The following is a 60,948-nucleotide window of genomic DNA, read 5'->3' as shown; positions in this document are numbered from 1 at the left end:
GAGAAAATATAATGATGCTAGCTTCACAATCTGTGAGGGCCACCATATTTAAATAAATTGATGATAATAATTATTTTTTTTCTTCGAGTTAAGGGTGACTATATTCTGTATTTTAGAACGGAGAGATTAGAATTAATTCAGCCATATAGTCTATGAGTCTGCCTCTTTAAATTTGGTATTTGTTTGATTGGTTGAAATAATGAATTCGTCGTCATATGTATACGTACCTCTGTCTGGGATCTTCTTGTAACATCTTGCAGATTCAAGAAGTGCATGGGTAGCCATCCTGATCCCGTCCCGCTCCGGCGGCGCCTAAGTGTTAGAGCAAACAGCACCTTCTGTGGGTTAATTGATCAAAGCACCGATGTTGTGCTGGCTCGTTAATTAGCGGTATGAGAATGAATGTAGTGGTTGTTTTGGAGTTGATTATTTACTAGGTACGGATATTAAGGATCTATTTGGAGATCAGTTTCTGACAACTTTAACTTTTTCTAGAATCTTCAGTGCCAAAAACTTTTCCAAACAGCTTATATTTTCAGCTAGATTCTCATAATTTGTAGTTATAGAATCTAGAGAATAAATTTGAAGCTAGAAGCGGATATTTTTAGCTTTTTTTAGATTTATAGAAGCTAGTTACCAACCGACCGCTGCTTAAAATTTTAAGCTCTTTTAACAAGACCTAAGTATGCAGAAGAAGATTTAAGAAATTGGATAATTAACCTTAAGGCAAGAGACAGCTTGTTCACCGTATGCCGACGCTGCTTTCGTCCCTGCGGCGGAGTGGTGTGTTAGAAAACCGTAAGGCCGAAGTAGCAGCTTAAATGATACTTCCTCTTTAATGTATGATGTTATTTTTTTATTAATGTTTGACTATTTGTCTTGTTCAAAATATTTATGTAACTATTATTTATTTTATTGTAACTTAATTTATCATCAAATATACTCTAAACATGATATAAATATTTTTATATTTGCAAAAAAATTGAATATGACGAATGACCAAATATTTATTCGAAAAGCCAACAGCGTCATACATTAAAATACGGAGGGAGTAAATTAATCAAGCAAAGAATATTAAGTCATCATCATGACGGCACTCACGGTCACGGACATTTTTTAGCGAGGACGTAGGAGAGCGCCGCTTCCCTGAAATCGTCGGCGACGTACAGGTTCTTGTCGCAGTCGATGGAGAGCGCGGACCTTCTCCGGCGCTGGCCACGAGCCGATCGCCGCGCGCCTCCAGCGCCTCCGGCCCCATGTCTTCCTCCTCGAACATCGCCGCCTCGTACTCATCGTCCTTGTCCTCCTCGATCCGCTCGTAGCCTCCTCCTCGTCGGCAGCGGAACATCCCGATGCTCCTACATAGCGATAGTGGGCTCATTCTCGATCGATCACGCCGTTCGTCCTCGAGGATCGAACAATGGACCAAACAAATCTGTCAGAGAGGGTGAAAGATATGAATGATCAAAAATCCAAAAAAGTTCAGTAAAAATAAAAATTACCCTTAAATCGATGGAGATCTCAACATAGTCGGTCCGACCGTCAGATTAACACCGGTCTAGCCATCGGTCTGATAGTTGCCTTGTCGCCGATTGGACCACCTCCTTGCCGCCGGTGTGACCGGCCGTCGGTTAGACCGCCGACTCACCTTTGGTCAAACCGTCGGGATAAAAAATAACACGTATCAACGAAACTCTTATACTTTGTTGCATCAATATGTGTTTACGAAGTGCATCTAAACACCACTCTCTCAACTCACGAACTAGTATTGAAATCTCGAAGTAAACCCTAACTTTTCTCTCCTAGAGTGTCGATATCTTTCAGCCTTAACCATTATCTATTTATACTAAAAATCCTCTTCTCAAAATAGATGTAGGACTCAATCCCTCAATTTCCAAATCAAATACAATTTACCAAAACTGTATTCTCCTCTCAAAATACCGCAGCCACATCCAGCCACAATGAATCCGAACCGGACTCCTCGCCAATCCCGTGGCGACACGTCGTCCTTGTACGGTTCCCGTGCGCTGCCTTCCTTCCTGCCGCATGGGCCAGCTGGGCTGCTGCTCCTGTTGATCCAGCCACCAACACGAGCCCAACCATCCAGGCCGACGTCCACAGCACACACGACACATGCACATATCAGCCAGCTACAGTATTCCGATTACTGTAGCAGCAACACAGTACCACTTCATTGATCCCCTTCTTTTCTTCCAATATCCTTGTCGAACACCAAAGCTTGCACGTGTACCTCATGAAGCCCGTTGCAAATATCTCTCCTATACGATATCCATCCACCGTGTGCCATCTCGTATCCAACTTCGTCACCTGGGATCCTTGACCGTCCGGACCTCAACTCCTCCCTGAGTCTAGTCCCGATCCCCACCGTTGACCGAAGTTGACATTCAAGAATCCCGACTCTAGTCACCTTCTCACATGGTATCCCAACCGCACTAGACATCTGCTCCTCCCTGAGTATAGTCTCGGTTCTCACCATTGACCAAGGCTGACCTCAAGTAATATGTACACAATCAGATAACACAACCATTTCTTAGCACAGATATCAGACACACATTAGTCATACGCACTCACACCAACATCCACACATACTCTCAAACCAAATCATTGATTAAATCATTTGTATAGCCAATTGTTCATCACAAATATTAATCATGACAATTATTTCACACGTCCCCTTCCCTGCCTTATGCGATCGATCGATCGAGTGCGTCTTGTGTTGGGCTTGGCTTTACAACTTTTTCGTAGTCCGGCTCCGGCACGACCGAGATCGATTTCTAGTATAATAATGCGTACGTAACGGCATGCTCAAACGGTGTACAATACGAGTACGAGTACGACTATAGTAGTCGGACTCGGACGGACCCGAAGCAGAGCAACCAGACTCTCCGAGTGCGAGCGGATCCCCTGACGTCTATCCGCCGTCCAATCTCATCGATCCATCCAATGGTGTCCGTTGGTTCGTCGCTCCATCCCAATATAAATACAACCTAATACGGATGGGAATGGCTAATTGACGCGCACTAGCTCACACTCCCTCCCCCGTGCCAGCTCTTCTTTTCGCAATTTTTTTCGCTTTTCTATATTTTTTAAATCTTCAGACACGTGTTTTCATATCTTTGAATTGAAAGTTTTTAAATGTTGACTTGAAAGTTTTCAATCTCAAGTTAAAAGTTTTCAAATCTCGAGTTGAAAGTTTGCAAATCTGAGTTGAAAGTTTTCAAAATTTGTCTTATAAATTTAAATTTTGAGTTGAAAATTTTCAATGTTTGAGTTGAAAGTTTTCAAAATTTAACTTCAAAGTTTAAATCTTAGGGGAATTTAACTATTTGCCACTTTTACGTTTGGCAATTAGCCAAATATCCTTTTTAGGTTTGCACTTACTATTTTGCCACCGGAAAGAGAAGATTTTGTAACTATTTGCCACTTTTGATACTGTAGACCGCGTGTTGGTGCAAACACACACACTGGCCTGAGAGATTTGCTTTACTCTATTGCAGGTCCAAAGAATTGCTTTCGGTTTCTAAGCGTACCAGTTGGTTTGATCCTGCAACCAACAAGAACCAAAGAAAAGCAAAGTTAAATCCATAAACGAAAGTCGATCGGCTGGATTGCCGATGACGTATCGTCCAATATTAAGCCGATGTAACATGCATTAGATCAACAATGAAATATAAATCATAGAAATAGTTAGATCTACCTGATCGGCTGTAGATATCAATAATATACAATCTATTCATCGAAATATGTTTAAACCAAGTGATTGGGATAGATCGGACAGCATGCCGAGATAGTATAAATCACTTATGTCTAAAAGTACTTCGAAGCAAAGATTATATATATTCATAGCGTAGCCGATAAGACAGATCTAACATGTATCGGCTAGTACTCAGATACTACTTTATACTAAGATATCAATATAGATGAAATATACTAAACATGAATCAATCTAATATCAGGATAACCTAACAGACTGACAGTAGACTTAATATATTTTATCTAAGTGAGATCTTAATATAAGAGCAGATTTAGTATATCAAGTAAACATATAAAGAACAAGATAACTAAACCAGGTAAGATTGGCGGAAACTCCGATGCTATCTCTATTAGCAATCATAAGACAAGCTAGATATTATAGTTCAGAGCATTACTTAACAGATCAAACTTAAATGATGCAGCATTAAGCATGAAGAGAAACATAAGATCTAAACAAGTTAATGATACCTTTTTCAAGATAGTAAATATACTATATAATCTATTTCGACGTCAATATCTATACCGACTGTTTTCGATGATAGAGGCTATCCGATGAGGTTAGATAGTGATATCGATCTAGATTATATAGCATATATGATAATTCGACGATTTACATAAACAAGATTAGAGTGTCATAGAGATGTAAGCACTAATCCCGAGAACGTAAGCCGCCATAACAAGCTTTACCTTTTTCGTCGGAGATCGAAACCGATGCACCCCAACTCGAAAGCAAGAACTCGTCGAAACAATGAAAATATAAAAGGGTGGCGATGCGCCGAAAGTATTATTGAACTGATGTTATTTGCTTCTGAGGTATTGGATCATATTTATACCTAAAGTACATAATATGTCCTTGTCAGACACGACTCTATCTCTATTACAACTCAAAATACGAACAAGTCCCTCAGGCGGACTCTTACCGGAATATCTCTAAGAAAACTACCAGAATATCCTAATTAATAGATACAATTGCCTTTTTTGGACTCAATTCATGCGTGGCAATACTTGTGCAGCACCCCAACAATGATTCTAGAACCATCTTGCTAAAATTGGCTACATCGGCTTCTCCTTGTCTGACTCAATATCAGACGATGCAAATGGTAGCCAACGTTGTCTGTAGCTGATGCGCACTCTGTTTCCGAGAAATGAACTTCTTCCAAATCCGCTTCGACTTTAACCTCAAATCCGATCTATGATCTACCAAATTTGGTCGTTAACACCACCACATATGCATGCCAACATGGACTGGGCGCACGAAATGACCAATATACCCTTGCCTTCACAAATCTGTTCATATTAAAGAGTGAGGAGAAAATATTGAAGTTGCATTTATCCCCCTAGTGGGTTTTGGTGATTAATGATGAATACGGTTAAGGGACTAATGAGTTTATTGAGTTACTCAGGTGATTAGTCCCAACTCCCAAGGTGAACTTAGGTGCGAGAGATGCTTGGAGACCCCCTACAACATACATTCAAGCAAATTTGAAGCTTGAAAGACAATATGATAGTTTAATATTTGAAATCGAGTTTTAGGAAAAAACCGTACTATTAAGAGGGGTTCCAAGTGTGGTTCTGGGATATAAAAAGTGCTCTTAGTGAGATCCATGTGGTAGAATATTTTTAGGAGCTATTTTTGGAAATGGCTCCATCCCGGACAGAGAAGGCTGGCCGGAAGTTCTGGCCCCTGGACCCGGAACTTCCGAACCTTACGAGTTGAAAATTTTCCTAAGTGTTGTCCGGAAGTTCCGGGCCCCTTCCAGTTCAAAAATATGAGTAACGGCTAGATGACGTCACCTAGCCGTTGTATATATTCAGATCGCACCCAGCTCACCTTTTGGCCATTTTCACTTCAGTTCTTTCATGACCTAGGTTCTTCTAGCCTCTCCCAAGATCCCTTTGCTTCCTCCACTCAAATCTAGAGCCATTCTTGGGAGATTGAGAGAATAGATCAGAGTGTAGGAGTGATTTGGAGAATGTTTGAACATTAGGTTTGTTTGAGCACTTTGGATATCTTGTGGGCTGTCACTTGGGCTTATTACTCTTGGAGATCTTCTCCTAGATGGTTAGGTGTCGCCCGCGAGCTTCCAAAGATCTTGTGGATGTCCTGGGTAAGTTTGTGAAGGTTTTCCTTACCTCCGCAAGGAAACGAGGTAAGTGAGTAAAGATTCTTGTGCTGAGTTTTCAGAGGTTCTCCTAGGTAGAGCAACTTGCACTTGTGGTTTTTTCTAGAAGGATTTGAGAGTTGGATCTTGGTGATTGCTCAAATTCTAGAAAATGACCTAGGAGTGTTGAGTTGAAGGCCTTGGACTTCTTCTGGAATCTTTGCACAAGTGAGGCAAGGGGTTAATCGAGACCTGGCTCTTTGGAGCACCTCAACGGAGAGTAGGATTGCAAGATCCGAACTTCGGGGAAAAAATCGCCTTTGTCCTCTCTGTGATGATTATGTGCATGTTGCTGTGATTGTGTATCTGCTCTGTCATCCAGTAGTTTACTTCGTGCAATTTAGTTCAAGTCACTGTTAAGATCTTCAGGTTTTTCTGTTGCCCGAAAGTTCTAGTATTAAGATCACCGAAAGTTCCGGACAGTCTGAGCAGATCGGAATTTCCAATGTTCTACATCCGGAGGTTCCGAACCTGCTGAATTTTACCGCTACGAATTTGTTTGTAATTTTCAGGAAAGTCTATTCACCCCCTCCCCCTCTAGGCTATATCTCAGCGCGTTCTAACTTACATGATATGAGAAAAAAATGACATCTTTGAGCACCTTTCAACTTAAAATAAAATGTTATAGTAGCAATTATGATTTTTGACACCTTACAGTGATATGAAGGACAAATGCTCACACTGACCAATAAGCAAATGCACATTTTAAATTTAGAATATTCAGTGGGCTAATACAATAGAACTTTTTGTTTTAATTATTTCTAGTTTTGAATTAAAAGATGGAGAGAACCGGATATGCTTGCTTGGCTTTATTCTAGACTTAATTTATAAACTCTGAACTGCAATTTTTTTCTGAGTCCTGGAAGATGTTAAATATTACACATAAGTCCTGCCACATAGTGTATTTTTTTATAGTCTATTAAAGAAAACATAGTGCATAAAGGTCCAAGATGGCCTATATAAGTACTATAAAGGCTAACATTTACAATCAGAATGATGAGATCGTTTTAGGGTTATGAAGGTAGGGTAGATTGGTCATTTAACGCACCTAATTCATGTTAGCATGCTCATGTGGCGGTCTACAGTGTTAAAAGTGGCAAATAGTTAGAAAAACTTCTCTCTCCGGTGGCAAAATAGTAAGTGCAAACCTAAGAAGGGTATTTGACTAATTGCCAAATGTAAAAGTGGCAAATAGTTAAATTCCCCTAAATCTTAAGCCGGGTTTGAAAAATCTAACTCGAAAGTTTTCAATCTGTTAGAAAAAAAATCTTCAAAAAAAGAAAAATCTTACCTTAATTACTACTCCCTCATTCCCTAAATATTTGACACCGTTGACCTTTTTTAAACATATTTGACCGTTCGTCTTATTCAAAAACTTTTGTGAAATGTGTAAAACTATATGTATACATAAAAGTATATTTAACAATGAATCAAATGATAGGAAAAGAATTAATAATTACTTAAATTTTTTGAATAAGACGAATGGTCAAACATTTTTTAAAAAGTCAACGGCGTCAAACATTTTGGGATGGAGGGAGTATTATTATCTAAAACTAATTTAGTTAGTTGAACTAAACTGCTCCCAAAAACACGTGCCGCCAGCGCATGTGAGGTAGTTTTTCCGTAATACATATATGACATATCATAAGATTATATTTATCCTAGGATATACTATCACATTTGTATTAGGTTATACTCCCTCCATTTCGATATGTTTGACGCCGTTGACTTTTTATCACATGTTTGACCGTTCGTCTTATTCAAAAAATTTAAGTAATTATTAATTCTTTTCCTATCATTTGATTCATTGTTAAATATATTTTTATGTAGGCATATAATTTTACATATCTCACAAAAGTTTTTGAATAAGACGAACGATCAAACATGTGCTAAAAAGTCAACGGTGTCAAACATTTCGAAACGGAGGGAGTATTTATTTATATTGGGATGGAGAGAGTACCTACATAGGCACATAGCCAACCTCACGGTCAGGCACGAGGCAGTTAATTAACGTGCTTAGTACAAGTTTCCAAATCTCCACGACGACATGTTCAAGATTCAGCAAGATCTGCTGTTCTTGCTATTCTGGGGAAAAAAAAAAACTTGTTTGGACGAAATTTGAAATGTACTCCAAGTTTGACCTTTACATTCCATTCTATCTCATTATGCTTTTAGGTTGTTAGGAGCAAACAGGTTCAGAGAGGCTACAGGCGTTCCAGTTCTGTTCTAATCTCAGAATAAGCGTATAAGCAGTTTCGTGTTTATTTTTCAGCATTCTGCTACAGCATACAACATTCTTGCGACAAAAAGCACAAGCAAGAGCCTTATATACAAGGTTTACAGGGTGGAAAGTATACCACCAGGTTTTCAGTTGACATTGCAGGCATTACATTCTACTCATCCTTTCTTCTCTTCATGTTGACTAAGGCTTTGTAGTTCTGGAGCTCCCATGCGCAGGCCCTTCTCAAAGCTGCACATAATTAGAAGGCAAATTTATAGTAATGACATTTTTTTAAAATGGACAAAATTATAATGACATGGATCCACAATTTTACAGGTCAACTTGTTAGCAGTTATACCCAAAATAGAGATAAAAAAACAGAACATGAAGCCAGTAGATGCAAGAGAAACGGAAAATGACAGAAAAGCAACGTGTCAATGAAAAAGAGAAACATCCACGTCAGAAAACTACAAAAATTATTACTATGTACTCTCCGGTAGTTCTGTTATGGAGAGGTACCATTGTACATACTAGCAGAAAGAAGATCGGAAGACATTTTCTGCTATCATACCCGATCCATGTGCCTTTATGCATAATGAATGAATACATAATATTCAGAACCTCTTTTCAAAAAAAAAAAACCATAATATTCAGAACTAAGTGCAAAGGCAACGCCACTGTATGCATAATGAATGAATACATAATGTTTCAGAACTAATAGTGCAAAGGCAGTGCTACTGTATAAAAGAAACTAGGTGCTGATGAGTTTGTAAAAGAAAAAAACGCGCATGATTTGCATATGCGACTAGCCTATTTGTGGATAGATGTTTGATTGAAAATTATACTTTTTCCACGAGATATTTAACTACCTTACAAGTTTATATATTCTAGAATATACTACCTCCGTTTTTTAATAGATGATGCCGTTGACTTTTTTCTCACATATTTATTCAAAAATTTTATGCAAATGTATAAGATATAGATCATACTTAAAGTACTATGAGTGATTATAATTACGTAAATTTTTGTAAATATTGGTTTAGAAATTCAACAACTGGAAGTAAGATTTCATTAACTCAAGCTTTCATTAGTTCTGAAACTTCAATGCAAAATGAGTATGCTTTGAAAACTGCAAAGGAATCATAATATGTTAAAAAGGTAGTCAAACTTACTTTCAGGAATGTGCTCAAATGAGCTTGACATTGGATTCCACACAGATCATGACTTGTGTCACTGAAAGAACGATGAAAATGGTCACATGGAAGATTATGTGGAGCAAAGTAAACACTCAGTATCGCTAGTTGAATTGAACTTACACAATTTATCCATCAGCTGGGTCAAGCTCTGCAAATCCTCCCATAAAGTACAGAAATAAGGAACTCACGAGATCAGCAACAAAAGAGACTGCGTGGGCACATATCGTAATATATTGTGATGTCGCTGGGAAATCCTTAATTCCAAAGAATGAAATCTTTGATATTGAATTCGTTATCAAATTGACGAATCCATTTCTGCTGAAGACCGAGGCTTCCTGTCTGTCCTCAGGATCGATAACACAGAACCGAATGATGCACATAGCCACACAAAATCACCGGAGCAATTATTTTAATGACAAGCCACCTTTTGAACTCTCTGTTTTTCTTCTCTCTAGTTATGTGACAGCAATCTTTTGATTCCTTTCCCTCTTCACCTCCAAACAAGTATCTGGATAGCAGTAGCATTGACAGGTGGCTAGCAAATGATGAGAGCAGAGCCCATATCAAGCTCTTAAGCATCCTCCTCTTGGGCCTTCCAGAATTGCCCCTTTTGTCTGATGCTGCATTGACCTTTTCGTCTGATGCTGGCTTGGCAATTCCAAGAGCACCTGGACCAGTATCCACAGCCTTGGTGTCCATTCTTTGCCCATTCACACTTTCAATAGCCTGGCGAAAAGATAACTCACGTATTATATGAAAGGCAATCTTGCTTGCTGGATCTTCTGACATAGTCCCTGGCAACTGAACCATCTCTGGAGGCAGAGATGCCACCAACCTCTTCATAGCCTCCATGACCACTTCCCACTCCTCTTTCTCCACACTTGTTGAATTTTCCTCAACTATCTCCTCCTCTTTCTCCACAATTGTTGAATTTTCCTCAACTATCTCTCCACAGTAGGTGCAGCTGATGTCAATCTGAGCACTTGGTTCCTCTGGCGAAACAAAGGAGCATGAGATTACTAAATGTCATAATTTCTGTGATACAAGATACTGTCAAGCTCGTGTTTTTTGGCTTTCAGAATTATATAAATCAATGACATATAAAGCCAAATGGTACCTGATTAGAGAAACTCACCTGATATTGTGCATGTTCCCGTTTGTTCTATAATAGAGGCTTGATGATCTGAAACAAAGCACCGTGCTTTCTCGACCTTGGTCCTAGAACTGTTGCCTTCATCAACAAAATTTCTGCAACACAAGGAGATAATTAACAGCACAACAGAATAAGGAGCTGAATCATAAGGGAATAGTTCAAATATGCAGGGTAAAGATGACATGAGATGCTATTTAAAAGGACCAAACCAATCTATGGATAGAACTAAACACGATCATAGATTTTTCACAAAAAGTTAGTTAAGGCATTAGCTTTGTGACAGAAAAGTCTAGGGTAGATGAAGGAACTGGGTTTGATCGAATGACAACAGCAGGGTAGTCAAGATATCTTAGCAAACAAATGGAGGATGCTTTATACGAAAATTCTACAGATACTCCAGTGCCCTTTCTATTTTACTTACGAAGAAACTTCTGAAGATTTTGGTGGTACCAAGCAGTTACATCTTGAAGGCGCTAGAGATTTTGTATAACAGATCAGTAAGAAAGGAATAGCAGAGATGTTGGGTATATCACATGGATATGAAAATAGGTCAGGTTGAGGTCACCTACAAGCCACCTTTTGCACAAATTTCATACATGTATTACTTGAACTGCTTTATATAAGAGCATTTAGAATAAAAGGGGTGCCTGCTATATCTTGTATATCAATACACATAAAAAACATGAATGTGGTTCCACAAGAAAAGGACACAGAGTTGCTAAATATAACAATCATGTCACCACAGTTAGGAGAAAAATCCTACTACATGTAAGTATGGAAAGGGAGCAACTTAAGAGAAAATCAAGCATGCTTACTGATTTCTCCCAGCTTGCTGGTCCATCTGAAATTGATTGACAGAGTCCAAATTCTGCAAAGGAATTTATGTTGTTATGATCATCATAATACATGGAATAATACTATAATAGAACTGGAACATTTAGTCCATGTAGAATCAAGATTTAACTGGCATCACCTTGTTATATTCTGCATATCTATCATCTTGATCAAAGACACCACAAGAGGAAGCCTTTTTCAACTTATCCTGCCAAAAAGTGATGAGAAATCAGGAGATGAAAACAATCAATGTGACTTCAAGCAAAATTAGAAATGTAACACCAACCCGTATGTAGGCCTTCAAAATAGGCATGATGGCAGGACGGTAATCAAATGCACAGACTTCTGACAACATTTTCTTCATGTACTCAATTTCAGAATCAATCCTCAATATCTTAGCATCAATATAGTCAGTCTGCAAATTCAATGGCAAAAGATTAAAAATTAATTGCAATCCAAGAATTCGAGGAAAAGAAAGGGTCAAGTAAGAAACTAAGAATGAGACCTCAGTAAGGAAACAGTTAGGAGGTTCCTGTTCTGAAATCTTTCCATCATCAAGCTTACTCTTGTATGCATCTATTAGTGTGTCCCTGAAAGTCTTAATCTGCAATATGATCTGAACTCCACGTTGAAGACGTTTTTGTTTCATGCTCAACCATGATAACAGCATCCCTTCTTGCAGGGGTGTATAGAATAGCCATTTGAAGACATCATCTTCCATAATAGAACCATCAGTACTAGAAATGATTTTTCTTACATCCAGACAGAGGGTGTTAGTATCTTGAACGAGAGTAACAGCATCAAAAGAATCACTCCCATCTTCATCAAACTCAGGACTCTGCTCAAGTTCCCATGTATTGGCTAACGACAACTGATGCAGCAATTTATAGATCATTTCAAGATCTTCTGCACCTAGAAATGCAATGCTCAACATACCGGGCAACAGATAGGCTCTTCTTCCCACCCGAAGTCTTGAAAACGTGGTCAATTTGTTTGTAAGATCAGCAGAAAGGATCCTTAGATCTATGAGCTTGAAAACCACTTCCTGAATCTTCTGCATGATTGTTTTCCTTATCTCGGTATCTTCAAAATTAGTGTCATCCACTCCTCCTCTCATATACATGTTGCCTGGAAGCCAACTAAAGGTTTTTAATCCCCTTACATCATTGTCAGATATTCTCCTAGGTATAATTGGCTCAGATCTAGGCAGTTGTGGTAGATGTTCATTCTCGAGATGCAACAAGAAGCCTTCAGAATCTAGAAACATCCTCTCACAATTGGGACAAACCCAATATACCCAGGATTTTGTGTCTTGTATGAAGCTGATGGCATCAGATAATAAAGGAACTTGATGCAGCTCAAAAGGGGGTATACAGCCCCTATAATAAGTCATCTCCAATTCCTCAATCTCAACCGATAGAATTGCTGATTGCTCCAATTCACTCTTGTTATACCAAAAGGCCTTAGCGAGCTCAATGTTATTGGCTTCATCACAAAAATCTGATTCTAATTGTTCAAGCTCATTGCCTGAGGAAGGATTACAACCTTCCTCCTCTTGGTTATTGGTATTGACAGGAACCGCCATTATTGTCAACACTTGAAATACCCAGCAAGAAGTCACTGCTGATAAAACATCTCAAGATACTGTAGGTTGTAAGTATTTCATGCAAAAGGGAACACAGAGAAAACAACAAATCATTTTAAGGAATCATCTTGTTGATAAGTTAGAATTTGAGGTTCTGTGTTTGTGGAATACTGTACAACAAGAACGAGATTGTTCCTGACACTTGAAAGATCCGAGCAAGAAGTCACTGCTAATAAAATATCTCAAGACATTGTAGGTTCTAAATATGTCATGGAAAAGGGAACATAGAGGAAACAACAAATCATTTTGAGGAATCATCTTGTGATAAGTTAGGATTTGAGGTTTTGTGTTTGTGGGATATTGTATGTCAATAGCGAGATCAAGGTAGCATAAATGCCACAAGATAAATTTGTCCGCAGGAAGGGAAGAGATAATGATAACAATGAATAAGGATTTAAGCCTCCTTGGGAAATGCTGCAACAACAACAAGATCAAGGTGTCATGCAATAATGCCACAGCGAAGTCTAAGTTGTTCACATTACAGGAACAAAAAGTTTGAAGCAGAAATACCACTACAAGCATAAGACTAAGATGTTCGAAATGCCGTAGAAAGACAAAGCCACCAACCTGGAAGGCGCCAGAGGTGCGCGCAAGGTGTTCGCTGAAATGTCGCACTGCAGAATCCTTGTGCCCTGCCAAGAAAAAGACAACGAACATAGGAGATAAAGAAACTGGATCCCAGAGGTGAACGCGAGGGTTCTTGATGAAATTCCGAAGCAAGAGATAAGCGATCGATAACCTTTAGCAGCGCCACGAACAGGCGACGAGGCGCGAGCGAGACGTTCGTCGAAATGCCCCAAAGAATCCTAACCTGCCAAGAAAAAAGCGAGAACGAACAAAGGAGTTCAAGAAACTGGATGGGAGAGGCGAACGCGAGGATTTTCCATGAAATTCCGCAGCAAGAGATAAGCGATCAATAACCTTTAGCAGCGCCACAAACCGGGCGACGAGGCGCGCTCGAGACGTTCGTCGTAATGCCGCAGTGCCGCACCAATGAATCCTCCTAACCTGCCAACGAAAGGCGAGAACGAACTCCGACGAGTTCAAGAAACTGGATGGGAGAGGCGAACTCAAGGCATTCGATGAAATCCCGAAGCAAGAGATAAAGAGCGATCGATTACCTCTAACAGCGCCACGAACGGGGGGCGACGAGGCGCGCCGCGCCCGCGCTCCGGTCGCCGCGCGCAGCCGCGAAGGTTGAAGGGGAAAGCACCGCCACCGCCGCAGCCGAGAAGCCGCCACGAGGAGACGGCCGACGAAGCGCGCCGCGCCCGTGCTCCGGTCGCCGCGCGCAGCCGCGGAGGTTGGAGGGGAAAGCACCGCCACCGCCGCAGCCGAGAAGCCGCCCCGATCCCCCCAGCAAGGCGAACAGCGCGCCGCCCCCGCGCCTCGACGAAATGTGGCTTCTCGAGGCGGTTGGTTGTTCACGGGCTGATAGGGTTCGCGTCGCCGGGATTCTGCGAGGCGGCGAAGTAGTTGAAGTTGAAGAGCAAAGCCAGCGGGAGAGCGGCGACGAGAAGAACGAGGAGACTTGCCTGGCGTTTCGTACTATAGCACGAACATTAAAGCAATCGAAAGGCATCTTAATCCAGCCCATCTACATGTGTAAATTATGTATTTATATTATTCTTATAGAATTAAATGTTACTATCAAATATGTCTGTGCGTTGTAACGGGTTGAGCTAATTTAATTTGCACATATGTGTCGGTAGATAAATAATTAATTCCCATTGTTTTGTTTATTCATATGCTTATCCAAATCACTTATTACCAAATAAAAATTATTTATATGCAAATCTTTTTATATACGTGTTCTTAACGACTCAAAAATGGATACGATGGACACTCTAGCGTAAGAAAAAAAGGAAAGGAAGCTTAAGAAAATTCACATTTACCATTTATTTATTATAATCAATAATTTTGGATTAGGTAAATGCCAAAAAAAAATTGTGTGTGAAACACAATACATACGTAAACAATCATGTAAACGCACGTACACTTTACCCCTATGAACACCTATTATAACTAGACACACAAGGATACCAATGTCGATGGGTATGTCATGTATCACTGAAAGAATAATTAGTTGCAAATACGAATACCTAAGTCAAGTCTTGAGTGAACAAATTTCACCACCAAAACCTAATCAGTTAAGCTACGCTCACTTTTATGCCAAAACAAAGTTACCTAATAGCTTTCAATTAATAAAATTATAGATTATCTAGGTTTAAATTATTGATATCACAATTTTGACTATTCCCCCTGTTTTCTATTTAAACGAATTCCTTTTTTAATCAAAGTTTGAGCAATAAATTGTTCTATCATAGACATAATTCAGATTTACATTGATAAGATCTTTTTAAAAATAATAAATAAATAAAACATATATCAAACTTCAACAAAAAAAAAAGGAAAGTAAAACCATGTGAATTAAGCAAATGCAGCAGTAAAATAAAAAATTACACTTTGCATAGTAATCCACTTTTAATTTTAGTAATGTGTTAAAATGGCTGATTTTTTTTTAAAAAAAAAAACCTCAGACGACTGAAATTTAGCATTCTCTATAATGAGAATTGCAATAGAACGTTCCTCGGAAACCAAACATCGAAGGTTTCGTTCACTGGATGATGGAAACAATTCAAGTCAGCGACAGCAAGGGAAATGCTGCATAAATGTGCCATCATTAGCAAAGGATATAATCAGCAGACAAGAACTTTCATCTTTAGTTTGGTCAATATAACACAGGGAAGCGTGATAACAATAACATTTGACTCATGACATAAGCAGTTCCATGTTTACTTTCACAGAAAGAAAGTATTCTGCTACAACATACAACTTCATTGCCGACAAACAGCACAAACAAGAGCTATGCATGGAGGATTACAGAGTGGTAGGTCCAAACCTAACATAATCTATATCACCCGGTTTTCGGTAACATTTTACGCCCATTACTTTCTACCCATTCTTTTCTTCGTGTTTCCATCTAGCAGTTGGTGTCATATACAGCCAGGCCTTGTAGTTCTGGACCTTCCAAGCGTGGGTTCTTCTCAAAGCTGCACGTAATCAGAATGTGCATAATGGGCATAGGTCAACTTGTTGATACTTATAACCAAAACAGGAATCATCGACACTGAACATTAATTAAGCCACCGAGGGCAATAACTAGATATAAGAGAAACAGGAAATGGAATGCAAGCAAGATGCATCACTGCAAAAGGAGAAAACATCCACGCAGGACAGAAGTCTACAGAAACTAAGACTATATATACTTGCTCATAAAGATCAGAAGACAGACTTGTAAACATCCTACCTATGTGTCTTTATCAATAGAGAAATACAGAATACTCAGAAGGTTGCCTAGAAACATGCAAGCACAAGGGGAGGCAAAGCAAGCGCATTGGATGGATCAACTATTAAACCGCTCTCGAATTTAACGCAGAGCCACTAGGTGAGCTGCTTCATACTGTGATATACCTCTCTCTACTATATTGTGTTGGTGATGGTGAGTCTGCCAATGCGTGTGTTCAAGATGTTTTTCGACAATGGAATTCAATCCAGCCTCCAAAATGTGTAAGATGGTATATTCTCTAGATAAACAGATTGCTTGGGTATGTGGCTAGGCTATTTCTGGATTGATGTTTGATTGAAAATATTTTTTTCCAAGCAATGGATAAATCTTTTTGACTTTATATTTTGTAATGTTATTTCAAGTCCCTTGCAACACAAGGGCATTTGGCTAAAAGTTATTCCTAGAAAGACCCAATAAACAATGATAGATCTCACGTGTGCCCTTTCAAATTACAGGCCATATCCTAAAAAAATCTAGAAGATAGGGATGATACACTATATTACTACAAAGTAGTCAACCAGAATAATGGAACAATAATAAAGTATTTGCCACAGTGGGAAGGGCCTCCCCAAAACACTAATGAGTAATGAGTGAAAAATAATTCCTCACGAGTATTTTGTTTGTTAACTTGTTATCAAGGAAACATTGAATATACGTACAAATGAATATGAAATACAGAAGGAAATACGATGTAATGATGATGAAATGGCAGGGATCAGAAAGAAACCTTACTTATGGGGCTATGGGCATGAAATGTTTAGTATAGGATCCTCATATTGGCCACCAACATTAAATTCCTAGTTTAATTTACCTTATGGAAGTATTGATTACGACACTAACAAACTTGTGTCAGAATTTGTTTTGGGCTACCATTAGTTTTGAAATTTAATATAAAATGATAATGACTTTAATACTGCTGAAGAAATCATAATAGTATCACAAAGGCAGTCAAACTTACTTGCTTAGGGGAATGTGCTCAAATGGTCCTGATGTAGGAATTGTTCCACACAGATCATTGCTTGAAACATCACTGAAAGAACAAGGGGGTAAAATTTATCACATTCAAGATTGTTTGCAGCCAAGCACTCAGCACCAGGAATTGTACTTACACAACTTTAAGACTAGATATTCCGGCCAGTTCCCTTGGGATTGGCCCAGTCAAGCGATTGCCATTGAGCCGCCTTCAAAGCATAATAATGTGTTAGAAAGATAGAATGCATAAGTCAACAAACCACCAGAAAATTCAAACAAGCTGAAGGTAAAGTTTTAAAGACATCAATATGCATTCCCGCTTATTTCTTATAAAGCATGAACAGGGACTAACGAAGTTAAATCAGAAAATAGCCATGATAGAAATAGTTTGTGTAGGTGTTTGCTCGCAAATGATGAAGAGGCAGCAAAGATAAAAGAGAGTATGGATCAATAAACCTATATGATATACACGTATTTATTTTGAAGTAAGAATGTAAAACCACAGGCATTGTAGTTTGAAATGGAGGAAGTATGCAGAATGTGCATATACAGCATGAAATCAATAGCTAACATGTGAGAACTTAGAACTATTTTACAATGAGATCATTTGAATAACACAAACTTACAAGAATACAAGGGACGTTAATTTCCCAAGTGTTGGAGGTATAGTCCCAGAAATGTTGTTCTTGTACAGGTCCAAGCTTATAAGATTCTTCAAATTACCAAGTTCCGATGGGATCGTTCCTTGAATATTATTCTTGTATAGCTCCCTGTTCCAATGCTGACGGTTAATACTACCAAAGTGCATCAATATAAATTATGCGAATAACTAACAATCATACATTAAACTAAACAAAACTTCAATACATCATTCTCAGACATCACAAACTGTATGAGAATAGAACTTGACAGATATCTTGGAGATAAAAGAAAACGGATCTTACATAAATGTTCAACCATAGAATATGCATAAAAGTATAAAACCATGTCACAATATCATGTTTTAGGAGTGCGGTGGGAAGGACATGAGATGGTATCTTATCTACCTCAATCACTAAACTATGTCATATTAGAAGTAAAACAAAATAATTGAGAAGAACTAGCAAAGAATCAAACCACATGGGCAAGAAAAGCTTACAGATATTGCAGATGATCCAACTTTCCAAGCTCAGGCACCAGATGACCAGATAAGTTCAAATTCCCAAGATCCCTGTTAGAAGAGGGATGTATTCCAAGAAAACAATTAGAAGAAGATGTTCTTGAGAAATAATTCAACTTCATATACAATACAAGGAACTGGCCATAGATTTTGACCACACTGAAAAAGATTAATAGTAAAGTGGATTGTTTTTTTACTTCATGAACTGACGCACAGTAAGTGTTTTGGAGGTTTGGACTTTGGAACACAAATGACAGACAGAAGAAATGAAAGCTGTGAAAGTTCAAATGGGTAAGCAATTGAAGCTAAAATTTTCTCTAGCCTTTGGTCCTTATCATTCCTCTCACATCTAAATTCTTCAACCATAACACCCCAACCGCCCAACCAACCAAGAAACCTAATAACACTCTCATTAAAAGAGATACATCTATCTGATTCTTGTCATGTTTCAATTTGCTCAGGACCATTCCAATTTTTCCTCGGTCCAATAATAAAAAAAGCGCACTTGCCTTTTGAGTAAAACTGTAAAGCCATATCACGGCATAGTCACACAATCTCAACAAGTTCCATGGCAAAATTCTTACAAAATCTAGTACATCCTAGTAAAACTCTAAAAAGGCTGCCTCGTGGATCGGTTTCTCCTCTCATCAACGAACTACAGCTCTACTAGTCTTCTAGATCAACGCGGCCGCAACGGAATCGACTGCTCATCCAAACACGGCTTGCCTCGCGATCCAGTTCCCCCAAACACCCAAAAGTACCCAACTCGAGCCTACGCGTACAGTACAGCGCAGCGCGAGGAGAGGGAGGGAGGGAGAGGGTCGCTCACAGGCGCGTGACGCGGTTGTCGCGGTCGCAGGTGACGTGGAACCAGGTGCAGGGGTTGACGAGCGTGGGGTCCCAGCTCTGCAGCACCCCGCCGGGGTCCCTGAGGCTCCGCCGCAGCGCCGACAGCGCGTCGCCCTCGGAGTTCGCCCCCGCCATCGCCACCACCACCGCCGCCGCCACCATCGCCACCACCCCCAGCGCCCCCGCCCCCATCCCTCCCGGATCTGGACGCGCACGAGGCAGGGCAGAGAGACGAGGCGAAGAGGAGGAACACGAGGAAGGGGGAAGAGGAGTAGTAGCAGCAGCAACAACACCACCACCACCACCACCTGCCGCTGCTCGGCTGGCGCTGGTGGTGTAGGGCGACTTTTTGTATTGCTCCGCGTGTACTCGTGTCGCGTGCGCGTTCGCGAAGAGAGAATGGCCGTAGTGGAGGGGATGGCTCGCTCGGTGGGTTGGGTTGGGTTTGGTTTGGGTGCTTTGCCTGCTTGGGCCACACCGATCCGCCCCCTCGCCGTGTGCAGCGGGGGGAGGCAGCGTGCGCTGGAAAGCGCGGTGGCGGGCGGGCGATCGGTCGGTTGACTTTGCCGAGTCCGCTCCTCGGTCGTTTTCGCTTCTTCGATTGACGCCGTCACGCCGGGGGCTTTGAGCAGCTAGCTTCTCCCTCACAAAAAAGGCCTTTGTGTTGTGTCGCGTGGACCAGTGCCACCAACACGTTGCCATCGGCGGCTACAGCCTAGGCAAAAAAAACTCGGCATCTTGGGCCTACGAAGAATGGACGTGCGTGTGCTACCAGTGGATTGGAGGGAATGTGGCGCGTCGTAATTAGTATGGCTGCTAAAGTGCAGAGTTGAAATCGCTTGCGAATTTTGGAGTGAGATCGAGGGTCACCTCTTTTGCTCTACAACTACAACGTATATGTTCTTGCCGAAATTTAAATCTTAAAAGTTATTTTTTAAATTGATTTTGAGGTTTTTTCCACTGTAATTTCTTTTTGACATTGGTGTTTAAATCATTAGAGGCCTGTTCATTTTGATGCTATTTTCAACTATACCATTTTTTAGCAACTTGCAAAAAGATAATCTATGTTTAGTTTGTTGTCAAATTTAGTAAATATATAACAAATCCTGTCAAAATTTTAGCAATATTATTATCTTGCCAAAATTTGTTATTTTGGCTATAATCTAAACATGACTTAGGAACATATATTTAGTATGGTTGTTAAAGTGAAAAGTTAAAATTGCATGCGGATTTTGGAGTGCGATCCAGACTATATATATATATGGCTAAAAGAAGCATAGTTGTGCACTTTTTTTTGTCTCTCTCTAGGTGTACAAAGAGATGTATTTCATGTGAAAGATACTCTTGGATATATTTTGCATTATCATCTTCTACTTTTTGGTGAGTTGGAGCATTTCCACCACTACCTCGAACGGCTGGGTAAATGATAAATCTACTTACTCCCTCTATTTAAAAAAAACTCAACCTAGTATTGAGTGTGATATTTTCTAAACGAATCAAGACATACTCCTGTCCAGATTCGTTATACCAGAAAACGTTCCATCCAATACTAGGGTAGTGTTTAGCTCCCTTCAAACTTCCAAAAAAAAATCCGTCACATCAAATGTTTGGACAAATGTATGAAGCATAAAATGTGGATGAAAAAACCCAATTGCACAGTTTGCATGTAAATTGCGAGATGAATCTTTTGAGCCTAATTACGTCATGATTTGACAATGTGATGCTGCAGTAAACATTTGCTAATGACGGATTAATTAGCCTTAATAAATTCGCCTCGCAGTTTACAGGCGGAATCTGTAATTTGTTTTGTTATTAGTCTACGTTTAATACTTCAACTATGTGTCCGTATACTTAAAAAAGATTAGCACACGAACTAAATATGGTCTAGGTTGGATTTTTTTTGGACGGAAGGACTACGTTATACATAGTGAGGATGACAAGAGAGACAAGAAGGAAAGGAGATTCGACGGCAACTAGGCGTACTGGCACTGAGACGTCGATGTCAGGCACCATCTTTGCTGGTTTTATGGGGTTTGTTTCCTCGCTTTTGAACCCCACTTTGCATTGCACGCACCGGAGAAAACACTACAATTTCCTTGTCTGGCTTACATAGGCTCGTCGCTCGGCTGAAATGTCAAAAGGGAACCCCCGGGAATCTCCTTTCCATTTTACAATAGTAGTACAATCGATGTCCATGTTTTTCACGTATACCTTTCGCAACACAGCTCTTAGATTCGGAGCAGCACTCGCAGTTCGCGCACTCCCTCATTATTATTCGACCTAACTTAGGAACCTTGAATTTTAGTAGAGTAGGATGTAGCAAACGAACGCCGCACCGAATCGCCGATGCGAAGACAGCGCAGCGCCATGAACCTTTCCCCGTCTCCACCCATCGATCGATCTGTTAGAGTATATGATAGTTAGAGTCATATTAGGATAACATTGATTTGTGTAGACTCCTTTCATATCTGTAATCCTTTCTTATCTCCTCCGCGTGTACTCCTATATATACCGGCCCCCTGAGGCTATGTTAGAGTATATTTGCGCGGCCCGCTGCGCTTGGTGGCCCAAACGACTGAACGCCCAACGGAATCCAAGCCCCTCGCTGTCGCCGCACGCGGGGAGGGAGGGTGCGTGCCGCATGTGGCGGATGATCGGATGGATGGCGTGCAAACGGCCAACGCCGCTAAGACCGGGGATGGTGTGTATGGGGTGTTACGGCAACGTGAGCTAGGCGTGCAAGGGTGGGCGACCGCGCGCGGCAGATGGTGTGTGATACGTACGTGCGCGCACGCGCACGGTATGTGTAAAGTCCAGGCCCGGCTCGGCCTCCCAATCCCCAGAACACGGAGGGGAGAGAATTCCGTGTGGATTTCGGTTCGCATTGCGCTCGGTGCTGTGAGGAGCACCTTTTGCTCTGGTTGAGATTCGAGATGAGGACAAGAGGTGGGATGGACGTACAGGTAGCTAGCGCGGTAGCGCCTTTTGGACGCAGGATGTGTTATGATGGTTAGGCTGGGCCAGCCTGCTTAGAACATATGCCATCGATCTGATTCATGCGCGACTGAGGGACCAAGGAATAAGTTCACCGGAGGTCCCTTGACTTAACATCGAGATTTTGTGAGGTCCCTTAACCACAAACCAGAAATGTGTATTCCAAAACTCACACAAACCGTGCACTCAAGGTTCTATCGCAGTATATATAGGTGGTTTCGCTGACGTGGCATCCTAGTCAGCAAAAGAAATAAAAAAAGTATGTGGGGCCCACATGTAAGTGAGAGAATGATGTGGGCCCCACATCTCTCTTTGTTTTCTTTCTTCTTTCTCTTCTTGTCTCCTTGCTTCTCTTCTCGCTGACAGCAGCGGCGGCGACGCTCTTTCCTACCGCGTGCAGCGGCGGCGACCTCCCCTACCGCGAGCAGCGGCGGCGATGCTCTTCCCCACCGCATGCGTCAGCGGTGCCCTCGCCTTCCACGAGCTACACCGGCGGTCGCTCCCTTCCCCACCGCGTACGGCGGCGGCGGCGGCAACTTCCCGTGGAAGAGGGGGAAGGGGAGGCCGGCGATCCGGAGGGGGAAGAGGAGGTCACCGTGGGAGTGGGGGAAGGGGAGGCCGGCGAGCTAGAGGGGGAAGAGGAACGACGTGCCACTCGATTCTGCACATTCCAAGCGAGACATACGATAGACGAAGGAAGCGCCCACCCAGCAGGAGGGCTCCGTCCAGTGGCGACTTCCATCTAGCTTTGGCTCTTTTCCAGCTTTTCTTGAAAGCAGCTCGCACTCACCGGTCCAGGGGGCCGAGTCATACTATCCCCAAAAACCCACCACCTGCTGTCAAGTACTCCTCTTAGGAGGGTATACCAAAGTGGGGGTGCATAGTGCCGCTTGACCAGTCCGACGTCCTAGAGAAGAAGGGCTGGGAGGTATATTTTAAAGCCATCATTGCTGTGGGAACCTTAACTTGTCTTACTATAGCCGCAATAGCATTCTGAAGCTCTATCATCTTACTCGAGCATCCAACTGAATTTATTATTGTTATGATGATAAAAAAAAACTATATCTAGTCTGTGATGCGGATTTGGGCACGAGTGGTTGATCTTCGCGGGCCGTGAATGGCCATGGAAAGGAGTATTGATGTCAATATGTTCGATCGAGAAGATTGGACGATGAAACACGGATTGTAGCCTACATAACCTACCTACCTAGACCAAGGGAAGAAGGTATCAGATCACTGTAGTTCTAGTGAATGATCCATCAATAAGATCAAGCTGGAAGGTCTATCTTGAGTTCAGTTTCTGTCAACGATGAAAGAAAGTAAATGAAGTATATTCTCAAATCAAGTCAACAAGTCAATATGTATGTGTCTCTATTCTAAGAAAAAGAAGAAGGCACCACCACCGAGAACTGACTACACAACCGAGAAGCATGTCAGCCTTCGTTATTCAATCAACTCTAATTTAGTACTAGTACGATCAAGAAAAGTGATGTCTCGGGAAGTGCTTCGACAACAATTCGTTGGCCTAAAACAAGGGAGTGGTACTGTTCAGGACTACAATATGAAATGCGTCCCTGTAGCTCCAAGGGCTCCATCGGAGCTTTTCTCTTGCCTTTAGTAAGCTCCCAGTCTACCTTCAGTGGCCCCAGGCGGATAAGCGTAGATTTGGCGGCTATAGACTCAAAAGGCACAGACAGGCTGCTGGTACTATTTTTTTAGCTAACTAAAGTCCAACTTCCTTTGCCGAAAGAGGATGAAACGGACCACGGGAATGTGCTTCTCTCGTACGCTAGTACGCTAGGGAATGTGCTTCGGCTTCAGCCTGCTACTTTTTTGATTGGTGACTAAACTACTAAATGCTGCCAATATCTACATGCTCCCACTTCATTGCACTGGACAGCCGTTAAGCGCATATTGAGATGCAGCCTGATTGAACCTTACAATGAATCAACTATTCCCATAATAAGCAAGTTGGCCTAAACCTTTGGGTGGGCTCCGCAGAATGAACAACCAGTAAGTTCAGTCTCTTATTTCGAAGTTCGCTGTGCTCCCCAGTGAAATTGAATTCTCCGTGAAGATGCGAGAACCACTTAAATGGAGGAATCTATTGTATTTCTGCCTTTGTTCCCCATAGCAACTGGGTCTAAGCTGCTTGTGGTCAAATCTGCCGCCACTGGGTGGCCGCTGGGGAAACACAGCCCGGCCGCCTCAAAGTCCAGAGGAAAGGAAGATTGTTTCACGCCTGCATAGACAAGTAAGTCTACCACGAACCCCTGTCCCTACCAAGTAGAAAGCTACAAACTCTATAGGTTGCGTTAGCTATACGAGCAAATTGGTTGTTTCGAGCACTGGAATTGGCACAATATCACGAAGTGGCCGCATTCGCTCAATTTGGGTCAGAAATTCTAGAGAATAGCTCCGATCAACCCATTTTAGTTTGGTTTTGAGTTAGCGTAAGGCCGAGGTACCAGAGGATAGCCTTTAGGATATCCGTCGGTAGAAGAGTAGTTCATTTCCTATAAAGTGTAGCGAGTTTTCTCCCTTTTCACATAATCGAGAAAAAAAGGAAAAGTTACCCTATGCCTGTTCCTGGATAAGTAGATTTTCTACCAACCAAGTAGAATCAGCCTGAGAATCAGCAGCTGAGAATGCTGGCAAATCATAACATTAACTACGCCATTCTTGAGCGCCAATCAGTATCCTCCTAGATTCTCAGTCAAATCGAGATTGTGTGGGTGTTCAGTATCACAATCCCTGTATTCTAGGTTCTGGCTGCCTACACACATCATAACTCACAGCCGATATTTACAAGCTTTTTTGGCTAGAACTTTTTCACAGCCTAAATGTAAAGCGGAACATGAAGCTTACCACCCACAAACAGATGTTCCACGGGTTCAGAAACCTCTGGCAAGGCGATTCATGATGGATTCCTCTCCTCTAGTTGGTCTATTTCTCGAGGATGTAGGCCAGATACCGAACCTCGTTAACAAAACAAATATCGTCTATCCGGTCTTGCCTGCTGCTTGACGGTCCCCCATAATACGCTAAGTTGGGGACTTTTTAGTCCATTTTTTCCAAGAGTCTCCGCTAGTTGAACCGCGTCCAGTAGACTCCACGATCTACGATTATCAAAATCTTCTTATAGAAGTCTAGTTATTTCTTCTTTTAGAAAAGGAAGTCTTTTTTTTGACCAGGGAACGGGAGCATAGCAAGTAGCTATATACAAGAAATAGGGAATGAGGGGGCAAGGATAGCGGTAGCTGGGGCAAAGCCCGCTTTCTTCGCGGAGCGAATGAGAGGCTGATTCCTACCACTCCTATCTACATAACTGCTCCAGAGAAGGGAAGGCAAAAGGAAGTCGATCTTGTCTTACGGCCCTGGATCGGTTGGTTCCGAATGCGCTAACACGCAACGGCTTTCGCGCTAGTTGCTCAAAAAATCGTATAAAAATAAAGCAATGCTGAGGCTTGGCAGGATGGGAGTTAATTAGGGTCGATGGAGCAGGAAAGAGTTTGTTATTCGCTATTGGCTTAGTACGGAAAGGAAGCTGGGCTGAGGCGAACAAGACGTCCAATTTCTAAGGAATCAAGATATCCTCTCGTTCCGGTATAAATAGTAGCTATCTGCTCTTCCACTGGGAGAGGGTTTGATTGGGATTGTTTAAGCAATTCTCGACATAAGATTGAAAGATCCAAACCTTCCTCTTCGGAGCGGAAACGGACGTGGCCAAAACATATAAAAAAAGATCGGCCTAGTCGCTCCAGATGTTTCAGTTCGCTAAGTTTGAAAAGTCCAAAGAGCGCAGACTAGCCACTCTTTCTATGCGTCTTTCTTTTTCTTGGAGGACCTTCCCACAACACACACGCGGCGCTAAGGTTCCCGTGGCTTTTATGACTCTATTGACCGTAGGCCAACGTTTGACTTCCTGGAAAAGAGTGATAGCGCCCTGTCTGGACCTTTTCTCGAAAAACTCCGGATCCCGAGAAGTTTTTAAGATGGTGCCTACGGAGTTTGACAAAGTCATCAATTGGGTCAATGCAGAAAGAAATGTTGCGTGATCAAGTTAAACAAAATGGAAAAAAGGAAGCTATAACCAAGTAGTACTGGGAACGACTCTTGATAAAATCTAGTCAAGATCCAATTGACGGTCACAGAACCACTACGGGATAGTCCATGAGACAAGATCGCTCAGGCTAGACCTTGTTCCGGTCTTACCCTCCCTCGAGTCCGATCTCGGGAGGGCGCTTGGGCAGGGCCTATTCCCAGGTGCTTGATGACCTATACCACTAATCACCACCTAAGTTTGGTATCCCGGCCCCTCCCGGTAGCAAGGCACCATTTAACTCCTTTAATTAATTTTCATTTAGGTAAAGAAGTGCTTATAGTACATACACATGAGACAACTCTATTCCCTATTGGAGAAAGGTCGTGGATTTAACGTTTCAATTTGGGCAAGAGGGCCCTGGTTATGTCGCAAAAGATGACATTCTAAGTTTTCCTCCTCTCCGGTCTGCATGCAAGTACTTCCCGGATAGGTGCAGAAGCACACACATGGGGAGTGGATTCAATTAGTATTGCGCTCACAAAAGGAATAGGAATAAGCCTCAATAGCTAGTTGGTGAGGCAATAGCTTACCAAGACGATGATCAGTAGCTGGTCCAAGAGGATGATCATTTTTTTTCAAGTCAGCTTAAGAGGTTCAAAAGAAAAGTCACTCTCCTCCCCTCTAACAGACAGGTTTGAAACTCGTGAAGCCTCTGCTAACGGCTCTGGTTGAGAGTCTCCCTCCTTTTCAGTCCGATGCGTTTGAGCAGTAGTCGTTCCCATCCTCTTGGGAATATCTACACGAGTACTCATTTTGCAGGATCAACCCCAGCGTCAAGAAATTGGTTAATCGGTAAAGATACATGGATTTGGTGCCCCGCCCAAGAAAGAGACCCAAGGTATGTCTCTTGTCTCTTTGAGACCGGGGATTTCCCAACTGTTCAGGCCCATTCTCAACATCCATTCTACTATGATCACATCGACGTCATATTTCGAATCCTTCTTTGCTTGTGGGACTCCGACCCTCTGAAACTCTCCTTTCCTATTTACATAACAAATCCTATGGTAGGTCGCAAATTGGGGGAATTCGTACCAACTCGGCATTTCACGAGTTATGAAAGTGCAAGAAAGGAAACTTTCCTGTTCATCCTACTGCATAGGCAAGATCTCATCCTTCGGCGTCGAGTCGTGGAGACTTGACTTTGCTCGTCATGCTTTTCTTTCGCAGCTCTTTAGTAGCATCCAAATGTGCAAATGTTGTGGCAGGAGCAGGGTCGGTCAAATCGTCCGTAGGTACATAAACCGCTTGGATCGAAGTTATAGATCCCTTTTTAGTAGAAGTAATTCTTTCTTGCAAAGAACCCATTTCTGGGAAAGCAGTAGTTAGTTCAGTAGAGAATGCATTCCCGGGACTAGTTGATCGAGCGGTGACTTACCCATTTCGACGTGAAGCATCGGCTTGTGATCCTAAATCTACGAATGGGAGATCCTATAAAATGAAGAGCGGTTCGTAAACAAATTAGTGTCTTGTCTGAATCGAGAATAGCAATTCCACTTCTGGAACCACAGATATAGACATTGAAATGGTGAGCATCTACCATGCCGTTCATTTACCAACGAACTCTATTTTGCATATTTCATTCTCACATTGCGAAATCCCCTCTTCTCTCCCCTCCCCATACCCATCAACTACTAGGTTGCGGAGAGGGCTGCTCGCCTTTCCTTTTGACGGCTTGGCTTCCTATCGCTCCTATGTAGTGGTCGGCCTTAAAAGTATCTTTTCCAAGACCCCACATATAATCTCCTATGGGGATCAGTCGGAGCACGTAGGAATGCCGACCACAACAATAGGTAGCGAGGGATTGTTACCTAGTTGCGTCTGTAGCCTTCCCTGTTTTGAGAATCTCATATTGCTTCGTAGGATGTGTGTCTCACATGAAAGATAAGAAAAAATCCATTCTTCATGGTCGCCAATAGGGGGGAAGGAGAATGTCCAATAGGGGGAAGTAGAATGCTCAGTCCGAAGTGGTATGCTTAACCGCATCCAGTTCTTATAGTTTATCTGTGTTCAGTCAAATCTGCGAACTCGACTAGATATTCTGCACATTCCGCGGATCCTACTCTGGAAACAGAAATACGACCACTTCAATCTTTCTGGGCTGGCATAGGTCAAAGGAAAAGAGGAGGCAAGCCCCCCCATCTTCCGCATATCTTGCTCATCCGACATGGCATGAATCACCGAACCCACACTCAGGAAGAGTAATGCTTTGAAAAACGCGTGATTCATTAAGTGAAAGACAAAACATTGACACACGCACCTTCTTTCTAGGTAATTGAATAGAAAAGTGACGGTCTCATTAGCGGCCTAGGAGTGAATGTGGAAGCTTAACACTAGCAACGGGCAGAACAGTTGGTAAAGGAGATCATTGGCACTATGGCGCATGTATGTTGAGTTCTTGAAGCATTGCCGATATCGATATATATTTCTTTGCATGGGATAGTAGAAGAATGCTGGAAGAAGAGGAAAGTTGTTTCCTGTATTATCCCGTGCAACAATTTCTGCACCCGCAACTCCATCCTGCAAGTTCAGTGCTCCATCAGTGTTCAGTTTCATCCATCCAGTATGTCCCCCCTCGATTCCCGACATGCTATGATACCCCAGGGTGGGTAGGAGTGGGTCGAGTCCGTATCACCACGGAACAACTGCAGCGTCCGGAGGGGCTGCCCCTTCTTCTTCAATTTATCTGGCTTATGCGGCCGAACACGCATCTTTCCTAAAAGCAATTTCTGAGGAGCTTTACCGGAGAGTAGGGGAACAAATCAACTTAAAGAGTCCCCTGGACGAGGAGAATATAAGGGAAATATAATCAGATCTTTGACGATCCAGTATTAGCTAGCAAGTGTATGGACTCAGACTTTGATGACTCTCCTCTCCCCCGCCGCTCAACGTGTAGCCCACCATGTCAACGCCCACTTCTTTCACTTTTTTCCCCACCACATGTCCGAGGTCGAGTCTGGGGAGGCGGTGACAGCTGGGGCGGTGAGGAGGCGACGGCGACACAGCACGGCTATGGGGGTGGCGACGAGGCGGCCTCAGCTGGGGTCAGCCGTCACGCGCGAAGAAGGCCGGTAGCGGTGGGAGGGCGCGAACGGCGTCGGTGAAGGGATGGAGGAGGGCGCGACGAGGTCGGTGGGGTTGATGGCGTGCGTAGAGTCGGCAGCGCTCGTGATGGGCATCCACCGTCCCACCCACCGCCGTGCACATGGAGTAGCATACCGGAAGACCTAGGTCGGCCGTCTCTCTCCGCCTCTCCCGCTGGTACCGCCCCTGCTCTGCGCGCCGCTCCTCTCTCCTCCGCCGCGCCGCGCGCCGTTCCTCTCCGCCGCCGAGCTCGCCGTCTGCCGGCCGTCTCTCTCCACCTCTCCCCCTATTGTCGCTCCTGCTCCGTCGTCGGCCGCCTCACGCCAAGTCTTCCGCCGCGCCTGCTCGAGAGAAGGAGAGAAGAGAAGAGAAAAAGAACAGAAAGGGTGGGGCCTATACCGTTTTCTCGCACTTACATATGGGCCCCACATATTTATTATATTTTATTTTTGCTGACTAGGATGCCACGCCAGCGAAACCGGGTGTCTATGCTACCTTGGGACGTTTTTTTTGAACGGTTTTACATAGTTCAGATGTACACATTTCTGGTATTGCGGTTAGGGGACCTCAAACAGACTCTATGTAAAATTAATTGAGGGACATCAGGTGAACTTATTCCAGGGACCAATGATGCAACCCTATGTTCGATTAGCGCGCTCTTAATTATAATTGTGTAAAAATAAGTGAACGACCTAACAAAAATAAACTTCGTGCTCGGCTGCTCGCTGCAATGGTGAAAAAAAGAAGGGTAATTTTGGAACCATGCCATTATAATTTTACAAAATTTGAGATATGCTATTGGTATCTCAATGACATGTAGGACCCATATGAGTCAATGACATGTGGGTCAGGATGGCATATCTCAAATTTTGCAAAATTATAATGGCATAGTTCCAATTTTTCCAAAAAAAGAAATATTTGTTCAGACGTTTTCTCAGCCACATACGATCGAGAGCATATGAAAATCGGTTATTTGCACAAATGCTATCTCCGAATGCGAATGTCTTAAGTAACTGTGCAAACTCGAGCGATTAAATTCTTTTGGAGTGAAACCAGCCTACCCAACTTCAATTCCTATATATGATATAGCAGGTGTTCATATTTATAACTTGTTACACATGTGATGATTTTATCAATCTTAAAATATGTTAATTTACACTGGTAGAGAAACCATCTTTGGTCGGTCGACCAAAATCCACAATAGTCCCGATTCCACTAAAAACCGGGGCTAAAGATGATCTTTAGTCCCGGTTGGTATCTACAGTGGGCATATTTGATCTTTAGTCCCGGTTCGTAATACTAACCGGGACTATCTTTAGTCCTGGTTCGTATGTTGTCCGGGGCTGTCAGGCCCTCCCGTGATCTTTACTCCCGGTTGGTGTTACCAACCGGGACTAAAGTTAGGATTTTTAGTCCCGGTTGTTAAACAACCGGTAAAACAAAACCTCTATCCACGCGCGCATGCAAAGTCTCCTATTAATTCCATCCTTATCTCCTCCTCTCCCATCCAGCCATCTCCATCTTATCTTCTTCTCTCCTCCCATCCTTCTCTTCCTTCTTCTCTCACCCCATCTCCTCCTCCCCTCTCTCCTCCCCCTCCTCCCCTCCCTTCCCCTCCGGCGGGGCGGCGGGATGGAGGCCGGCCGCGGCGGCCCGGTGCGGGGCGGCGAGTTGGAGGCGGCGGCGGGCTGCGTCGGGGGCGGCGGCGGCGAGATGGGGCCGGTTGAGAGGGCAGTGGCCGGTGGCGGGCGGGAGGCGGCGGCCGGCTGCGTCGGGGGCGGCCGGCGCCGGTCGGGAGGGCGGCGGCCGGCGCCGGTCGGGAGGCGGCGGCAGGAGAACTTTTTTTTTCTCTTCTCTGTGCTATCTGATGAATGCTAAAGATGTTGTAGATGTGAACTTTCTTTTTCCTTTCTTTGTTCTCTGTGATGAATGCTCTCTGTGATGAGATGTTGTAGATCTGAACAAGTGTAAATAATATGGATGCTTTATTGTTTGATTTTATTCATTCGATCTATGATTTAGGCTTTGTTGTTGATTTTAATCATTCGATCCACGAGCGAAAGCTAAAGAACAATAAAAAAGGAAAAAAGGCCAACCAGATGAAAGGAAAAGAAAAAAAAACCAAAACTTTTTAGTCCCGGTTGGTAGGAACAACCAAGACCATATTTTTACCAACCGGGACTAAAAATCGATCTTTAGTCCCGAACTCGTAGTCCCGGTTGAAAAACCGAGACTACAAAGGGTTACCAACCGGGACAACAAAGCGTTTCTCCACCAGTATTAGTCTTTCCGATGTGCTTATAGAGGTAGCATGTTTGTGTTTATATTTACAGGGGTGAGTATACAGGCATTGTGAGTGTCTACGTTTGTACTATGTTTCTAAAAAATAATATTCACTCAAAAAAAATCAAGAAACTCATTCTAGCTAGATCATTTGTTTTATGTTGGGCACTATAAATTACTCCTACTAGGAATAACTGCCGGTGAGAAAACGTTATCTGGGGTTTGTGTACAGTGGTGTATAATGTCAAGCATTCATAAACCAAAACCACTGGAGCAATAGAAGGAAATGCAAAGTGGGGAAAAACCCTCCCGTTAATAACACTTTAATCTATGAGGTTTGTCTGAATTCTGTACTTGACTAACAGTAACAGTACACATTCGAGGCAAGCAGACCTTTCGCATGAGTAAAGTTTCAGAAAGATACAGGAATTGTTTGCGGTGGAGATAATAAGTAATCCTTTCATTCCAAAATATATAACACGTCTCAGTATGTTCTCTGAAAACATTCATGAGTTAATGTCTGTTAGAGTATATGGTAGTTAGAGTCATATTAGGATAGGATTGGTTTGTTTGGATTCCTTCCATATCTGTAATCCTTCCTTATCTCCTCTTCATGTACTCCTATATATATCGGCCCCTTGAGGCTCAATACAATGTGTCCCACGTTACGCAGTATTCCTCTCCTATACTATCCAACATGGTATCAGAGCGGGCGATCTAGCGCCGCTCTCACGCTTCCGCCGCCGCTGCCCCCGGAAGTAGCGATCTCCCGGGGGCGGCCACCCGTTTTTTGTTTTTTTTTCTCTTCGTGCTTCGCCGCCGAGATCGATCTCGATCTCCTCGGCATCGTCGAGTCGTCTTCGCGTCATCGTGAAGAAGTCAGTAGCATCGTACCATCCACATCGTCGTCGCCGATCTGGAGGGCATGGCCGACCCGATCTCCACCAGCACCCCGACGTCGCCGGTAGGCCGCGCCGCCCGCTGGTCATCGGCCTCACCTGGGGCAAGACCGCCCCGACGCCACCGGCGCCATCTTCATCAAGCTCCGCCGGGCGCCGGCGTTGCCATGGTCGTCGTGGCGTCGTTGGCGCGGCACAGAGTACGGGGGGACACGTCCCTGCCGGTTCCTCCTCGGCGGCCGCCTCCGCCGCCTACGCCCGCAGGCCGCCGTTCACTGTCGACGCCCTCTCCACCATCCACGCAACCATCTGGCAGTCGTCATCTGGAGGTCGTCGTCGTTGCGGTCGAGGTCGTCGTCGTTGCGGTCGATCCCATCTAGCCGAGCGCCGGCCTCGCCGTCGTCGCCATCTCCGCCCGGACTCCTCGCCGATCTGGCGGACTGCCGCTTGGAGCATGCCACCATCGGCCGGCGCCGCACGCCCTCCGCCTTCGGCCGCCGGCCTGGCCGACGGGGCGCCGCTTTCTGCTGTCTGCCGGGCTGCCGGCCTCGGCTGCTCCACCGGCGGCTACCACCTCGAGGTCGTTTCCTTGGCTGCGCCGACAGCTCGTCTCCACCACCGCCTCCCATCCATTCGCTGGCCTCGACGCCCACCGCCTGGCGCTCTCCCTCCCCCCGCTCTGTCTCTGTCGGAGGTGGTGGACGCGTTGACTGTTCGTCTGCTCCATGCCAATGAAGTGAGAGATTGGGGATGAGCAAGTTATTCACGGGCTCAGGACTGTGTGAACTTGGTCCATGGACCATGGGAGACGTGGAGTTTGGCTTCTACTGTGGACTACTGCATGCTACTGTATCAATTTTTTTTCCCGTTCTAAGAACGGGTTTGCGTCGCCCACCGCCTCGTCGACATCTACACGTCTCTGACATCAGCATCGATTTCAGCTTTGACTTTCTCGTCTGTTGAGCGCGACTTCGGCTTGATCACCCGATTAAGCGCATGGACATGATGACTTCTACCGCCGATCGTCTTCAACTGCGCGTCTACGCCATCAAGCTTTGGGTTGCCGCTGCGTCGCCCCCCTCGGGCCGTAGTGCCGCTGCCCGTGGACTTCTTGCCGCAGCATCGACATAGAGCTACAGCTGTGTTGTCCTCTCGGACCACAGCTTCGCCGCTTTCGTCATCTTCATCGCCGTTTGCACATCGACACCCTCGTCGTCCACACTGGTCATCGTCAGTCGCTCAGGGTCTTCTTCCTCTACTTCGAGCATCGCCGCCACATCTCCAAGTTACCACCGTCGCTACTCTAGACCGGTGGTCCAGCTACCTCTACATGGCTACCGACATCGCCGTCCAGGCCGTTGGTCCCACTACTTCACCTTCTACTTCGTCCAGCATGACTCATCGCCAGTGTCGCCGTATCTTCCTCGACTACACTTCGCTCTTCTCCGGCAACTGTGTGCTGCTCCGGCAATTCTCCCTTTACGCCGTTCTCGCGCCGCGACCGTCCCGGAGGCCTTCTCTGCTAGTCTCCTCCGACATTGGCGTATGATTCATGGTGGTCCCCTACCTCACCCGCGCGGTACTAGCAACACCGTTGCGCGCGTTCGTCTTGAGTTGTCCCGGGATCTGGCAAACCCTGTGTGATGTCTCGTCCTTCACGGTTCGACTACATCGGCTCTTCGGCGTCATCTTCCTCAACGATTACCGCGATTGTGTCACCGTCTTCGTCTCCAGCGCGTTCTCGCGCACCTTGGTCCACGACGCCCCTCCCGTGCGTCCACGACCACTCTACGGCGCCCCATGCGCGCCCTGCGGCTCGGCTACCTCGACATCAACTTCCCGACCCACGGCTACTCTACGCACGGCTTCCTCGACCACGGCTCCCTCGCACCCTTCGCTTTGGCTACGTCGACAACGCACAAAGGGCTATCATCCGTATTGAGCACTCTTGCCGGTTTCTTCTCCAGTCCAAGTGTCCGCGTTGCTCACGCTTGGACTGCGAGGGGATGTTAGAGTATATGGTAGTTAGAGTCATATTAGGATAGGATTGGTTTGTTTGGATTCCTTCCATATCTGTAAGCTTGACTTGCACGCAGCGTTTGGGAATCAAAGATAAAAAATAACTCTATGGGACTTACGGAACGCCTTGTATCTGTATTCGGATCAGCTCCTTAACAGAGTTTCCTGCTTGAACCCTGGCTGGGAGCTGGGCCTTTTTCAACCTTTTGAACTTGAAAGAAATGCCTATTTCAAGCACTGGTATAGAGCTAGAAAGATAAGGGAAAGACAAAGCAAGAAGGTTATCCAGTAGAATGATTCTCGATATATTCCACATTATAGCCAACAACTGATTCAGCTTTCGCTAGTGAAGTTTAGGAAAGCTAGTAGGGAACTGCAACCAGAGAGAGAGTTCTAGTGAGTCCAAAACAAGCAGGTTGGATAAGGGTGCCAGTGAAGAAATCAAGAGAATATGCAGTCTCTAATGGATGGTCTTTGCGACAGCTAGATGCTGCTTCGCCAGAAGCGACTAGTCGCCTCCTTTCCTCCGCCGAAAGATGCTTAGCCAGAAGCTTTCACGAAAGCCAGTCTCCGGGGGTAAAGAACCTTTCTTCACTCTTCCAGCCTTCCAAACCAAGTCGACGAAGTCAAAGAGTCCTTTTGAAGGGGTTGTGCAGAACACTTACTTTTGGTTTGCAAAAACAGAAGAGAGGGGCAGCCCAGACATGAGAGGACCACCACGCACAGCAACGATTTGCTGATTGAAAGCTCAGTAACTCCTCAGCCGGGGGTTCCGCCCGAAGAAGCAGGGGCTGCAGTAGCTGCCGAATCTTCTACTGGTACATGGACAACTGTTTGGACTGATGGACTTACCAGTCTTGATCCGTCTGAGCCGGACCGGAGTCGAATACTTCGGATCCTTGGTTTGGAAAGCCTTGGTAGTAGTGCACTCAAATCGACATTGAGATTGGGACATAGCCGCCCAACGATTAGACCGACCGGGGGATTGGAAGATCTGGAACTTTCCTTTGGCCAACTACAAGCAGTTGATCAATTTCACCATTTCTTTCATTCCCTTTTCTTCGTTTTGGTGCCATCTTTATTTGGAGTTGTTACGAAAAAAGCAAAAAAAACTTTTTTTTTTTCAAATCAAATCAAAGTAAAGTTTCGTGAGCGCTTAGGATCTTAAAGGTAAGCAGCAGGGGATCCAAGCGGTTTATGTACCTACGGACGATTTGACCGACCCTGCTCCTGTTCTTAAAAAACAATATTTTTATTTATCATATTTTGACTAGAACTTCAGTTCTTTCACTTCGACACTTCTAGTTTGGGCTCATCATATGTTTACTGTGGGCTTAGACGTTGCCCCGAGTAATCGACCCGTTTCCCAAGCAGAGTTTCGCGAAACCTCCGTCCCGCGGGCAACCAACGAGGGATGGTCACAATAAAGTATACAAATCACTTTCAGATGTAATTGAAGGTAAAGAGGGTTCTGTAATCCTTCCTTATCTCCTCTCCATGTACTCCTATATATATCGGCCCCCTGAGGCTCAATACAATGTGTCCCACGTTACGCAGTATTCCTCTCCTATACTATCCAACAATGTCGTTATCTGACGATAACCAATATCTCATGTATACACGCACATATCTCAGTATATACGTTTTTGAGTTTCCAAACAGCAGCATATTCAAATGTCTCAGAAAACAATTAATAACAACACATTTAGTACTAGTACTAAGGATCTTGAAATCAATAAACTCTTGACGAACAACAACGCCAAACTCCTAATTATTTGGAGAAACAATTAATTTTGATTTTAGCTAATAAACTGAAGTTCCGTAACAACAATAATAAGTCAACAAGCACGCAAATAAGGTTCTATTTTATCTATGCAGAGTTAGAACTCATTCGAAATGTACAGTATACTCCTACAAGATTCAGAACCAACAGTCACATTACTTCAGCCATTTGAAAACCACACAGAGATGACCACATAATATGGTTTTGGTTACTGTAGTAATGAACATGTCGGATCGGCACATCAATTGCTCTGTACTACGAGTTCTCAAAAAGAAGAAGAAGAAGAAGAAGAAGCTCTGCACGGGCAGTAAATGACAAGTTAACTACATCTAGCAGCATTGTAGTGAGCGTGTCGGATCAGCAGATTCAGCACATCAATTGCTGTTCAGAAATCACAGGCAGTAAACGACAACTTTAACTACAACTAGCAGCACAGCAGTTTTAGTTAGTGCATGCGAAGGATTAGTGTGCGTACACGTCAATATCAAGAAAAAACTGCACTGTTAACCAATGATTACACTACCACTTTTAATATTTCATTGTAATTCAGCTGAATTGGTAAACAGTAAACCAGTGTTATAAGATGTATATTTTTGTACCGTGCTTTAGTTAGTCAACTAATAATTTCCAAGAATCTGCATATTAAGGTTGCTATTGTCCGTTCACAAAAAGAGAAAAACAGACTGGTATTTCAGCTTCTCCAGAAGTTAGTGCCGAGTTTATTAAAAAAAAAAGAACTGCTATTTCAATTACACTGTTCAGAAGATTGTGCTGTTGATAATTAGAAAACACAATCAAGTTGTAGGGTAATTTCAGGGTTCAGGTAAAATGCAATCTTCTCGGTACTATAAAATGACTACTGAAAGCCAGTAATATTGATCAGAAACAGTGATCATGTACTAGAGAAGTAATTATGCACAGTTCGCAAGACCTATACCACTACATTCTGAGTATTGCATTACTAGTTTCTTATCACTTAAATCAATGCCATACAAAAGACTGGACGGAGTGCGTCTAAAAAGACATATACAACTAGTAGACAGAGTTTCAAAAGATACAAGTAATTAAGAATATAAGATTGATGATGAGGGGTTAAGAAATTTATTTCTTTAGTGAAGATCAAAGACAAGGGAAGAGCCTAGACAAAAGCCTAGTAGGCAGAGTTTCAAAAGATACAAGTAAGAATGTAAGATTGATGACGAGTGGTTAAGAAATTTATTTTTTTAGTGAAGATCAAAGACGAGGGAAGAGCCTGGACAAAAGCTGGGGCCACCGGCCTTATAGAGTTACCTCCTTTGGAGAAGATTCCATAGGTTTTTTTTCCCTTTTTTCAGCACACCCTGTAAATATTGTTTGCACCTTGTATTTGCCCATGTTCTATAAATATACACATTGACAAAGCTTTTGCCCGTCTTAGTTTTGTTCTTAGAAAGAACATAAACTTTTTGTAGACAAAGGAATAACTTTGTTCCAGCCACTGCATAAGGTATTCATTTATAAGGTATATAGATCTTGGTGATGATTTTATCTCTCCTTATTTTTTGTAATTTTTTATCACCAGATTGTTTTTTTACCCATGTGTATGAACAGTACATTTGAGTTAGCTAGCTAGTTCCCTCCCTGGTAAGTAGTACTAGTTTGATTCCCTAAGATAACAGGTAAACACAACAGCGATGCGTGGCCAGGCAACATTGGTGGCTAAGTGAAAGAAAAGAGTATTAGTGTTCAGCATTGAGGTTTGGGAACTAATCTCGCATGCACATAAAACAAAAACAACTCAATAGTACATGATTAATTAAGTATTAGATAAAAACTTAAAAAATATATCAATATAATTTTCTAAATCAACTTTCCTATATATATATTTTTTAAAAAATACATCTTTTAGCAGTGCAGGAAACGTGAACGAAAAACAAGGAAGTAGAAACTGAAAAAGAGAGTGCCGAACATAACCTAAGATCATTTCTTTACTCCCAATGATCAGGATATGCCCTCATATATAGAGACCATTGAGAATGTGCTTGTAGTTTGGTGGTAAGTCCTGCAACTGTGAGGCTAGGCTACCAACCGGTTCGAACTCTGTTTTTTTTCTCTTTTTTTTTAAAAAAAAGGCCCCTCACCTTGTGTTCCTCTAATTCCTCTAAAGTACAGGTTAAAACATGGCATATGATAACAAGGCCTCTGTATGTGTGAGATAGCATGTCCCCATATGGCTAAGAGAAAATCTTTTGGGGGTATTTTCTTGATCTTAAATGTAATGACTTTGTGATGTTAAAAGCCCATCCTAACAAGATATATTTAATGTAATGACTTTGGGATGTTAAAAGGACATCCTAAGAAGAGATATTTTACGCTAGAAAATATAGTACTTTGTTTGGTCATAAATATTTTGCATTTAAGACAGGATTCGATTGAAACTTTTAACACTCGAACCATTAACAGTTTCCAAAATGCTTAATTTTAAAACAAAAGAAATGATATACGTAGATTTGTCTAAAAAATACTATCATCATATTATAAACTTATTAAATTTTATGAACATATTAGAATCTTACAAAGTTTAGCTAAATTTTATCGTAAAGTTAAATATTTATTAATAGAGGAAGTGCCTCTTAAGAACCATAAAATCACTCTCTTAACAAATATGGGATGATCGATGTAATAATAAATATGACTGACTAATAGATAAGACACATAACAATAACTATTCAAGCAAACTAATCAAACTACTTTTGTGGATACTACAACAAAAATGCGATATAAAGACATTTTTAAAGTACCTCATAAATAGCTCTTGGTCCATCGTCTCTAGAAACAAAGCTAAAATGCTAATATATGGTAGATTTTTTTTAAAAGGTATCATAAATGCCTTTTGATGAATTGTCTCTAGACACAAAGAGACATTTTATAAAATGTTAATATATGATAAGTAATTAACTATAAGTAACACAAGGCACATATGTTTTAGTAATAACATGAGGTTGAGATGCTTAGTGCCATGTGGATAAAAATGATTTTTTTTCAAGAGGTCTTGAGTTTAGGTATTCGTAATAGCATGAGAAAAAATATATATTTTTTATCTTGGTTCACTATGGTTCTGGTAGAATTTAATGTCTCTATAGAATGTATCTACTCTCTTATAGACATGTTAAACTCGATGCTATTTTTTTTCTGAGTAAAGTCCATCACCAGTCCCTAAATTTAAACCGTTGTGTCATCCCGGCCCCTAAACTCGCAAATCGACCGTTCAGGTTCTTAAAATTGTTCGACTGTGTCATCCCGGTCCCTAAACTTGCAGATCACTCGTTTAGGTCCTCCAACTTGTTCAGTTGTGTCACCTCGGTTCCTAAACTTGGATTTGAATATCATCTGGGTCAAATAGGACAGTCTGAAGACTTTATATTTAAAAATAATTCATAACTTTTTCATATGAATTCTACTGAAGACAAACTTTATATCAAACTTGTAGCCCTCGACACGATCTACAACTTCGTAGTTGAATTTTTTTTTATTCTAAGTCATTTTTTGTCCCAGAATGTAATTTTAAAATTAAAATTTCAAAATCTATAAACATGCAACAATATCTTGGGACCCTAAACAGTTTTAATTCAAAAACTTTTCAACTACAAAGTTGTAGGTCGCGTCGAGAGCTACAATTTTGATATAAAGTTTGTCTTCATTAGAGTTCACATGAAAAAGTTATGAATTATTTTTTGATATAAAGTTTTTAGACCGTCCTGTTTAGGGACCGGAGTGACACAACTGAACAAGTTGGAGGACCTAAACGAGTGATCTGCAAGTTTAGGGACCGGGATGACACAGTCAAACAAGTTTGAGGACCTGAACGTTCGATTTGCGAGTTTAGGGACCGGGATGACACAGCGATACAAGTTTAGGTACCGGTGCTGGATTTTACTCTTTTTTTCTCAAACAGACAGGAGAGTTGTGTACCATCTATACTCGTTTAAAAGGCTCTGGTGGTAGTGGCAGTGAATCTACCACCTACCAATGCTCTTGAAACTTTTACAAAATGCTCCATGATGGTTTTCTGATATTATGAAAATAGTCTGATATTGGTTCAAACAAGTTAATACCATATATAAAAATAAGCAAACAAGTGAACCTAACATATTTAATAAAAAATATACATTCTTTTACTATGGCATGTTATAATATATTTCTTTTACCAAAAAAAATATGGACATTGTGTATTAAAGAAAAAGAAAGGCCAGGGTAGGAACCAAAGTACACACACAAACATACATACGAAAAGATGTTAAAATATTTAGTTGATTGAAATACCAAAATCAACATGACAAATAGGATTTTACCAAAGAACCATACATTAAAACGGACTTAGAGCTTCCTCTCTAGGAGAGAGTAGTAATGAAATCTAAAAGAAAACAATGGAATGAATTTAGAAGTAGTAACTAATTAAGAGAGTTGCATAGAAACCCAAGATTTCTCAAAACATATATGCAAAAAAAGTTAGAGCAATGCTACACGTACTAAATTTTTCTTACTAAACTTTTACTAACAATCATCTCAACCGTTTGATTTAAGTAGATGAAAGTTATAAAAAATCTAGATGCACTCATATCATGACACATCAGTGTTAGTAAGAATTTAGTAAGAAAAAGTTAGTATTATAGCCTTTTCCAAAAAGTTATTGATTTTCTTGTGTGGTGATAGTTTGTATAAACTAAAGTTCTAATAGTATGCATGTGAAGTGTCATCTTAATTAGTAAATTAAGCAGCTGAGCTAGCTAGCTAAGAAAAGTGTTGGTACAAATATAATGCATACATATGTATGAAAATGCAAGTACGTGATGGACTCATGCATGCATGTGCTCAAAGACTGTGGACTAATTAATGTCCTAACAAGTTTAAATCAACAAGTTGTCACCCTACCCCTTAGCGTGTTACTATTAGACAGAAGTAGAGACATTGGATAGTATGTTTGCATATAACATCTGGGCAACTATTTTTTTTATCACATTGCATAAAATTTGGAGACAAGTAAACACGATGTACTGAAATGTTAGAATTAAGGAAGTTACGCCATGACAATATAATGTCTGTCTCAAAAGTAAATTAAAGAGGAAGGAAAATAGACCAAATCATATACAGATTGCAGGATGTAAATGTTGATCGAAGAAGGCCCTTTAATTATAAGCATGCAGTACACAAATTGGGACTTGTACACACAGTGGAAGCAAAAGAGGAAACATTGAACAAGAAAGCAACATTGATTCAAGAAAAATGAGATATTGTTGGGACAATATATATCGGGAGAAGAGAAATAAATTGAGTACATATAAAAAAGATCAACTAGCTAGCACAACATGCATGGAAATCACAATGCTACAACCTATATGTGAGCAGAAAAGATCAAATTAAGCCACACAACTAAATTCCGCTGGATTAGTATGCTAATTTAGTTGCGTTATCACGCATCAGTTCATCACGTGTATGCATGTATTGTTGTTATACCTATATGAGTATGTTCTAGGATAGTAAGATAGAAAGGTGTTAATTTTGGATCATTCCAACATCAAGGAATAACACAATGCGGGCCATCAAGTAGCGAATGTCAAACAAAACGAAAGGTAAACAAGCCTAACAAAATATTAAGTACAAGGGTAATATAAGCAATGACCAAGAATCAAAGTGGGAACCCAACAGCACAAAGCAATACACCCATGAAGCAGTATATTGTCAAACAAATGAAATAGAAGAATGGAAAAACAAATCAACCAAAGTAACTGAAATCAAGCTTATGAGAAAAAAAATCTTTGCCTAGCAAATAACAATGTGGAAGAATGGAAGAACAAAAATGAACAAATCAAACAAGCCAAAATATGAAACCAGAAGAATCATGAACGAAAGGTTGGATGGTAGTGCTATATATGAGTGTTTTAAGGACCTTGAAGATCAAAATGTGCATAATTAGTGAAACTTATGGTTGCTTTTTGTAAGTTGTAACTCGCGGTTCCAAACTTGACCATCCAACAAACACTAACAAAGTGCGAGAGGCAAATCCATTATTCACATGTACTGTTCATAACGAAATCATTATCTGGACTGTAGGGGCTAGTAGAAGCCAACACAATGTTGTCACTTTCTTACACTTCTGTTGCAGTATATATACCTGGCCCCGTATATTGCGTTGTGTCTCCTGGCCCGCAGCTGATGATCGACTACAATTAATATTAGTACTAGAGTTTGAATGTCACAAGGCTTCAATCTTGTATGCTATGTACAGTTGACTGGTGATAGAAGAACAAAAAGAGATGGATTGTTTTTAATTATGTCCACTTCTCCTATTGGAAGTTGTGACTGGAATTCGAATTCTTCAGTTTCTTCACGGGTAAAACAAAAAGGGGAAATCCTGAGGCCCTCTAGTGCAGTGGAATTCGCCATGAAAATGAAGGGGTGTCCATATATGATAATTGCAACGCTAGCTAGAATATGCTCGCAACACTTGCTTTTCTTTGATCTTGTGTCCATCCCATGCATATATAACTAATGAATTTGAAGGGAAAAGATAGATAAGATGTGTTCATGAATATATGCATGTCCACTATATTCCTGATGAAAGTGGTCTTTAAATTTCAAGCCGATCTTATTTACTGGTATATATATTAATTAGAGACTGAAAACGAAATGAAATTAGAGTGATCGATCGAGGCCGTCATCCTATTCATATCATAGTGGTTTATAACTGGTTAATTAATGAATGAGTAGCACGTTGTTGCTGATTAATTAGGAGTTACTGATATAGATTTGCGGTGTCGCTGCCTTAGCCAGGCGAGTGCAGTAGTAGTATTATTGCAGTGCGAAGTAGTGTGTTTACTGTTTGGCACGCTACCACTCTAGCAGTGGCATGGCATGGCAGCACACAGCACAGCACCCACCCGAAGTGTGGTGGTGACTGCTGATTGGCGAACCGATGCTCCAGCTATCAATTGCAAGCTCAACCATGCCAAAAGAAAGAACCGCACAGAAAGAAATAAAAAAATGTGACCATAAATCAGAGGAACAGTAGTAGCCAATAACATCTTGGATCGAAGAAAAAAAGATCTGGAAATTAATATATACTAGCATCAGCTCGTAGCTGGCCGCCGATCATCATGATATATCGATGGCGACGACACGAGCATTGCATCATCAGTTCATCACTTGCAAAGTTGCAAATTAACAGTGGAGCCAGCAGTGAAGACGACAATTAATTAACCAGCCATTGATATCAATAGAGAAGATCAAGAAGAGAGTGAGGGGAAATCAAAAAAAGGAAGAAGAACACGAAAAACACCAAATAATTAAATTTACCCCCCAGGTGTGTGGCGTCCGTCCACAGTACCATACACACAACACAGCTAGCGGCAGCGCAGGCTAAGATTTTGCCTTCATTTTTTTAAAAAAAAAAAATCATTCGAGGCATGTAGTAATATGCGACAAAACGAATTGTGATGTTGAGCTAGGCTAAGGGATCGAGCGGCACACTGAAGCTAGCACACACATGCAATTTCATGCAATACACACAGCGATCGAGCAAGGTGGTCTTCCTCATGGCGGGATCGGGGTGGGTGGGTGGGTCACTACACCTTGCTGTGCGGGTGGTCGTAGAGCAGCGTCGGCGGCGAGAACACCGAGTAGCTGGTGTCCAGCAGCTGCGACCTGAAGATGTCGTCGTCGTCGTCGTCGTCGTCGTAGTATCCCCCGCCGCCACCGCCGCCTTCGTCGTCGAACGTCGCCGCCGCCGAATGACCCGCCGCCACGAGGGCGTCGGCGGCGTCGCTGGCGGCTGCGGCGCCGGTGTCGGGCGAGGCCGCGGCGGCGCCGGGCCCGGGCTCGCCCGCGCCGTTACTGGCGGCGGCCAGCTCGCCGCCGCCGCCGTCGTCGTCGTCGGCGGAGGCGCGGGGGCTGTACTTGGAAGGGTCGGCGTTGCGGCCGGTGAGCTCCTGCACGAGGGCGCGGAACCCGGCGGCGCTGGTCTTGACCCGCATGGGGTTGGAGATGTACACCACCTTGATCGGCTTCTTCCCCGCCGCCTTCCCGACACCACCACCACCACCCTTCCCCGACGACCCACCACCCCTCGTTGCAGTAGCATTGCCCCTGGAGCTCTGCTGCCTCTGCCGATCCATCACCCCCACACCACCACCACCACCACCTCCTCCTCCTCCTCCTCCTCCCTACCGACGATCTGGCTCCGTCGAGCAGCGGCAATCTGGAGTAGGACGACGAGAGCGAGGGCTAGTTCCGGCCGTTCTGGGCGTGGCCATGTAAGGACAAATCGTGGGGATTTTTAGCGAGCGAGGTGGTTGCGGGTGTGGATGGGAGCGAGGCGTCGTGGAGCAGTAGTAAACTCGGGGGACGGAAGCCACGGATGGATGTGGCGTATGGGTGGGGAAGAAAGGAAAGGGGGGGGACGACGGGGCTCCTCCTGCTCCACCTTGCGAGTAGGAGTACTCCGTAGGTCGCAGTGGGACTTGGGGAAGAGAGAACGGGGGGAAGAGGAGGATGACGGGGAAATTGGGGGGAGCAGGATTCGGCTAGATCCACCCGCCGCCTCTCTCACTAGTCGCTTCTATGAATGGCTGATCAAACAGAGATGCTGATGTAAATACGCTTACATCAGCGTATCTTGAGATTAACAAAGCCATCAATATAATAGTTTATAGAGGATTACTCGGTGATACTTTATCTACCACTGAAAAAAAAAGAGAGTTTAAAATACGAACACGTACATATGATAAGTCTAGGATTTATTTCAGCGAGTCGATCTATCGTGAGTAACAATAATCAATTGAGCTACTCTCGTTTCCTTGTTTTCTTTTCCTTTTAAGGCTTGTTTGATAACTCGAGAGGGGATTGGGAGTTTACACGAAGGAATTGATAATGAGATTAAGATTGAAATTTGATTATTAATCCTTAGGTTAGTTTTTGGTGGAGTAAAATGATATTGGATTTGGGTATGAGTTGACTCTGCACGTAAAGAGATGTTTTTGACTGACAGGAATGTTAGTTTGATAGATGAAAGTAAGGATTAAGGTATTATCATTAGGATTAGTGGATTACCTTGTTTAGCACACATGGAATTAATCTCTTGCGCGTGTAATATATTTGTAACATATGTAAAAATAAATAAAATTCGATGAACGACTGATTAAATTATTCGTAAGGTGCCATGATTTGCCATATGAATTAAGTCTTCTTAAAAAAATAAAGAAAATATTGTGATTCAATTGTCTTTTAAAAATTGACTCAATTACCCTATTTGTGCATGCATGTTATGTCTTTTCTTCAACAGACATGTCGTAGGTCAACATGCTTGGAACATGTTCTGATTCAGATATGACAACATAAAAAAAATATATTAATGCACAGGTATGATTGGATTATAGTGCTATGCAGTGCTTTGGCGAACTTCAATTTTTTTTTACTCACTACTAATTGCTAAAGGATACCTTTATGCATGAAGGGTTATCTTCTACTCTCTTTTTAATATTACTAGCTACTCCATCCATTTCAGGTTATGTTTTAACTTTGGTTAAAGTTAATCTGTTTTAAGTTTGACAAAGTTTAATAGAAAAAAATAGTAATATTTTTGACCCAAGATAAATTTATTATAAAAATACATTTAATTATTAATTTAATAAAACTAATTTGGTAATGTAAATATTATTATATTTGTCTATAAACTTAGTTAAACTTGAAGCAATTTAACTTTGATCAAAGTCAAAACATTTTATAACATGAAACGGAGGGAGTAGTATATAGGTGTATTACACAAATCGGTAGCTTATATATATAATCGCAACGAAAAAAAAGTATATATGACTAGCTTATATGCATTATGTTTTTCATTCACTTATAGAGCAGCTTTTCAGTGAGTGAGTGAGAGATCTGTTATTATTTGTTGTAACTAATATACCGTTAACATTAACAAAATGAAATTAGAACGAAACTTAAATTGACAATTAATTGTTGTTCATGACTATATCATGGCTAAAACAGCAAAGAAGCTCATATTAATCTATAGTTCTCATGAACAATATCTATATTCAGCAAGCCATATAATTGGCCATGTTCTTTTCTGGCTATTCAACTGATTATTTACTCCATGCTTTAAAAAAATATGTTATCTAAAAGAATACTTTGTTAAGGCCCCTTTAATTCAAAGGAATGGCAAAGGATTTTTATAACATTTAAATTCCTATAGAATGTTTCCTACATGTTCTTTTGAATTGATAAGAAAAGAAAGAAAACTTTTTATAAGATTATATTCCGATGCTTCACTTTCATAGATAAAATAGTAAGAGCTATAATCTTTGTGTAAACCTTTCTTTAATTTGTTTTTTTCTTCTATGGCACTGCCAAACGATTCCTATATTTCTTTTCCTGTGTTTTTATTTCTATATAATTAATTGAAGAAGCATACCTTTTTAATTCTTGCGTTTTTTTTCTATCCTGCTAATTAAAGGGGTCTTAAGTTTATGTCTTAAAATATTTAGTTTAACCTCTTCAATAACTTGTTACTGAAACAAACGGGCCACGTTGGGATTTAACTCTAAAAAATCCAACATTCCACCCTAAAACAAAACCTGCTAGTACCAATTTACAGAAAATAACAGTATTTTCACTCAGGCTAATAAAGTTGATCACACGACCACAGTCTGTGTCTCAAGGACTGAAACCTGGCTTAATAAATTTGCTTAATTTTTTTAGGCCTCGTGGAGTACTACTACTCTCAGTTTAAATCCAAAACTTGGGCTTTCCATATGCACCAGGACGGCGTGAACCCAGCAATTATGTGGGGAGGCAGCGGGAAGAGTGGGTTGGCGTCCACGAGGAAACGTTAATTTAATGGAAAAGCGCAAACAAACCGAAACCAGCATACGGTGTGTGCCAGAGGCCAGGGCCCAGTGGACGTGGCGATACCGCAGAGGGTGGGCCGCGTCACCCGTGGGGCCCACGGTGACGCGAATTTATACACTAGACCGGGCCAGGAATCCCTTCGTCACCGCCCGCCACCGCTTACCCGCGCAACCGTACCTCCGCGCCAGGGTCACCGACACCTCGGCCCCACCTCCCCCACGCGCCAGCCAACCACAGCGCTGGGCAGACTTCCCACCAGGTGTCAAACTGCGTTGGGAAAAATAATATTGGAGTATCGGTATAGTGTGTGAGAGGAGGGGTTGGAAAAACAAAAAAAATTATTGTTGCAGTGTCAGGGCCCCACTTGCAACTTGCGAGCTAGGGCCCATTGCCTCGTAAGTGGGACAAGGTGTGGGGCCCTTGTAGTTGCAGCTGTTGTCAAGTGTGGACCACACATTTTTTTAAGATGTACTATAGGGTGACACTAAAGTACGATCCATATTTATGCTTGTTTTTCTGTGCATTATTTTTTTAATGTTTTCTCTGTGCATTATTGATTGGCACCACAACCACGAAAGGTTCTCTCACTTGTCACCTTCCGTATCTCTCCTTATGGGAGGTAAAGGGTTCATCGATATAGTTGAGCTGTCGGTGTTGGTTTTAAGTTAGTGTGTTTTTACTTTTACTTTTGGTACTAATTTTAAGGGTTAAATAATTTTGAGAACAACGTTAATGTTAAAGACATATTGGTATTATCGTAAATATTTCCTCACCATCTATCATGTCGACGTGAAGGATTTTAAACAATACATAATAGACGATTTGTGTGCACATATTGAAAGTTTAGAAAAAATGCACACCATTATACGTGGTACACTAACATTATATCGTATGACTTATTATTTTTTATGTTACCCACATATACCACTGAAATGTATATAATATCGAAATTTTAGTTTCGAAGGATTATAAAACGACCGAATCTATACATCGCACTGTTAGCAACATCTGACAAATACCTTCCTGTGAGGCCGAAATCGACTGAGCGAGCTGCGGATAAACGTGGTGCTCTCTCCCGTTAACGTCCAAGTGGGAGTGTGTAGCTTTCACCGGCACACGGCCTATTATTACATGAGTACTACCGCATTTATACCGTACTAGCTCCATCGCTGCATGTTCTTTAAAAAAAAAAAAGAAAAAGAAAAAGGCTCGCTGCAGGGCACAACGCCATGGCCCTTGTGTTTTAACGCTACTCTCTCCGTTTTACGATGTAAGTCATTCTAACATTTTTTATAATTATACTGATGTTAATAAATCTAGACATATATATTTATTTAAATTTATTAATATCAATATGAACATGTAAAATGCTAAAATGACTTATATTGTAAAACAGATGAAGTACTAATCTTGGATTTTATCCCTCTCGGATTGGGACACGCACAAAGATTCTCCGTCCCTAATTGTCCTGGTGCATAAGCCTGATTTTCGTTTAATTATCGTACTTCTCTCCAAGACTATGCAACAGTATCAGCCTGAAAGTCAAATAATATATTTTTTTGACGCGATTGGGAGGAAAGGGTTGGCACAACTGTACTGCATCATTGTTGTACATGTACATCCCTGCACGCACAGAGAAAAATTTTGATTGGAAGATAAGTGCTCCTATTCAAAGAGATCAAGCAACCTGATGAAAGTAGGCAGCGACTTGCTGAGTTACTACTGCTCCCAGACCATGAAAAATTAATGAGGCCGTCATAACCTGTATTTGTTCTGTAGAGAAACTATGCTTGAAAACGTAGTATGTGGTAAGGAGTAGGTGCGCCGTCGTCGATCCAGTGGCAAAGCTAAAAACTTACTTATGTCTCGTATGTATCTCTAAATTTCAATTAAATTTTGAGATAATCTAATAAAAATTTAGGAGACAAATCTAGAGATTAGGTCTTGGTTGCCCTAGATTACCCTCCATCGTAAAATATAAGAGGTTTTACCCAAAAACCCTTATATTTTATCGGATGTCTCTGGAAAAAATAAAATTCGTTATATTTTAGGACAGAGAGAATATTTATCTTCGCTCCTAGATCGATCAATTGATTCCAAGATAGAAGGCGAGGAGGGAGTATTTATCTTCTCTCTCAGATCGATCGATTCCAAGATGGATTTTGTTTTTTGCGAACGCGCAAAAGGATTGCATGTCAATATATTAACAGGAAAAGAGTTTTTGTTACACAAAGCAATCAGCCAGACTGGCTTATGCCTAAAGGGGGGGACTTGAAGTTAGGAACTACTACGACGGTTAAAAACGTAACTCCAAACAGCGGGAGAGGGCAGAGCCACGCTACACTCCCAGGAAATCCCAAAAAAAGCAACGCCGGCTAAAGACCACAGCTGGCCCTCCGAGTGGATGAACTCCAGAACCACTGCGACCGAAGCAAGCGCAGAGTCGAAAACCCTAGAGTTTCGTTCCTTCCACAGCTGCCAGGAGACTAGGAGTACCAAGGAGTCGAAACCGCTGTGGAGGTGTTCAGGTAAACAGGCCCTGAGGATGACCACCAACCCTGGAGCCAGCTGCCACGAGGGGGAGAGAGAGGGCAACCCAGCCAGGAGGGGACATCACACGGAGCCAGACCTGCCGAGCGAACACGCAATCGATGAGGATGTGGTTCACCGTCTCAAGCTCCTGAGCGCAAAAGGGGAAAGCAGAGTGGCTATCGATACCACGCTTTTGGAGAAGATCGGCAGTACAGCAGCGCTGCTGAAATGCAAACCAAAGGAAGAACTTGCATTTAGTAGGGCCATTCGCGTATCAGAGTAGGTCGGCACAGGCAAAAGAGTGCTGGTCAAGGAATAACGCCCGATTCCAAGAGGGAAGGATGATGGATGGATTGTACTCCATTAATTTGTCCTACTGGTACTTGCCATGGGCGCTTGTGGCAACTGGCAAATGGGAATGGGATGGTTTGATTGGTTTCTCCTCTTGACCTGAGCTGCAGGACCGGAGGAGATGGAGATCGAGTCTTCTCGAACGAGGAGGACCTTACCTTGGCCTTTGACTGCATGCTCCATGATATGTCTAGCTTAGCTAGTTCTTCCATTCTGCAGGAGAGGAGTACGCATGCATAAACTGATCATTTTTACGGGATTTAAGTTTACTTTGTTCACATCGTTTGTATGGCTGTGTACATGTACAGTAAGGAACCTAGTCGGGAACACACATGCAATGCAGAGCACTTGTTGGCTGATGAGCAAATTAATTACTGCTCTAACTCGAAGCTTTGGCTTCTCTGCCGCAGGCGTGACACACTGTTGACTGTTGTAGTGTTGCGCGCAGTGATCGCCGCTCGATCGATCTCTCTCGATGCATCGAGCGCCTTCGTGTACAGCTTAATTATAACAGCTGTAAATGTACATGGACCAGACAGATCTTTTACTGGGGTCTCTCCTGCTACAGTGCAAGCCTTTTTCTCCTCTGCAAATCTCTGCAACTGCTTTTCTCCTTTCTCTCTGATCTTTGTGTGTCTCGGTACGTTGTCCCCTTTGGCATGGCATCGCCGTCGTCTCCGAGAGGCCTCGTCCTTCCTTTCTTATCTTAGAGCAAGGTCAATAAGTATAGCCTACGGTTGGCTCAAAAACTTCCAATCAGCAATACAATTAACTAGTAAAGATAATATGCATAGTAATGAGGTATTAGCTCTTCTATCCATAAATTTGCATATATTACTTTTTAATATTTTAATCTACTTTTTCAGCTACTGATAGACCTCTGTTTCTGCATGGTTTCACATGGACCCCACCTCACAACCGTGTGGCCAGTAGAAGCTCATCTGGAGCTGCTTTGCATGCGTTGGAGCCCGTGTGTCGTCGGCGATAAATTAGTCGCCCACTTTCACTCTCTCTCCACTGATTTCTTCTCCAGATCATCACTTTTGCCACCGTGTATAGATTAACGCCCGCTTAAACAACCTAATGTACCTGCTCTTAGAGCAAATCTTTTCTTCAACTACTAGTTTCAATTTATCTATAATCAATCTAATAGCTAATTTATACAATAGTTGCTTACTATACAATTAATATATGGTCCCACCTGTTTTACATGTATTGCGTTTTGGAGTCCGTGCTGCAGCTGCTACAGATATATAGTTCGCTGCTTTTCTTTTTATTTTTTATCTCATTAAAATATGCTTATAACTGGCTAATAGTCTGCTATTTTTCCTTGCTCTTATCCGATGGCATGTACACGCTCGTTTCGTCTGTGACTTGTGAGGTTCCCGTAGATGGACGGCTGTTTGAAGACGTCGATCGAGGGCCCTCCTCGTATTGGACGTGGTTACGGCGTTCAATTCGTGGGGGCAGAAGACAGATCACCAGTGGTACAAATTAACTTGTTTGACAAAACGTCTTTGGTTCAGCTTTACCTACTGCTTTTCTTTACACGAACGTGCAAAAATAAATTACACGTCAGTATATTAGAAAAAAATAGAGTTTTTTTATTACATAACGCAACAGCCAGACGGTCATTGTCTGCTGATAAGGAAAGAAAGAAAGAAAGAAAAAGACTGCTAAAGAAAAAAAAAACTACGGAAAAACGAGCTGCTCTATGTAGAAGGAGGGTGACAAGCTTTGCCCGCTGCTTCAAACATTTACATAGGAAATGGGAATATTGCACATTTGGGAATTGGAGTATAGTTACTACCTTTGTACTTAATCACTTCTGTTTTAATAACTATTTCCTGTGCTTTCATATCTGTGTACTTCTGTAGGGCACCCTGAGAAAATTACTGTAATAGTTTGACAAGTAGTAAATAAATCTGATCATCAATTAAGGTGAGACCGAATTGTAACGATTTAGATTAAAACATGAGTTCAATTCATGGGCAGAAACTACCTCATAATTAGAGGCCCGGTGCTTAATACAAAATTAATCCCAACATTTGGTAAATGCTACTTCCTATGTTTCATATTATAAGATATTCTAACATTGCTCATATTCATATATATGTTTATGAATTTAAACATATATGTGTGTCTAGATTTATTAACATCTATGTCGAGGAGTGATCCTCTCTAGCGGGAGGTCGTGAGACCCCCTCTTTGTGAGTTCGGCCGGGGGATAAGACGCGATGATCAAGAGCGTATCTCCGCTTAGGCTTTAGCTACTAGATCGCTTGCGAATATGCGTGAGAGATGAGGGATTATACATGTTTGAGCCGATGGGAGGCGTAACACCCTACTCCTGTGGGTGGAACTATGGTGGAGATCTTACAAAAGATTTTGAGCTCCTGGGAAACCGTAGCTGCGCTTCCTCTAAAGCCCAAACTACCAAGAGTCGTCCCCTTTTTTCGGTGGGTAAGGTCCTCCTTTTATAGTTCAGGGGGATGCCACATGCACCGTTCATACCTACCCCTCCATGGAAGGGGGGCCCATATAGCCTGAGTCAGATCACTATCCGTGCCTTCAGCTGGAAGCAAAGTGGTTGTTCGTCCCTAGGTGGGGCCCAGCGCCGTCCTCCGCCTGACACGGGGGACATCCCTGTCATTCCCTCTTAATTGTATGGAGACTTTGGTGGACTCATCATGCACAGAGGGCGCACTTGGCAGCGTGCTGATGGGACGGGGCATACCTGCTCCCACTCCACCTGACACAGGGTGGGACGTGGGGGCACTGCCATCCGTCCTATCGCCTGTGACTGGTTATAGACCGGTCAAGGTCGATTGTCATGGGTCAAATGCACGGTGCCGCACGTCTGCCCACGTTGCATTAAATGCGGTGAGGGACGGTTGGGGCGCCGTACATTTAAGACGCCGGGCAATGCCTCCTACTCCGCCCGCTAACCCCGCCACATGGTGGCCGGGTGAGGGCCTCGGGGTAGTATGCCGCACGGGCCCGAGGGGTGTGACGTGGCACCCTGAGCCCCCCTGGCCACCTCGTAACTTCCTGACCTCCCCCCGAGGGGGTGGGGAAAAGGCAAGCCGCACGGACGCATGGCTAGACGGGAAGGTTATTTCCTTCTACCGTGCGTACCCCCGGGCCCATATCACCGACAATCTTTATATGAACGTGGGTAATGCTAGAAAGTATTATAACCTGAAACGGAGGTCGTAACAACTAAATATATTTTTATAAATTATATAACTGGTACTTTTCTTTTTCAATAATAGGAAACAAAAAAAATAATCAATTGTCATTGTCGTGGCAAATTGCCACAACTCCAATTCGAGTTTAGAAAAAAAAACATAGAAAAATAGATGAGATGGAGGGAGTGAATTCATTGGTAGGAGGAAAATTGGGAGAGGAGGGGGGGATGGGAAATGATTTTCAGGTATGGTTATTGAGGAGTTGTGTGTGAAGCTGTTGAGAAAAAAGAGAGAGCTGCAGTCCGCAAAGCTACGAGAAATCCGATAAAATTACTATCATCAAATATGGGTGGCCATTTTGGATATTGGTTTCACTAAATTTGTCACTCTTAATTAGTGTTTAAGAGCTAAAATGCTATGGCGGATGACAAAAATGCACTAGGAAAGTTCAAAGGAACTTTTGTTGTGATAGCATTCTAGTATATGAATACCGATTAAGAGTGGCAATTTAGTAAAATCCAAATACGGAATGGCGTTTGAGCGAACCATATTTGACGATGGCATAATTAACGTCGTATTTGTTGTTATTACTACTACCTCAATATTTGCTGTTGATTGCCGTACTCCTTTGTAGTATGTGTGGACAGATTCGTAGTACTAGCTCATAATAGATTAAATTGTTTTGAGACATAGGTAGTAGTTGCAACTTAGGTCATTTTACAATAGTACACTCTTAAGATTATTAAAAAGGTAAATTTGCTGATATGAAAGAGAGAAGAGAAAGGAGGGAAGCATTGATATTAAAGTTAACGACTTAACATCAACTCTTAATATTTATAAAAGGAAGCTTTGTTGTATGAGGATAAAAAAGACAGAGAGTAATAAAAAAATTGTTCGTGTTTAATTGTTAGAGCCTTTAATTTATCGTATCAACTATTGTCGCTGAACGTACTAAAAGCCTATACTAGAATATCTACCTTTGAACATATCTTTATGATCATGCTATTACTAAAACTAAAATTTGGATGACCCAGAATTTCGGGGGCCCTGTAGTTAACCCTGAACTCCCATATATACGGGCCTGATAAAACATCATTGTGTTGACGACCAAATTTCAAAGGAATTTTTGTTGTGATAGCATTCTAGTATATACGGGCCTGATAAAACATCATTCTGCTTTTTCTATCTTGTTGGTTACAGGATCAAACCATCTGGCACGCTCAGCATTTGAAGGCAATTCTTTTGGACCTGTACTGGTGCTAAGCAGATCTCCCAGGCCGCTGCGTGTTGTCGATTTTTCGCATCAACACATTGTTGATTCAAACTTCTATGACAAAAACATCTTCGACAGCTTGTCCCGCTTCAAACATAACATAGGAAATGGGAGTATTGCACATTCACGAATTATTACTTTGTACCATGATCACTCCTGCTTTAATCACTATTCTCTATACATATGATTCAAAATGGTTTGGAAGGTTTTCGGAGGATTGAAAACGGCTCAGAAAGATTTCGGAGGATTGAAAACGGCTCAGAAAGTTTTCGGATTCCAAAATGTTTTGGTAAACGGGAAATGTTGGAAGGAAGTTTTCAAACCGAAAACAAATTTGGAATTCTTTTTACGGAAACAAAAACAGATGCAATAATAGCACTATATGTCAGAAAGCAAGACCGGTCAGAAACTTTCTTAGAGATCGCTAAACACGTATATAAAAATTTTATTTACAAATATGCTGGATAGAGTCCACAAGTATCACGTGTAGAGTCCGCTGCAAAAAAGTGGTACGATATATACACACGTGACAGCGAAACAAACAGTTTTAAAAGGTTTGATAGTGTTTGGCAAAGTACTCACTCAAACAAACACCCTATTTAGGATGGCAATTTTACTAATTTGGAATCTTAAGGGCAAGTATAAAGGTAGAGACCGGTGTGGTCTCTACGTTAATTAGAGGCTATCACGTTACAATAGTTAAGACACGTTAATTAAAGGCTATCACGTTACAATAGTTAAGACAGTACGGTCTCTAACCATTAATGTACCAAAATACTTTATTACTAGTCATCTTTCCTTTATTAGACTCAATGCAACGAAAAATTTCCTAATAAATGCTAAAAGTCGACTCTATACCGTTGTCATGTGTAGCAACCATCTTTCATTTCCTTCTTCCTCTCTCTTCCACGTCACCAAATATGCTTGCATGATAATAAAGAGAGACCGCTAATAAAAACCATTGTACATGCCCTAAGACGTTAAGATATATAGATACAACCTTGTATTGATCATTTTTTTTATCTTAGAAATGTTAAATATTGAAAAAAAAAACTAAAACTGTTACTAAAAGCCTATTGGCAATTTGTCCTTGATAATTCTAAATTTAAATTTATTTGGTTAGGAATTCCACACCACACAAGTACAATGACCTTATCTTTGTTAATCATGTGAGTTCTCATCATTTTACAAGGTGCTAATTACTAATTTAAATTTTGTAAATCAAATCAATGCCGACCACACCGTCTTTTTTCATAAATGTATGCCTGGACCAGACAGATCTTTTATACTGGGGTCTCTCCTGCTACAGTGCAAACCTTTTTCTCCTCTCCAAATCTCTGCAACCGCTTCATGGACAAAAGCTTTGCTCCTTTCTCTCTGATCTTTGTGCGTCTCAGTACGTTGTCCCCTTTGGCATGGCATCGATCGCCGTCGTCTCCGAGACCGAGAGGCCTCGTCCTTCCTCTCTTATCCGATGGCATGTACGTACACGCTCGTTTGTGACTTGTGAGGTTCCCGTAGATGGACGACTGTTTGTAGACGTCGATCGAGGGCGTACGTTTGGTTGCCCTCCTCGTATTGTACGTGGTTACGGCGTTCAATTCGTGGGGCAGAAGACAGAAACATCACCATTGATTCAAATTAACTTGTTTGACAGAAACATCTTTGGTTCAGCTTTGCCCACTGCTCTTCTTTCCACAAACGTGCGAGAGAGAAAAATCACACGTTAGTATACTGGAAGAAAACAGGGTCTTTGTTGCAGAAGGCAACCGGCCAGACGGCTATTGGCTGGGATAAGTAAAAAAGAAAGAAACAAAATAGTTTGAGAAGTAGAAAATAAATCTGATAATCAATTAAGATGAGATCAAATTGTACTCCATCTACGTATTGATATTAAAGTTAACGACGACTTAACATCAACTCTTAACGTTTATAAAAGAAAACTTCGTTGTATGAGGATAGAAACAAAGAGAGAGTAATAAAAAATTTGTTTTGGTGCATTAATTGTTAAAGCCTTTATCATCTTAACTATTATCTCTAAATAGTCTCTGAACGTACTAAAGCCTATACTAGAATATCTACCTTTCAAGCCTATACTAGAATATCCTTATACCGATCATACTATTACTGAAATTAAAATTTGGATGACCCAGAATTTTTGGGGCCCTGCAGCTAACCCTGAACTCCCATATATACGGACGTGATGAAATATCACTGTTAATTCAAACATTCAAACTTCTATGACAAAAAAACATCTTCGACAGCTTGCTCGCTTCAAACATAATGTAGAAGTATTGAACATTCGCAAATTATTATTTTGTACCATGATCACTCCTGCTTTAATCACTATTCATATGATTTGAAACGGTTCGAAAAGTTTCCGCATGATTAAAAATGATTCAGAAAGTTTCCGGATTCTGAACTGTTTTCGGTAAACGGGAAACGAAAATTTTCAAAAACAAAAACAAATTTGGGATTCTTTTCTTGGAAACAGAAATAGATACATTTATAGCATCATCTGTCAGAAAGCGAAATCGTTCAGAAACTTTCTTAGAGAATTTCTCAAAAACAAATTCAGAATTTTTTTCGAAGAATGTTTACCGTCTCAAAGATGAAAAATTAGATTTGACAGTGTTTATGAACTGAGATGTTATCTTTATGGTATAAAGTGGTATTGTTAACTGCTAAAACTTTAAATTTTTATCTATTAATTGTTTTAGAAAAAAAATTAGAAACTCGGTTTCCAATAAATATTCATCCTGTTTTCACACTCGATAATACTCAATTCTATTTTCGCATTCCGGTTTCCGATTCCTGTTTTGAAAAAAAACATGGAAATGAAAATGATAGATATGGTTTCCGTCTATTTTTGAGTCGTTTTCATTACTACCTGTACGTTGATATCTATCGTACTCTGGAAAGAGAACCACATTAATTCAAGATGTAGTAAATGGATCTGATCATCAATCAAGGTGAGATCAAATCAATGCCACAACGCCTTTTCTTGTCAAAACAAAAATCACACCAACTTGCCAAAATGTGTGCTAGCAAGGCGTGGTCAATAAGGCAACATATCCTATGCACACAGGCCCTCACGTGTACACACGTACACATCAACTAAAAAATGTCACCAAAAAATCTAGAAAGAATCATACACATACTTTCAAGTGTATTACACCTAGGGTTAAAATCTTAACGTCAAATTCATTATATTTTAGCCGTAACAAAAAAAACAAAAAATCTGATAGTTTTAAGGTTGCAATTTTATCAGAATTTTATCTTTTTTGTTATTCTCTATGTAGAATGAATTTGAAGATGCGACTTTGCACGTAAATGTAATACTATTGAAAGTACATGTATGAATTTTTCTAGAATTTTTGTGATAATTTTTAGTTGGTGTACACGGTGTGTACACGCGAGGGTCTGTGTGTATAGGATACGCTCCCGGTCAATAAGACACGCATGAATATGTCGACCACATATTAAGGCAAAGCGAGGCAAGAAAAATAGAGTATCACGAGTAGAGTCCGCTGCAAAAATGTGGCATGATATATACACGTGTGACAGCGAAACAAACAACAGTTTTAAAAGGTTTGACAGTGTTTGGCAAAGTACTCCCTCAAACAAACACCCTCTTTATTAGGAGGGCAATTTTACTAAATTTGAATCTTGATACGTTAAGATATATAGATACAACCTCGTATTGATCAATATTTAATCTTGGAAATGTTAAATATTGAAAAGAAAAAATAAAACTGTTACTACAAGCCGACTGGCAATTTGTCCTTGATAATTCTAAATTCAAATTTATTTGGTTAGGAATTCCACACAGCGCGAGCACAACGACCTTATCTTTGTTAATTATATGAGTTCTCATCATTTTACAAGGTGCTAATTAGTAATTTAAATTTTGTAAATTATTGAAGTAAAAAAAATAGATTCAAAACTGATTACAACTTGAAATTTATTAATTTGAATCGTAGAAAAACAATAAACTATAAAAAATATATTTGAGACTTCAAATCGAGCACCTCTTTCAGTGCAGTAGAAACATTAAGGCCCCCTTTGATTCAAAGAAAATTTATAGGAATTTTAGAGGATTTTATTCCTATAGGAATTTTTCCTATATAGCCCTTTAAATCAAAGGAATGGATCTTATGGAATCCTATGAAATTCCTATATATTGCCTAATGCCATGCAAGTTTTGGAGAAATTCTAACATGAGGTAAAACCTCTTGGAAACTTTCCTTTGAGTCTTTATCTCTCCTCTAATTCCTGCGGTTTTTCTGCGGTCCAATCAAACGACCATTCCTGTGTGTTTTCCTGTGTTTTTCAATCATCTGTTTTACACTTGCATTCCTATCAAAATCCTGCGTTTTTCCTATTCCTATATTTTCTCATTCCTGTGATTCAAATGGGCCCTAAGTAGAGTTACTTTTCTAGTGACGATTTTGTAGTGTTTATAAAACTGAGAGTTTCTATAGTCTAGTACTTTTAGAGGCACAAAGAGAGGGCAGAAACATCTAAATTCTCCACGGCTTAAGAAATTGAAGAAAGAGCATAACGAAATTCAACTATAAAAAATATTACGAGCACCTCTTTTACTGTAGTAAATGGCAAAACGGTGACTAGGCAACAATAGGCAGGTGTCGGAGGATGAACTCCTCGAGCGGGGGGACCGAGAGGCCCCTCCTTTGTTAGTTCGGCCAGGGGCAGCGGGTGAAAGTTGAGGAGTTGAAAGGATTGGGAGAAATCGAGGAGGTCGGGCCCTCGATGAAGATGAGACACTACGGATTTATCCAGGTTCGAGCCACTAAAAAGCGTAACACACTACTCCTATGTATGATGATTTTTCTGAGCTTACAAAGTCTCTAAATGTCTGGTGTACCAGCTAGAGCTAAGCCTTTCACCTCTCGATTCCCTCCCACATGCACTGTGAGTGCCACCTAATGAAAAGGGAAAATATTCTCTATATTAAATGCGTGTCTCGTGCCTTAACCCGGCAGTCATCTGCATGTCGGCTGTTGTGCGGGGCCCATCAAAACATGACGGCTGACACGAGTGACGCAGGCCAACATGGGGAGCGCCCCCGTCATTCACCATTTAATGGGGGAGGACCTTAGGGACGCACATGCACCGGGAACACGATCTCAGGCACGTCCAGAGCGGTCAAGCCAATTCCAGACAGTTGAGAGGCGCGGAGCTTCTCATCATCGTGATGGGACGGGGCATACCTGCCGCACGCCGCCTGACACTCGGCCAGAGCGCACGTGGCTTGCCGCCGTCCCATCTATCATTTGGCCGGTCATGTACCGGTCACAGGCTAGTCAGGCGCGCAGCACGCCGCATTTAATGCGGCGTGGTGCGCTCGCTCTGCCTGCACTTAATTCGGTTAGATGGGCGCTGGGGAGCGTCCACCTAACCTCGCTTGCATGGCGGCCACGTGGTGACCGCTAGGAGGGGTCGGGCAGCCCGACCCCTCGAGCTCGGAAGGGGCGGCTGCCACCCATCCACGGGCCCGACCCCCTCGGGGGGAAGCGCCACGTGGACGTTGGGGTGCGGCCTCTCCTCTTTAAGCTTGGTACCCTGGGCCCACGGGCCCACATCACCGACATCCGGGGTCTCAGGTGAGGTGAATCCGGTGATATTTTTCTCTCCCCACTATTCATCAACGGAATCCCATTAACAGTAGATAATCTCACAAATAATTTGAATGCTTGCTTTAAAAATGATGATTAGGATGTAATTAAAAAAGATGATTAATTTTATAGGAGATTTGCTAGAACGATAACTATTTTGGACCGGAGGTAGCAAGGGAAATGAAAACGTAGTGGCCTAAGTAGCATGTGATCCTTTTTTATGATAGGTTATTTTATGTCAATCCGATCATCAATCAAAGTGAGACCAAATTATAGCTACTTAGTGATGCAGTAAAGGGAGACTACGTAATAGTATACCGTTGCAATAGAATAGCTGACATCAACACGATACCTTGTATATACTAGACTGATATTTAGGTATCATGTTGACGTCATTATGACATCAACTATTCTGTTGGAACGGCTTATCGTTCTACAGTATTTAAGTATTCATGTGTATACAAGAGTAAAAAAAATATAGTGCCCAATCAATTAGCGCGTGCCCAATTGCCATATGCTAATCTCTTATCTTACATCTGAACATACGGCTTATCATTGTCGCCGTCGAACACCAAGAGGCCGCTAAACAAAGAAGTGTAT

The 60,948-nt window shown here is 41.9% G+C and overlaps 5 protein-coding genes and 1 long non-coding RNA gene across 6 annotated transcripts in view; all 6 read right to left on the bottom strand.

Moving 5' to 3' along the window:
* Window positions 1-8,185: 8,185 nt before the first annotated feature.
* Window positions 8,186-12,927, bottom strand: LOC127776297 (uncharacterized). Its single transcript, XM_052302659.1, has 8 exons — window positions 11,846-12,927; window positions 11,627-11,755; window positions 11,480-11,548; window positions 11,322-11,374; window positions 10,489-10,601; window positions 9,474-10,345; window positions 9,330-9,390; window positions 8,186-8,406 (listed from the first exon to the last, which is right to left on the bottom strand). Exons 1-6 carry the CDS (start codon window positions 12,923-12,925, stop codon window positions 9,699-9,701), a joined length of 2,091 nt encoding a protein of 696 aa, XP_052158619.1. The 5' UTR covers window positions 12,926-12,927; the 3' UTR covers window positions 8,186-8,406; window positions 9,330-9,390; window positions 9,474-9,698.
* A 796-nt stretch (window positions 12,928-13,723) lies between these two features.
* Window positions 13,724-14,224, bottom strand: LOC127776424 (uncharacterized). The gene is made up of 3 exons (XR_008018159.1): window positions 14,107-14,224; window positions 13,907-13,993; window positions 13,724-13,796 (listed from the first exon to the last, which is right to left on the bottom strand). It is a non-coding gene; the product is annotated as an uncharacterized LOC127776424 (long non-coding RNA).
* A 1,457-nt stretch (window positions 14,225-15,681) lies between these two features.
* On the bottom strand, window positions 15,682-19,679 carry LOC127776384 (leucine-rich repeat protein 1). Its single transcript, XM_052302741.1, has 6 exons — window positions 19,295-19,679; window positions 18,445-18,516; window positions 17,933-18,076; window positions 17,444-17,515; window positions 17,293-17,364; window positions 15,682-16,038 (listed from the first exon to the last, which is right to left on the bottom strand). Exons 1-6 carry the CDS (start codon window positions 19,504-19,506, stop codon window positions 15,969-15,971), a joined length of 642 nt encoding a protein of 213 aa, XP_052158701.1. The 5' UTR covers window positions 19,507-19,679; the 3' UTR covers window positions 15,682-15,968.
* Window positions 19,680-32,180: 12,501 nt separating this feature from the next.
* Window positions 32,181-33,566, bottom strand: LOC127758807 (uncharacterized). Its single transcript, XM_052283940.1, has one exon. It carries the CDS (start codon window positions 33,477-33,479, stop codon window positions 32,949-32,951), a length of 531 nt encoding a protein of 176 aa, XP_052139900.1. The 5' UTR covers window positions 33,480-33,566; the 3' UTR covers window positions 32,181-32,948.
* A 10,206-nt stretch (window positions 33,567-43,772) lies between these two features.
* Window positions 43,773-45,043, bottom strand: LOC127767590 (uncharacterized). Its single transcript, XM_052292974.1, has one exon. The coding sequence runs from the start codon at window positions 44,626-44,628 to the stop codon at window positions 44,080-44,082; it is 549 nt and encodes a 182-aa protein (XP_052148934.1). The 5' UTR covers window positions 44,629-45,043; the 3' UTR covers window positions 43,773-44,079.
* A 15,772-nt stretch (window positions 45,044-60,815) lies between these two features.
* LOC127760267 (calcium-dependent protein kinase 2) overlaps window positions 60,816-60,948 on the bottom strand; it is a 2,824-nt gene continuing 2,691 nt past the window's right edge. The window contains exon 8 of the mRNA XM_052284498.1: window positions 60,816-60,948. This exon is cut by the window's right edge and continues 379 nt beyond it. The gene's annotated coding sequence lies outside the window, so the exon portion shown is untranslated.

This window comes from Oryza glaberrima, chromosome 1 (genome assembly GCF_000147395.1).
Source record: "Oryza glaberrima chromosome 1, OglaRS2, whole genome shotgun sequence".
Classification (NCBI taxonomy): Eukaryota; Viridiplantae; Streptophyta; class Magnoliopsida; order Poales; family Poaceae; genus Oryza; species Oryza glaberrima.
This window is presented reverse-complemented; position numbering and strand designations above follow the sequence as displayed.

Coding starts and splice junctions, on each gene's coding strand:
- LOC127776297 (XM_052302659.1), bottom strand. CDS start 12,925: ATGGCGGTTCCTGTCAATACCAATAACCAAGAGGAGGAAGGTTGTAAT. Junction 11,375..11,479: donor GATATGCAGAATATAACAAG/GTGATGCCAGTT, acceptor ATTCCTTTGCAG/AATTTGGACTCTGTCAATCA. Junction 10,602..11,321: donor CAGCAAGCTGGGAGAAATCA/GTAAGCATGCTT, acceptor CTTGTGTTGCAG/AAATTTTGTTGATGAAGGCA.
- LOC127758807 (XM_052283940.1), bottom strand. CDS start 33,479: ATGGTCCATGGACCAAGTTCACACAGTCCTGAGCCCGTGAATAACTTG.
- LOC127776384 (XM_052302741.1), bottom strand. CDS start 19,506: ATGGGGGCGGGGGCGCTGGGGGTGGTGGCGATGGTGGCGGCGGCGGTG. Junction 18,517..19,294: donor GACAACCGCGTCACGCGCCT/GTGAGCGACCCT, acceptor CTCTTCTAACAG/GGATCTTGGGAATTTGAACT. Junction 18,077..18,444: donor TTGGATCATCTGCAATATCT/GTAAGCTTTTCT, acceptor GCATTGGAACAG/GGAGCTATACAAGAATAATA.
- LOC127767590 (XM_052292974.1), bottom strand. CDS start 44,628: ATGGATCGGCAGAGGCAGCAGAGCTCCAGGGGCAATGCTACTGCAACG.